Raw genomic sequence first — 72,089 nt, 5'->3', positions numbered from 1 at the left:
AGGTCATCAAAAACCTCCCAACAAAAAAAAGTCCGGGACCAGATGGGTTCTCAGCCGAGTACTACAAAACCTTTAAAGAAGAGCTCATTCCAATACTTCTCAAAGTATTCCATGAAATAGAAGAGGAGGGAACACTCCCAAACTCATTCTATGGAGCCAATATCACCCTGATACCTAAACCAGACAGAGATACATCGAGGAAAGAAAATTTCAGACCAATATCCTTAATGAACATTGAGGCAAAAATTCTCAACAAAATTTTAGCAAATTGCATACAAAACTATATTAAAAAGAGAGTGCACCACGATCAAGTGGGTTTTATCCCAGGGATGCAAGGTTGGTTCAACATCCGGAAATCAAGATTTAAAGTTAAGAATCACATGATTATTTCGATAGATGCAGAAAAAGCATTCAATAAAATACAGCATCACTTCATGCTCAGAACAGTAGAAAAAACTGGGGTAGTGGGAACATTCCTTAACATTGTAAAGGCCATCTATGCTAAGCCCATGGCCAATATCATTCTAAATGGTGAAAAACTGAAAGCATTCCCCCTAAAAACAGGAACAAGGCAGGGATGCCCTCTTTCACCACTTCTATTCAACATCCTCCTTGAAACTGTAGCCAGAGCAATTAGACAATTAGACAATTAGACAAACCAAAGAAATTAAAGGGATACGAATTGGAAAAGAAGAACTCAAACTATCCCTGTTCGCTGATGACATGATTGTATATTTAGAGGAACCTGGAAATTCCACCAGAAAACTTTTAGAACTCATAGGTGAATTCAGTAAAGTAGCAGGTTACAAGATCAATGCTCATAAATCTAATGCATTTTTATACATAAGTGATGAATCTTCAGAAAGAGAAATTAGGAAAAGTACCCCATTCACAATAGCATTGAAAAAAATAAAATACTTGGAAATCAATCTCACAAAAGAGGTGAAAGACCTCTACAATGAGAACCACAGAACACTAAAGAAAGAAATTAAAGAAAACCTTAGAAGATGAAAAGATCTCCCATATTCTTGGATAGGCAGAATTAATATTGTCAAAATGGCTATTCTATCTAAAGTGCTATACAGATTCAATGCAATTCCAATTAAAATCCCAATGATGTACCATACAGAAATAGAGCAAGCAATTATGAAATTCATCTGGAAGAATAAAAAACCAAGAATAGCTAAATCAATCCTCAGTAGAAAGAGCGAAGCAGGGGGTATCACAATACCAGATCTACAACTGTATTAGAAAGCAATAGTAACAACAATGGCATGGTATTGGTACCAAAATACACAGGTAGATCAATGGTACAGAATAGAGGACACGGACACAAATCCAAATAAATACAATTTTCTCATACTAGACAAAGGGGCCAAAAATATGCAATGGAGAAAAGAGAGCCTCTTCAACAAATGGTGTTGGGAAAACTGGAAAACCATATGCAACAGAATGAAATTAAACCCCTATCTCTCACCCTGCACAAAACTCAACTCAAAATGGTTCAAGGACCTCGGAATCAGACCAGAGACCCTGCATCTTATAGAAGAAAATGTAAGTCCAAATCTTCAACTTGTTGGCTTAGGATCAGACTTCCTTAACAGGACTCAAATAGCACAAGAAATAAAAGCAAGAATCAACAACTGGGATAAACTCAAACTAAAACGCTTTCTCTCAGCATAGGAAACTATCAGTAATGTGAAGAGAGAGCCTACAGAGTGGGAGTATATGTTTGCCACTCATACTTCAGATAAAGCGCTAATTTCCAGAATCTATAAAGAACTCAAAGCTCTACACCAAGAATACAAATAATCCAATTAACAAATGGGCTAAGGAAATGAACAGACACTTCACAGAAGAAGATGTACAAGCAATCAACACATATAAGAAAAAATGTTCAACATCTCTAGTAATAAGAGAAATGCAAAACTACCCTAAGATTCTGTCTCACCCCAGTTAGAATGGTGATTATCAAGAACACAAGCAACAATAGGTGTTTGTGAGGATGTGGGGAAGAAGGTACACTCGTGCATTGCTGGTGGGGTTGCAAATTAGTGCAGCCACTCTGGAAAGCAGTATGGAGATTCCTCAGAAAGATTGGAATGGAACCAACCACCATTTGACCCAGCTATCCCACTCCTCGGCCTATACCCAAAGGACTTAAAATCAGCATACTACAGAGATACAGCCACATCAATGTTCATAGCTGCTCAATTCACCATAGCCAGATTGTGGAACCAATCTAGATGCCCTTCAATTGATGAATGGATAAAGAAACTGTGGCATATGTATACAATGGAATATTACTCCAGTATAAAGAATGATAAAATTATGGCATTTTCAGGCAAATGAATGAAATTGGAGAATATCATGCTAAGTGAGTTAAGCCAATCTCAAACAACTAAAGGACGAATGATCTCGCTGATAAGCAGAAGAGGACATATAATGGGGGGTGGGAGGGTTTAGCTTTAGGGTTAGGGTTAGGTTTAGGGTTAGGTTTAAGGAGGGTGGTAAGAATGGAGGAAGGATGGACAGTATAGAAGGAAAAGAGGGGTGGGAGGGGTAGGAGGGGTGGGTGGAAGGGAAAAAAATAACAGAATGAATCAAAGAACATTACCCTATGTAAATTTGATTACACAAATGGTATGCCTTGACTCAATGTACAAATAGAGAAACAACATGTAGCCCATCTGTTTACAACAAAAAAATAAATAAAATAAATAAATATTTCATATTATAAAAAAAGTTATATCAATTTTGAAAATTTTCTCCAAATTTATTTTCAAACTGAATGCATCAGAGGAAGTTATCAGTGAATCAAAACAAATATTAATATTAATTGAATTTCCACAAATGAAATCTAAATATAAATAAATAAGAAAAAATAAAAGCAACATTTATGTGGTTTTAAATATATGTTATTAGTCCCTAACAACCATAGGAGAAATAGATAAGATTGTAGAATTTGAAAGATAATGAAGAATTTGAAAGAACTTTATAAAATTAATAAAATAGATCTAAGAAGATCTATAGATCTAAGAAGCTCAGAGTACTCAAAGCAGGATGAATACATATAATTGAATATATGGGTATATCATTGTAAACATCTGAAAACCAAAGATGAATTAAAAGTATTAAAAGTTATTAAAGTTAGAAACACAGTACATTTACAGAAATAGATATAAAATGACATCAGAAAATATGCAATCCAGAAGAAAATGGAATGTCATGCATTACTAAGGGAAAGAATAGTCAAACCGAAACCTTAAATGAATGCTAAAGGAAGTTGTTTAAGGAGAAAAGATACAACACCACATAAATTTTTAATTTTACAAAAAATTAAGAGTGATAATTATCACAAAAATGTAAGAAAATATATAAATTCTATACTTCTTTATTTTAAATCTCTTTAAAAGACAAATATAGGACCAGAGCTGTAGCTCAGTGGCAGAGCCCTTGCCTAGCACATGTGAGATCCTGGGTTTGATCCTCAGCACCACATAAAAAAAGCGAATAAAGTAAAGGCATGCTGTCCATCTATAACTCCAAAAAATTTTTTTAAAAAGACAAATATAAAAACCAAAAACATCTCAATGTATTTTAGTGGTTATAATATATATTGAAATTGAAGCAGAGCAATAACACAAAGACAGACAGAGGGAACATTAAATAATACTTTATGTTTTTATACTACATGTGAAGCAGTACAATATTATCTGAAGATAAACTATTATGAACTAAAGATACATATTGGAAATAATAGAAAAGTCACTAGAAAACAGAGAAAAAGAAGTACAAGTTATAATTCCTTATGGAGTTAAAATAGAGTAATGTAAATATACCAAGAAGTTATGGAAAAAGGAAAACGAGTGTTTTAATCAGTTATTTCACTGCTGTGACTATAGGATCTTACCAGCACAATTGTAGAGGAGGGAAAGTTTATTTTAGGGCTTGAGGTTTCAGAGGTCTTAGTCCATAGAAGGCTGGCTCCATTCCTTGGGGCTCAAGATGAGGCAGAACATCATGGAGGAAAAGTGTGGCAAAGGGACACAACTCACATCATGATCAGAAAGTAGAGAGAGGTCTTCACTAGCCAGACACAAACATATACCCCAAAGCCACAACAAATCCCTGCTCCATCCACACCCTACCATTTCAGTTACTAGTTAATCCCTATCAGGGTATTGATTCACTGACAGCTTCAAGATTCTCACAACCCAAACTTTTCTCCTCTGAACTTTTTTGCCCTGTCTCAGACATGACCCTTCAGGGGACACCTCATGTCCAAACCATAACATTCTGCCCCTGGTGCCCAAAATCTCACAACCATCTCACAATGCAAAATACATTTTGTCCATTTCCAAGAGTCCCCACAGTCTCAACAGTTCTGAGATTGCTCAAAGTTCAAGCCTTCTGTGAGGCTCAAGGCAATCTTGCAATGTGAGCTCTTGTAAAATTTAAAGCAATTTACAAGTATCCTATGTATAATGGTACAGAGTAAAGATTTCCATTCAGAAAAATAGGGACATAGAGAAAGAAGGGATAGAATCAAAGGAAGACTTAAATGAGCTGGGAAAACATGTCCTGAAGCTCCAGGTCCAGCATCTGAGACACATGGCATCCTGACATTCTCTTTAAGAACTTGTGTAGCTCCACCCCTGTGGCCTTACTGATTGCATCCTGAGTGATCTTTCTGTTGGCTTGTCTCTTTCTGCTCATTCCTGTAACTTCCCTAGGATGAGGTCCCATATTACTGGCATTTCTTAACCTTGGAGGTTTCCACTGCAGCTTTGGCTTTCTCCTCACGTCTCCACACATTGCCCTCTCAGGTAGTTCCTGTGGGGATTCCAACCCTGTTGCACTTTGCCTGGACTCCCAGGTCTTCCTCTGAAATCTTGCTGGAAGCCTCCATGACCTCCTAACTCTAGCATCCTGTAGTCTTGCAGAACCAGCACCACACGGTTGACACCAATGGCTGCCGCCATCTCCAGCAGTAAGCAAGCCTCCAGGGACCCTGGCTGCAGCAACCTCTGAATGCCCGGGTAGCTAAGCATATTGAAAAAACTTCCTAGGTCATTGATTCTATCATATAGTCCCTCCTTGTGCAAGAAGGGTGCCCCATTGGTCTCTTCTCAAGAGACCTTTCACATTTACTCCCTTAAGCTTGGGTGTAGTCTTGCCAGCTCCTGAGATACCTTCAAGCCAACTTTCTTTTGCCTCTAGGCAAAGTCTTTAGCATTTCTATAGTGGCAGTAATGTCTTTAACAATGGCAACTTCCTTAACCCTAGTTTTACTCCAGTCTTACAAATCCACTTTTTCCAAAACTTTCTACACTGCTTTCTGTTCCTGATTATCACAATAAATTTGTCTAAAAACCACCAGCAATATCCAAGTCACTGCCTGAATACTATGCTGCTCAGACATTTCTTCTACCAGTTTGAGAAATCCATCACTTCAAAAATCAGCCTCACAGAAAGTCTTAGGACATAGGCTAAATGGCAGAGAACTTCTTAGTCAGAACATAACAGGAATGGTCTCTAGTCAAATTATCAATAGTGTCCTTCTTTTCCTCTAAACCCTCTTGAGCCCTGTTTTCACACTCCACAGTTCTATTACGATTCTGATATTCTGAGCTCCCACCAGAATTAGCCTGCTTACAACAACCTAAAGCATTTGCAGCTCGCAATGCTAAACATCTAAAAATTCCTCTCACCAATTTTAAAAAACTCCAAAAAACTCTGAACCACATGGTCAGTTTAGTCACAGCAACAATCCCACTTCTCAGAACCAATTTTTGTTTTAGTCAGCTTTTTTGCTGCTGTGACTTAAAAACCCAACCAAAACAATTATAGAGAAGAAAAAGTTTACTTAGGTGCTCATGGTTTCAGAGGTCTCAATCCATAGACAGTAGGCTCCATTCCTTGGGGCTTGAGATGAGCTTGGATATCATGGCAGAAGAGTGTAGCAGAGGGAAGCAGCTCACATCATGATTAGGAAGCAGAGAGTGCTCCTCTTGCCAGATATAACTATATACTCCAAAGCCACACCCAATTCCCACCTCCTCCAATCACACCCTACCACTTCAGTTACTAGTTAATTACTATCAGAGTATTAATTCACTGATTGGGTCAATATTCTCACAACCCAATCTTTTCTCCTTTGAACCTTCTTGCATTGTTTCAGATGTGAGTTTCTGGGGGGGTCATCTCACATCTAAACCATAAAAATGAGAAAACAGAAAAGATGGAAAAATTTGAAAACAAAAAGCAAGAAAAAATATACAAACTCAAACAAATAGTTGCTTTAAATTTAATTAGTCTAAACACTGCAGTTAGAAGATAAAGGTTGTCAGTTTGGCTACTGAAACTGTACTCAGGATAAATGTTGTTTGCAAGACACATGCATGAAGAAAAATAGTAAAATTAAAAGGATAGAAGAAATATACCATTACAACAATAATGAAAACTATAGTTTAAATATCAGAAAAAGCATAGTATATTTTGAACAAGAAATTTTACCAGTGAGAAAAATCAACTCACTGATATTTCTAAACTTTTAACTCAATCACAGCAAAATATACATTATTTTCACAACATTCACAAAGAGACACCATAACCTGAGACACAGACCAAATTTCAACAAATTTAAAAGAATTGAAATAATAAAAACTGTGATCTAACTATGCTAGAATTAAATTATATATTTATAAATAACAGTGATATATAAAAAATCTTCAAGTAATCACAAAGCAACACATTTCTACATAATCCATGGTTCAAAAAAATCACAAGGTAAGTTAGACAATATTTTGAACTGAATGAAAGTAAAAACAATATACAGCTAAAACAATATTTTGAAAGAAGTTTGTAGCATTAAATGATTACAATAAAAGCCTCAAATAACAAAATTGGCTTCTAATATAATACACTAGAAATGAAAGATCAAATTAAACTCAAACCAAGTAGAAGAAAGTAAATAAGAAAGCAAAGAACCAAAATTTATAAAATAGAAAATAGAAAATTAAAGGAATAAAGAAAAAGCATAATGCTTTTTAAAAATTGATAAAACTGATAAAATTCTAGATAGATTGACCAAGAAACCTATGTCTGAATAGAAACACATCAATATATACATATAAGTGCCTATTGTATATACATATACAATATATACATATAAGTGTCTATTGTATATAGACATACAAGTCGATTTGATGAAGAAAAGATATTGGTTTTAGCATGGTCCTGAAACAACTTTAATATACATAGGAAAAAAATTAGGTTTGGTTCTTATTACATATTATAGATAAAAATTAGTGAAAAAGAATCATAGATATAAATCTAAGTCTTTACCTCAAAAATATGAAGAAACAAACATTAAAAAATATTTGTAACATCAAATTTTTTCTTATAGTATCAAAAGCTAAATCATAAAAGAAATAAGTAAATTGGATCACATCAAAATTAAAATGTGTACTCACAAAGATTGTGAGAAAATTATAAGCCACATATGTCAAAACACATATGTAACATATGACTAATACCCATAATACTGAAATAACTCACAACTGAATGTAAAGCCAAGTGCAGTGGTACACACTTAAAATCCCAGCTACTAGAGTGGCTGAGACAGAAGGCTCAGAAGTTCAGGCAAGCCCAAGTAATTTAACAAGACTCTTTTTCAAAATGAAAAATAAAAAGGTCTGGGGCTATAGCTCAGTGGTACGTCACCCTTGGTTTTGATCCTTAAAACCACATTACAATTTCTTATAAAAGTAAACATATTTTCCATATGACCTAGCAATTCCACTCTCAGGTATATATTCAAAAGAAATAAAAGTATATGTTCACATAAATATTGGCATGCATATGCTAATAGCTGCTTATTTATAATAGCCCAGATATACAAACAAGCTCAGCTCACAGAACATAAACACCAAAGGTCATCTCTAATAGCCCACCTCCTCCAGTTACACCTTAACTGCCTACAGCAACCACTCAGTTCATCCCTGTCAGGGATTAATGCACCAATTAGGCTAAGGCTCTCATAATCCAATCATTTCACATCTAAACATTCTTGCATTATCTCACACATGAATTTTTGGGGGACACCTAATACTGAAACTATAACACCTGATAATAGAATACTACTCATCAACACAAAGAACTCTTGATATATTCAACACCAGAAGAATTTCCAAAGCATAATGCTAGGGAAAGAATGCAGATTAAAAATAAAGAGTATATAAAAATATACAGCATGATTCCATTTCTATAATATTCTAGAAAAGACAAAACTACTGAGAATGAGTGTGGAAGAGGAAATGAGCTAAAAAGTAGCATAAATGAATTTTTTGGAAGATGAACATCTTGTATATTTTTATTATGATTGTATTTATTTGACCGTAGAGGTCTGTCAAAATTCATCAAACTGTATACTTGAAAAGGTAAATTTGAATGTATGTGAATGATTCATCAATAAACTTAACTTTAAAAAAGATAAAAAGATCTATGCATTTTGACATGTGTACACCTAATTCACTATTTTGCATCCCTGAAATTTTCACCGTGGTATACATTTACTCACATTTCCCCGTAATGACACCTAAATTATCTCCACCTTCTGAGCACCATTAGTATTGATGCAATTTGCCATGGAATACATGCCTAATAATAGAATTGCTGTCATAAAAAGCATGCAATTAGTTTACCTTAATAAAACCAACCTGCCTCCTCAGGTGACTGCTTTCATCTGTAGGGGAGGTTAAAAAATTCCTGTGAAGGTAGGCTCTGTCCTAGGTGACATCTATGCCCTTTACCTCAGGATCTTCAGAAAAATGACTTTTCCACTTCTGATTGTTTTTTATCATTTGGACATAATTATAGTTATTTTCATCATCTTCCTATAACTACATTATACTTTCTATAATTGGACTTCCTCACTATAATGTGTCTCTCAGCAGTCTTTAAATTCCTCCTTTTGATTATTTCATTTCTTCTATCGGGTTCATGCTTGCTGGCTTTTAGAGACTTTTTCAAATTCTAATTTGATTTTAACATTTTTCCTATGTTCTTTCACCCATCATCCTGATTTCCAGGGGAAAACAAACAAAACCAAATAGCTGCCCAGATTTTTGACAATCAGTAATCTCAAGAAGCTCATAAATTCAACTTCAATCTAATTTCTTCTTTGTCACATTTGGAAAGATTAATTGAGTGATTAACATCCACAGTCTGCATATATTTGAATATACAGTAGGAAAATAGGTTGGAATTGTTGATATCTGATCAAAACTAAAGACATTGTATTTTTTAAATTTGCAGTTACGTAAACAATTAGATGAGCTACAATATATCACTATACATTTGGTCTTCCACATCTGCAGGTTCCTCATCCATGGGTTCAACCAAACTTGGATAGAAAATATTGTTTAAAATGTGTCTGTATTGAACAAATACAGACCTTTTTGTCACTATTCTCTAAGCAATACAGTATAACAGCTATTTATATAACATTTATATCATATTATGTTTTACAAGTAATTTAGAGATGATTTAAAGTATACAGGAAGATTGTGTCAGTCATAAGGAATACTACACCATTTTATATAAGGCACTGGACTACTATGGATTTTTATTGGCAGAGAGTTCCTGAACTAATTCTTTATGGATAAAGGAAGAGGGCTATAAATATATACATATAATTACACACACATTTATTGGAATTCTTTTGTGCCTTTCTCAATAAAGTTTTATAAAATTAATCATGGATTTTTCTTCTGGTTGTTTGATCTATGTTCTAAAGTCAATTTCCTGAATTGCATGTCACAAGTATAGAATTAAATTTTTCTGCTTTTCCATAATTAAGCACAAAGGAGAAATTATGATGTTTATAGTTGTCATAAATTATAAGGCATATTTAGAAATTGTGTAGAACAGCTATTTTTATTTTTGAGGGAAAAGACAACTCCACCATTCTTCAGTACTCCTTAATCAAGTGAAAATACAAAAATCTAACTTAATTCATCTTATGAATTTGGTTTTACATAGTTTTATGTGAGTTAGAACTCACTTATTCTTCTGATAATTAAGAGCAATAATCAAAACTTGAAGCACAATTCTATAAAGAGTTTATATAATACATTATGTTCAGGCAATTTAGATAATTTACTTAAATCCAAGTCCTTAACAATGCCTCATTAATATATATTTTTCTTATAATTTTCATCATCCTTTAAAAATATTTCTAAATTTAATTTGATTTTACAGTTTATTTTTCCCTTTAATTTGAATAGTACATTTTGATACTATAGAATGATTTAAGAAGAGTTCTCTCCCTCTAGCCTTAGGATAAATACAGTAGTCCTTTTTTTTACTCTACTGTTGATAGTATGCAAAAAAATATTAAATGACCTATTATTTGGTTCTAGAGCATAAATGCTTCAGTATTTTTCTTTTGGTTTGTTTCAGATAGAGCATTAATCTCCAGAATATATAAAGAACTCAAAAACTTAACACCAAAACATAGTGACCCAATCAATTAATGGGCAAAGGAACTGAACAGACACTTCACAATGAAGAAATACAATTGATCAACAACTTTATGAAAAAATGTTCAACATCTCTAGCAATTAGAGAAATGCAAATTAAAACTACACCAAGATTTCATCTCACTCCAGTAAGAATGAGAAGCATCAAGAATACAAGTAACAATAAATGTTGGTGAGGATGTGGAGAAAAATGTACACTTGTACATTGCTGGAGGGACTGCAAATTGGTGCAACCACTCTGCAAAGCAGTTCAGAAAGTTCTCCAAAAACTTGGAATGGAACCAACATTTGACCCAGTTATCCCATTTCTTGGTGGTTAATACCTGAAGGACTTAAAATCAGCATACTACAGCGATACAGTCACATCAATGTTTATAGCAGTTCAATTCACAATAGCTAAGTTATGGAACCAACCTAGGTTCCCTTAGACAGAGGAATGGATACAGAAAATGTGGTATATATACACAATGGAATATTACTCCACCATAAAGAATAATGAAATTATGGCATTTGCTGGTAAATGGATGGAACTGGAGACTATCATGCTAAGTGAAATAAACCAATCCCAAAAAACCAAAGGCCAAACGTTCTATCTGATATGTGAATGCTAATACAAAATAAGGGATAGAGGAGGGAAGAATAGAAGTCCTCTGGATTATACAAAAGGGAATGAAGGGAAGGGTAAGGGATGGGAATGGGAAAGACAGTAGAATTAAACAGATATTAACTTTCATATATATACATATACATGAATACATGATCAGGGTAACTCCACATCATGTACAATCACAAGAATGGAAAGTTGTACTGGATGTATGTATAATATGTCAAAATACGTTTTACTGTCAGTTATAACTAAAAGGAACAAATTTTAAAAAAGAAATTTTAAAACATTCCATGTGTTCTTTAAGAAGCCTGTCTGAACGTGTCCCAAATAATCTTAAGTTTGCCAAAAGCAGAGACAAAGCAACCTAAGAAATAGTTCATGAGTGACATTTTCAACAAAAAGACTGAGTAGACAAACTGTATAAAGATTTCTAACATTTACCTGCAAATGCTATGATTTTATTCTTCTTTATGGCTGAATAATATTCCATTGTGTATATATGCCACAGTTTCTTTATCCATTCATCTATTGAAGGACATCTAGGTTGGTTCCACAATCTAGCAATTGTCAACTGAGCTGCTATAAACATTGATGTGGTTGCATTCCTGTAGTATGCTGATTTTAAGTCCTTTGGGTATAAACCAAGGAGTGGGATAACTGGGTCAAAAGGTGAGTCCATTTCAAGTTTTCTGAGGAATCTCCATACTGCTTTCCAGAGTGGCCGCACCAATTTGCAACCCCACCAGCATTGTAAAAGTGTGTCTTTTTCCCCACATCCATGCCAACACCTATTATTGGTTGTGTTCTTGATAATAGCCATTCCAATTGGAGTAAGATGAAATCTTAGGGTGGTTTTAATTTGAATTTCTCTAATCACTAGAGATGTTGAACACTTTTTCATATATTTGTTAATCACCTCTATATCTTCTTCTATAAAGTGTCTGCTAAGTAAAGAAGAACAAAAATGGCATTTGCAGGTAAATGAATGGAATTGGAGAATATTATGCTAAGTGAAAAAGTCAACCCCAGAAAACCAAAGGGTGAATGTTTTCCCTCATAAGTGGATGATGATATGTAATGGGGGTGAGGGAGTGGGGGTGAGAGAAGAATGGAGGAACTTTAGATTATGTAGAGGGAAGTGAGGGGGGGAGTGGTGGGGGTATGAAAAATGGTGGACTGAGACAGACATAATTACCTTATGTACATGTATGATTACAAAAATGGTGTGAATCTACATTGTGTATGACCATAGAAACTATAAGTTTTACCTGTTTTGTGTGTAATAAATCAAAATGCAGTATATAAAAATAAAAAAAGAACACCTTTCAAAAGTAAAGACTTCATTTTTGATTAGGAGAAAAAGATTCCTAACAATTGCTTAAAATGAGCATTCTAGATAGCATATCTGACACACATTCTCCTTCTCCCAATCCTCCTCACATCCTCAGGTCCCTCCTCCACTCCAGCTATTTCTGTAGCAAGTAGCTGGTACATAAGAAATCTGTCCTCTTTGTGGCTCAGCAGTATCACCTAGGCCTGAGGTTTCTCTGCAGCCACCTCATGGGATGCCTTTAGGAACCCGTTCAGCCATTCTGATGCAGGTGCTAGCTTGAAGGTACTTGCCAAGATGATGAAGCAAATCCATGAAGACAGTGGAGTCAGTCTATCAAAAGGTAATATGCACAATTTACACTGAATGACCCATAGGATTTTAAGGTTAATTGGATAATTTATTGGATTTCTTTGGCATAAAACAATGAGCGGATAGGTGAAATTATTTTCAGACACTATTAAATCACTCACGGATTAAAAAAATGGCATTTACTTTATTACATTTTATGTTTCCCAAGAGGTTGTCAAGAGGGGGAAAAAGTGTCAACCTAATCAGAAGAATAATGTGCTATAAGTGCATTTCCAACAAGGATTTGTCTTCTCATCTTATTGTGGACACATATGAATAAAAGTATTTACTTACTATTTTCTAATTCTCTGTTCCATCACCACTATTCCAAAGTAATATACACAATTATATGCCACATATACAAAAACATAACCCCCAACACATGCACACAACAAGTTATGACTCTACACTGCTGGTTATGTTGTCTATTTTGCTAATGAATGACTTCATTCAGTCCTAGACATCAAGGAGCCTGTTAAATCCAGCTCCTAATCCCTAGAGTGATGCTGAGATGAAAGCTACGTCCTTGAGACCACCATAAAGTGAAGGAGCTGCATTTTAAAAGTCTGGATTAAAACTGAAACCCTAAGTCTCAGATTAATACCAATTCCCAAGTCCAAATGAAATAAATAAAATACTATCTGGAGAAAAACATCTCATAATCAGATGCAATTTCTAACAAATTAAGTCCAACAAAGTATAGTTAATATTAGTCAATTTCAAAAACACAGCTAGAAAAGATAATGAGAGAATCAGCAGAAACTAAGAAGATTCTATCTTTAGCTACCCACAGACTTCAGATAAAGAAATCATCAGAAATATCTATAAAATAACTTAAAATAATCAAATAAAAAAGGAATAAAGTTTTTTTTTTTCTCAGTGAACAACTAATAAGAACTATTATGATTATAAAACTGATTTGGAAAAGAACCAAGTAAAATTCTAGAATAAAGATTTTAAATTAATGACTAGGTAACAAAATGGCCAAAAGATTATTAGAGAATTAGAAGGCAGAACTGAAGAAAGCACCTTTGTCATAGTTAAGTGATACAAGGAAATAGAAAATATGACACAGTATCTGTTGAAAATAAGGAATGAATGAAAAATTTTGCCTTCTAATTGTAATCTCAGAATAAGAGAATGTTGAAGCTAATAGTCCCTATGAAAAAAAGACAAAAATGTATTGAAATGTATTAAAAAGATTTAAAGAGAGTAATATACCACACTCAACTGGAAGACTCCTTGTTTTCAATATATGCCAGCAACAATCTAAAATTCATCTTGATGTATATTGTAGAAAAAGTTTGAAGACTGTTTAGAGGAAATTTTGAATGTGGACATCAGCAAAATGTAATGTTAAGAACAGTATTGTTCATAGTAGCAAAAAAATAAAAACAGTGCACTAAGAGGATTATGAGAAACGTTGCAAAAATTACACTGGAATATTATGAAATGGATTGCTGCTACAAGAAACAGCATGAATAAATCTGGGGAATATAATGAGAGGAAAATAGAAATCATTTGAGTACCAAAATATTTGATATTCTGTAAAACTCAAAACCAAAAATATTAAGCAAGATATTGTTCAGCACCTAAATATTCAGCAGAACTATTTACTTTTAAAAAATAACATTAAAGAATAATCAGCACAAATCAGAGCAGTGGTTACTTTTGGTAGGAATGTTAGAAATGAAATTTAGGAAGAACAAATGTTATTAATATCATTGATATTTTAATAGTTTATAAAATTGAGAGTAATAATTATTAAACTTTTAATTTTATCTGCATGTTACATTATTGCTTAATATATATCAAATACTACATTTGAAATATATCTTTCACTTTATACATGCGTTAAATTACTCACTCAAACCCTAACCTCCTTTTTTTACAAAATTCCAAAAAGGTGTTTATTCAAAGTCCTAGGCTGTAACAGATGAGAAGCAGCAGGTGGAAAGGTAGAAGATGAAAGTTTAAGAGACTGACATGAAGTGATGTCTACAGGGTAAAGAGGCAATAAAAATCTATAAGGGCCTGGGAAATACTGCCATTAGGCCATAGGAGCTACTTAATATAGGATGAAAGGGGCAGGTACCAACCCAGGATCCAGTACCATTGTGAAGAATATAAAAGGACTTTTTTTCTTTTGACAGCCATGAGCCATCATGCTCAGGAGGCTCTGTTAAGGAGGCAAAGAAGCACGCAGTACTTCTCAGAAGAAATACCAGCTCAGGTTATTAGAATAAATACTGAGCATTCGGTATCTGAGGGTGATTCCCTTTGGTTCATGCACTCCTTTGTCAGAGTAATCCCTTCTGCTTCATTTTTTAATGAGTCCTGAAGCATTTGAGATTTTGGAAACACTGATAGTAACCTTCACAACGTTTGGATCCAGGCTTCCGACCCTATTTTTCTGGCATGGTCAAAGAGAAGAGGGCTATTTCTGGGGACTAGGACTGGACAAGAGGATTATAGGAAGGGAGAAGGTGTCCCAGAAAGCAAAAAAAAAAAAAAAAAAAAAAAAAAAAGATATATATATATATATAGCATAAGTAAAGGCAAAGTTGTCATCTCATCCACCAGTGTCTCCTGTAATACCACATGAAACCCAGGGTCTGGTCCCTGGGCAAAATTAACAAGCCACTGAAGTATCTGTGGTGCTTTGTCTTACCTTTTGGCAGCTTTTCTAGTTTCTGATCTTTCATTTTTCTAGTTCTCCTGAAAAGTGGGTTTCTCTTCCTACCTTATACTCCACAACCTATAGCTCATCAGGTTTATTCTGCATAAATCACCTGGGATACCAAAATCAAATCTTATTGTTTTTCCTGAATCCCTCCACCATTCCAACCAAAAAGTAATTAATTAACAAATGTATGGTGGCCAGTAAAATGCATTCCTATGCTTTCCATGAAATTAACCTCATCTATATAGCAAAGGGGAGTAAGTGAATTATTTAACTAAAGTAAACCACCCTAAGGTGGGAATGACTCATTTATTATTGACCAACTTTTTCAATGACTTTCCATAGACTTTTGGTAGAATAAGTAGGAGAGATGTTTTTGAGTGCCCTTTGAGTGCCCAGCAATAGGCAAAATTGCAATATTTATCATTAAAATAATAAAATATTAAATATGCTTTTATTGTTTTACATAATATCAATTATGTAACAGTTATGAATAGCAATCATATTATAAGATGGTATATAATACACAGTATTCACGTTCACAAATGTAATATTTTTATTGTAGTAAAAATGTATCAATGATGTTGAGTCAGGGGATTCTAGTCTCAGTTCTTGATTCACCATTAGGTAGATCATTAATCTTTATTAATGGATGTGTGCGGTCTTGAGTTTCTCTTTGTTGCATCTATTTTTTGCTCTGTTTGTTGCAGTATAACAGTGTTTAGAAGGAAAAGACCAGAATTTGACTTCCTGTTCTACCTCTTACAAGCTATGAGCTATTTAATTATTGTAGATATAAAATAGTAAATTGGATAAAATATCTCATAATAGTCTAAAAACATAATATTAGAGTTGACTTCTATTTTAAAATAGCTTTGTCTCTAGTATAAATCACTTCAGATCTAGCCTGGTTTAGTATGGGCTGAGTTACATCTCCAATGGCTGCGGAGCAATGCCTGCCTGAGGTGTGAAGGACAGGCCCTGTTCCTATACATGACAGAATGACTCAGGGATAGAACTGTGGTACAGAATGACAGTTTTAACGTTTATTACATAATGTTGATTACTGTGGTCTTGATCATGTTTCTATAATTTTCCTGTCATAAGGAAATAGTTAAAACATTTTCAATACATGATATTCTAACAAAAGTTCTCATAGACCATGGGAGCTGTTTAGGTTTCTTTTGTATTTTCTATAATACAGATATTATTTTGTGACAAGTGTATTTTTTTTTTTCTCATGAATTCTTTTTTTTTTTTTTATTGTAAACAAATGGGAGACAAGTGTATTTTTGTTAATAAGAGGACTGATAAAGATCCTTATGTACTCTCAGAAATGAGTAACTATGCCAAAGATATACATCTGAAAAATGAAACCTTATGCCTACCATTAGGAAGATTCCATGATGATTCCAAAATTCCTAGGGGAAGCTGGAGTGATGGGATGAGCTTCAGCAGGGGTTTAGAGAATGTGCTTAGAGATCATTTAGAGACACTAAAGTAGGGGTTGAGAGAAACATTAGAAGGTGAAAACATATCTCATTCTTTATATAAACAAAAGGGAGGGGAAGGAGGTGGATGTTTCAGAGGTTTGGTTGCAGCCAAACTATGCACTCCTTCACGGAAAACTGAGGTTCCTTCATACAAATATGTCTATTCCTGAGTTTCTTCTGCTACTTTGGGCTCTTTCACATTGACAAAATTTACATCCATACAGAGGAACCGAAAGAGGATTCTGTACAATCGCTAAATGCTACTCAACATAATCTCTTTATGTTTGTGGATAGTGCAAAAAGAAGTCAATACAGTTCTGCAATTTATTGAGATGTCAGCTCCACAAACTTAGTTGAAGCTGGGCAAGACAAGCCATGTCTTCTTTCTCTCTTTCTAAAGATGCATTGACTCATGCAGGGAACACTTCAAGGAGTTTCTTTGGGGTAATCAATACATTTCTATATTTATAAGCCTAATCAGAGTCCATCTGCTTTTCTGCTAAAGTACTGCTCAATGAGAGAGTCACATAATCAAAATTATAAACTTTATTGCATTGATTTTTTTGTTCTACTTGTTACTCAGACCACAAAAATAATTAAATATTTTCATTTTAATAACTACAACTTGACACAAAATCATTTCTTGGGGAAATATTTCCCTAACATCAGGATGATGGTATCTTATACTCCCAGTCCTGCCATTTCTCATTCTTATTATTAGTCTTTAACAGGTTCAAAACTTGTTTCAAATGTTCTAGTCTTGAAACTTACCAGTTGTTCCCCAGGCCACATATAGAAATCCAGGCAGCTACCTGGTACTGACCTCAATGGCGGTCACACAGAGCCAGTCTCAACCAGAGAGACAGTGGCTCACATTATAAATACTGCAGAGTCATCTCTAAACGTGTATTCCACTACTTTCTCAATTGCTGTTTTGCTGAGGCAAGTGCCTGCTGCCCTTATTCTTGTAGCAGCAGCACCCTTTAAATTGAAGTCACAAATTTTTTTTCATTTAGAGGTGGAGAAAACAGCTAGTGAATGTTTAACTGGCTCCTTCAAAGTGTAGGGAGAGGGCTCATAGTAGAGAAATAAGGAGGAAATATTACAAAATATAAATGACATCTTACAACAAAGAAGGTAGGCTAGATTTTAATTTGCTGATGTTGTCAATACATCTTTCTGTATTATGTGGCTAGTCATTTCACTTCACACTAGTCCATGTACATTTATTATGTGGTTTGTAGAGATATATGTGGGGGTAAAAGCAGCTCACTTCTGGCTGCATCCAAATCACTGCCTCTGGCACTGGGCATTTTCTCTAACAGGGAAGTTTTTCCACTGAGGCAGATAAATAGGAGCCTAAGGCACCTAATCTTTAGCGTCTTCACTTCATATCTGAATATACTGTTAGGCTAATTTATACCATATGGTATTTTCACATTACAATAAATGTGCCTTTCTGGCTTTTAGGCTTTCTCAGTTATGGGATTTCTGAATTTTGACCTGCAGTTCTCCCTTACTCTCTTACAGTCTCAAAAAAAAAAAAAAAAAAAAAAACGACAACAACAAAAAAATCAACCAACATTATTTTTCTCATGACCAAACTACTAACATATAGAAATCAAAAGAATATTTGTTGAAAATCAATATTTCTATTTTCATTTTAATAGAAAAAATCACTCCTAAGTGTTTTATGATTTTACTTAAATATCTGTTGTTTCACTGAAAATAGATATAAAAACCATAGCTGTTTCTATCTCAAAATTTATCATTTTTTCTGTGTATTTTTCAAGTCAGTATTCTCTGTATCTTATGTTACATCAACATGTAAGATACATTTTAATAATACATATAAAATGTGACTTATTGCAAATAATCTTATAGGTAGTGGTCAACTCTGTAATCTAGAAATTAACTGTAAACTTTCTAGATGCTAAAATGTATCTTAATTGTTTTTCTTTATGGATTTGTGTGGTTTTTGTGAAAAATCCCACAACTCAGCCTTTGAGATCCTAAGACAGCAAAACAAAAGGAATTCTAATAATACTGTACCACAACAGTGAATTTCCAGTAAATATAGCTAACATTCGAATTATGAAGATTGCTAAATCCAGGTAGCAGAGACCTCGAGGCTTAATAGACAATATTATTTTCAAAAAATAAGAAAAATACAATTTCAAAGAAGTATATTTGTAATAAACACTGTCTTCAAACTGTGGCATTACTTCAGCTTCCATAGTGACAAGAAATGTAATAATTTCTTAAATAAAAAGAAGTGCATACTTAGGCCAAAACACATTCAATTTCCTCCTCCTCATCTTTATTATCGATAGGACTTGACTGGCCAAGTCCTGAAGATATGACTCTAATATCTTCTAGGATTTCATATTGAGATAGCATTCACTGTTCTATCCAATATCAATGTGACATTTATCTTTGTAGTGCAGTTACTGGTTCTGGCCACCTTAGAGTGACGTTTACTACTCTTACATATGAACAGACAAAATATTTGTCTCAGCTGTGCTGTGCATGCCCCTTAGATTTTAGAGTCAGAAGAATTTTGGTACTTTGAGAAGCGTTTCTGGAAAAGCTTTATGCTGCAGTGGGAGTTGAAGTCCTACAAATCAATGAGTTCTCAAGTAGAAATCATTGAATGGGAATGGGAAGTATCATAATATGTACATATATATGTATATGTCATTATACATACATATGTGTGTAGATATATATATAATTTTTTTTCTGGAAACAGAGCAATCCCCACGCATTAAATCTTTAAATATTCAATGCTAATATGGTTAGTAGTTAAACCTTGCTTAGTTGTATGATATATTTTTATTTGGACTTTCTTATATTACAATATGCTACTATAAACTGTTATCACAATGAGAACAAAAAATGATAGCAGATCAAATATCATTGAAGTGTACTCTTCTTTTATGTTTTACATGTTCTTCCTAGCTAGAAAGAACATGTTTACTTCATGAGGTCATTTAGTAATCCAATGAGTTAGTTATGTTTTTTTACTGATTTTGAGCATTGTCTGTATTGTAGCATATACCCATGGCCTGTTGATTATTGCTATTGCAGTTGGTTGTCTGGGACTCCATTGTATAAACATGATGTACTATGACAAAAAGAAAAAAGAAAAAAAAAAAAAACCTGCAAAGTACAATTTAGAGTAAGAAAGTTTATTTTAGGTCACAGTTTCAGAGGTTCAGTCCATGACTGGCTGACTCCATTGCTCTGGGTCTGATGAGGCTAAATATCATGGCAGAAAGACATAGTAGCAGAAAACCACTCAGCTCAAGATAGTTGAGAGACACAGAGAGTGTATGGGGATCCAGGAACAAAATATGTTCCCTATGGACATGTCCCAAGAAACCTACTTCCTCTTACCATGCCTCACCTGCCTACAGTTACCACCCAGTAGTTCATTCAAATTATTAATCCATGAATGGATTAATTCATAAATTAGGTTACAGCCCTCACAATGTAATCATTTCACCACTGAACATTGCTACATTGGATACCATGTTTTCAATACTTGAGATTTCCAGGGAACACTTCATGTATGAACAATAACACTCAAGTTCCTTCTTCTTTGTTCCTCTGACATTACCACCTGTTCGTCATCCTCAATCACGTGGTTTAAACTGTCTTGCTCACCCCATATCTATTCCAGTTCACTGGATGAATTAAAAAGAACTACATTGCAAGCAAGTTCTTTTTAAGCGGCATGGACAAGAAACTGAACACCCCAATATTATTCACATACCATTGGCCAGTAGATCGTAATAAGTGCGTATCTAATTGCACAGTAGGCTTGTAAAAGTTGTGTCCATCTCAAGGGTTATAAAATCAACCAAAGGTCCTGGTGTAGGTAGGAGAAGAAAAAAATTCTATGTGAATTTAAATGAGTAATTGATGACAGAGGAGAATTAATGACTTCTATAATTTTGGGGGGGCATTTAGGATAATTCCAACTATTTTACTTTTCACAATCATCCTAAAACCAAAATTTATATCTTTGATTAAAGCACCAATTCAATGTAAACCAAAATGGAAAATTTGATACAATTACAAATAAAGAAAACTTGTTTTTAACCACCACCTCAACAACAAAAACCCACTCTAGTATGAAATTCTTATGTATAAACTTTATGTACATCTATAATTTCTTAATCATTTCCTTAGGACAAAATCTCAGAAGTTCAACTGCTATTTCAAAGAAAGTATAATCTACAGGCTTTCAACATATTTTAGTATAATATCTTCCAAAACTCTGTACTAATTTATACTTCAATAGAAAAATGCACTAGGATATGTTTCTTTTGATCCTTTTACAAAGAGCTTTATTGAAGTGTAATTTATATACCATAAAAGTCTCCCATTGACATTTATATTTCAATGGTTTTTAATGGATATGCAGTTTTGTAACCATCACCACAATGTTAGAACATCTCCATCACACTAAAATATTCCTTCTTGCCCATCTGTACTCAATCCCTGCTCCTATTCCCTGGTCTCAGTCAAGCACTGCTGTCTCTTAGGATTTGGCTTTTTTATAAATTTTATATAAATGGAATCATGAATTACACAGTCTTTTATTTATGTTTCCTTTCACTATTTTTGTGGGCTTTTTTCATAATATTGAGTGTTGTTTGTATTGTAGCAAGTACCCATGACCTGTTGATTATTGCAGTTGACTGGGACTCTGTTTTATAAACAAAATGCATTTTGCTATACTTCTACCAGATGACAGGTATTTGGATTGTGATCAGCTTCTTACAAGTATAAATAATACCAATGTGAAAATTTCTTTTTTTTTAACTGTAAACAAATGGGGTATAACTTATTTCTCTGGTTGTGCATGAAGTAGAGGCATACCATTTGTGTAATCATACATGTACACAGGGTAATGATGTTTGATTCATTTTGTTATTTTTCCTCCCCCCCACTCCTCCCACCCCTCTTTTTCCTCTATATAACCCATTCTTCCTCCATTCTTACCTCTCTTCCACCCTCCTTTATGTATGATCATCCACTTATCAGCAAGATCATTCATCCTTTGGTTTTTTGGGATTGGCTTATCTCACTTAACATGATATTCTCCAACTTCATCCATTTGCCTGCAAATGCCATAATTTTATTCTTCTTTATGGCTGGGCAATATTCCATTGTGTATATTTATACCACAGTTTCTTTATCCATTCATCAATTGAAGGGCATCTAGATTGGTTCCACAATCTGGCTATTGTGAATTGAGCAGCTATGAACATTGATGTGTCTGTATCTCTGTAGTATGCTGATTTTAAGTCCTTTGGGTATAGGCCAAGGAGTGGGATAGCTGGGTCAAATGAAGGTTCCATTCCAAGTTTTCTAAGGAATCTCCACACTGCTTTCCAGAGTGGCTGCACTAATTTGCAGCCCCACCAGCAATGTATGAGTGTCCCTTTTTCCCCACATCCTCTCCAACACGTATTGTTGCTAGTATTCTTGATAATCGCCATTCTAATTGGGGCAAGATGGAATCTTTGGTAGTTTTGATTTGCATTTCTCTTATTACAAGAGATGTTGAACATTTTTTCATATATCTGATGATTGCTTGTAGATCTTCTGTGAAGTATCTGTTCACTTCCTTAGCCCATTTGTTGATTGGATTATTTGTATTCTTGGTGTAAAGTTTTTTGAGTTCTTTATAGATTCTGGAGATTAGTGCTCTATCTGACGTATGAGTGGCAAAGATTTTCTCCCACTCTGTAGGCTCTCTCTTCACAATGCAGATAGTTTCCTTTGCTGAGAGAAAGCGTTTTAGTTTGAATCTATCCCAGTTATTGATTCCTGCTTTTATTTCTTGTGCTTTGGGAATCATGTTAAAGAAGTCTGATCCTAAACTGAAATGATGAAGATTTGGACCTACTTTTTCTTCTATAAGGTGCAGGGTCTCTGATTGATTCCGAGGTCCTTGATCCATTTTGAATTGATTTTTGTGCAGAGTGAGAGATAGGGGTTTAGTTTCATTCTGCTGCATATGGATTTCCAGTTTTCCCAGCATCATTTGTTGAACAGGCTGTCTTTTCTAAATTGCATGTTTTTGGCACCTTTGTCTAGTATGAGAAACCTGTATTTATTTGAGTTTGTCTCTGTGTCCTCTATTCGGTGCCAATACCATGCTATTTTTGTTACTATTGCTTTGTAGTATACTTGAAGTTCTGGTATTGCAATGCATGGAATAGGTTTTTGTTGTTTTTCCTCAATCTTGCTAGAATTTTCTGAAATCAACTGTAAATGTGAGAGTACAAATAATTGCACATTTACTGTTGTATGACAAAGTAATAATTGCAATATTGTTAAGAGGAGCAGAAATTCTCCAGAATCAGTGGTAATTCAGAATGACAATTCACATTCCAAATCCACAAGTTTTTACTGGTTTTGTTTGTTTGGAAGAGAAATACTCTATTGTTTGAGTTCAGAAGAGGTGACACTTTCGTTCTTAAGTTCTTGGCACACACTAAGTTATTCCACAACAAATTAGAAAACATTGAATCATGATTTGAATGTGTTTTATACAGTTTATTTTATAAATTTCATATACCCATAACAGTATTTATTATGTAGCAATAATGTGCCAGTGACCATGTTGAAGTAAGAAAAACAAAATAGAATAGAATACAATCCTTGTCTTCATGGAGACTTATAAACTAAGGAGGCAATCTCAGTACAATGTTATTTATGAAAGAGTAGGAAGTATGAGATCTTTAAAATGATACCAAATTCAACTTTAGGAGGTCCAATAAGGATTATCAGAGGAATCCTTCAGATTGCCAAGCTGAAACCTGAAGAATAAAGTGTTATCTAACAAAATATAAGACAATCATTCTAATGGGAGATAATAACATATACAAAGTCTTAGAGTCAGTAAAACTTGGAATCTTTGAGGAAATAAAGATAATTTTTATGGTTTTACCAAAGCTTGTGGAAGGGAAGTAGAAACAGAAGAAGCTGGAGAAGTAAAAAGGGGTAAAATCATGGAAGAATTTGTAAGTCACATTAAAGACGTATAAGTCCAATCTATTTTCACCAGTATCTTCCTTGATAATTTCTATTCATATTAACAGGTTCATCTAAAACTTATATCTCTAAGACAACTATAATGGCCCATAGTACATGGTTTTACTCCTTCAACAGTTCACTGAAGTCTTCATTTAGAATTCTAGTAATTTAGACTTATGGAGTAGGTCTGTCTCCTCTACTAGAATTTAAGCTCTAAAGCAATGTATTGAGTTTAATATTATTTTAATTATTTCATCACACATTCAACTTGCTTATAAAATGCTCTCAACAAGTTTGTCTTAGATGAGGGAAGGAAGGAATTTGCTCTGTCATATAGACAGTGAATAGACTCTGATGATTTTTAAGCATATATGTGTTTTAAAGAGGTCACTGTTTTGTTGAGGTTAGCCTAAACAAAAAAGGCAAGACCAGTTTTATGAGGTTAAATTAATATTATAGACTATTCATCCAGAGATCAATAATATTCTATGTTCATTTTGAATTTTATGCATATTAATTGTCATAATTTTTTAAAGTAGATCCTATCACTATTTTCATTTAAGTCAGAAGTTGAGGCTCAGATTAGTTAAGCAAACTGGCCAAGATAAACACTGTGTAGAGAGTAGTGACAGCATTCAAACCCTGGATTTCTGATTCTAGGTATTGATTACTATGTTCTACTGCCTCTAATTTTTCAGGCAAATAGTAAAACTGACCTCAATTAAAAACAACTTTCCTTCAGATGTTGGAGTAGAAAGAAGTAGAAAGATCTAGGAAGAAGATAAAAGGAACCAGAAGAGAAATGCTGTAGTGGCAGAGAATCTCAACTGACTACCATGAGGGCCCAGAATCTCGCAAGGACTAGATCAATATCAGGCTGAGGAGGTAGGTAGAAGAAATCATGTTCAGCCTCCATCCCATAAGCCACAGTTAGGAGTTTGGTCTTTGTCAAAAAAGCACTGGGAACCTAATAAAGGTTTTTAGCAAGAAAGTGTTAACCATCAAATGTTTAGTTGAACAAAAATACTATGAATGAAAGTTAGTGTAGGGATTTGTGTAAAGGAAGGGAAATTGACCCAGTTTGAGATGAAGTAGATGAGTTAGGAAACTAGTGGTTCAAACTATCCAAACAAGTATGCTGATATCTTAGACTATAATGACAGAATGTAGTTGGGAAAAATGGAAATATCTAATTGTTTTTCCTTTTTGTACTGAGGATTGAACCTAAGGGCACTTCACCACTGACCTACATCCACAGCTCTTTGTATGTTTTATTTTGAGACAGGTTCTCACTAAATTGCTGAGGGTCTAGCTAGGTGTCTGGAGTTGGCCTTGAATTTGCAATCCTTCTGCTTAAACCCCTGAGTCTCAGGGATTAAGGTATGTCCTACCATGCTTGGCTTATCTGAAACTTCTTAAAGGAAATATTCAGATGCAAAAGACAATGAGCTGGTGGCTCTAAGGAGCAGAAAGAGATGGATTTGGATACCAGGCAATGCCTGTCTCAGAATAAAAAAATACATTTCTAAACTTTTCTGAAGGGAAAGCCTTGGTATAGATTCAGGTAAGTCAGAATGTTGTGGAAGAAAACTGAAATTCTGTTGAATTTTATTTTCTCCAGGAATTAGAGGGTTGGGTCATCTTCTTGTAGTGAAGGGGAAATAAAGTTCATCATACATCAGAAGGGTCAAGAACTAGAATTATTTCACAACATATTGCTTAACACCTACATAATATATTCTATGATAAGGAGGTAGGAAAACAACACTACACTAATGAATAGGCCATTTTATATGTCTTTCTTAGAAGATGATTTAGTATCATAATCATGTCTTCCATTAAATTTCAATTAAGAAGACCACAATAAAAAAGTCAACCATACTTTGAATTTTGATACAGATTTTAAAAAGATTCAAATGCATATGGAAAAATAAAGGCATAAAACTAGGAGAAAGTGCTTTATTGAATTTGAGAGTTTATTATAAGGTATTTATCAGTAAAGCACACATAGAGAAATAAAAATTGAATAAACATATGAGAAGTTACATACATATCTGTATATATTTGATTATACATGAGTGAATTTATAATATGATAAAAACAATTTTTCAAATAATGGTGAAATAGGCCTTTTAGTAAATAGTTTCACAATAGCTGTATGGTCACCTTGAAAAAAATACTGAACTACTATAGCATCCTTCATAAAGAAATGTAAAGTGGAAAACAAACACAAGTGTATGCAAAAATTATATGTGAACTAAAATAAGGAAAATTAAAAGTATATTAGAGAATGGATGACTTTCTATGTAAAAAAATCTAAGCTCAGAAACCATAAAATTCTAATATATTTGACCATGTAAAACTCCAAATGCCGGAATAACAAAATAAATCCATAAACTATGTCAGAAGAAATAATGATCTGGCAAAAATATTGCCACATATATCAATGATGAAGGTTAATTTCCACAAAAAGCCCCATTAAAAATTATCCATAAAATAGTGAATTCTGTAGAAAAGTGGATAAAGAATACTGCACTGCAGTTAAAAGAATATACAAATTGTGAACATGAAAAGGTACTTAATCTCACTCATGCAAACCTGAAAAGTAATGCAACTAACACTATGATTATAATGCATTTTATCTGTTAGTTCATGTTGGAATTTGTGTATGGAAATTTTAAGTTATTATTGGTGAACATATAATTTAGCACAACTTCAATGGAGAGAAATTTGGCCTTGTTAATATTTTAAATGTATATACTCTGCTTTTATGTGTAATTCTAAAAGCATATTGTGTGCAAATACATGTATACATACAGATACACATGTGTTGATGGTGGCATTTTTATAACAATACATCCCTAGAAACAGACTAATTTTCCATTATCAGATTACTGGGTAATGTGTCATATTTACAAAGTGAAATAATAAATGGATACTTTAAAAATGAGACACAAGGAAAGCTTCAAGTAGTTTTGAAATGAAAATTATTTTTATATATTTCCATTTGTTTAAAATTTTCTACATACTTATTATCTATCAGCCTCTCATCTTTCTGTCCATCAATTCATCCATTTATATCTTTGTAAATTAAGGACATTTTCTGGAAGAGAACACAAGAAACTGCTAAAGGTATTGACTTCCAGGGAGAGGAAATGAATGCTTGGAAGACATGCGTGGAGGATAGCATTTCTTCCCCTCATAAACTTTAGTCTATTTTAAAAAACAATTTGCCAATACTCAAAGTGGACTTTCCTCTCTAGATGATTTTGTTTTAATTAACTAAATCCTAACTCCAATATGCAGAATGTTAAAATATTTGGCTGAAAAACTGCACTTAGCATGATACTTGGCCTCCAATGGAGCATTATAAGTTAAGGTAGAGAGCACAGACTTTTGAATATTGTTGTTTTGGTCAAGGTCCCTGCAGAAAACAGATGGTGCAATAAAATTAGGATAATCTAAGGAGTTATCTAATGAAGAGACATTTTGCAAAGGTGTTGGCAAGGTGTTGGAAAACCATAAGGGAGAGTGCAGTACTCTATAGCCAGAAATAGCAGGCTAAGTTAACTCCCTCAGGTTCAAATGGGCAAGGGCAGAGACCATTTTCAAAAAATGGAACTAGAAAGACAGGACTATGTACAGAAAATCTTTAATAGGAGCTGAAGCCATTTATCAAGAGCAGAGCCAAACTACAGCAACTGGACAGGGAGAGAACTGGGAGAACAGTTTCTCACTGTCCCCATTCTTCTGCCTACTTGGCTGGTGCTCTCCATTGACTGAAAGGAAAAAAAAAATAACCCACTGTTAAGTCAGCTTCTCATCACACAGAGAAAGATAGGAATAGAGGGTGGATTTAGCGAGATAAATGGAGCAAAATCTATACAAGTAGCTGGTTTTAATTCTAAGCCCCACAACTAATCCATTTTGTGACCTTGAATATACCAATTTTCTGAGACTTAATATTTTATAGGTTGTATCAGGATAGGAATGAGAGTTTAAAAACTCATCAGTAATTTGAACAAAGGAATTTAATATAAAGAATTGGAAACTAGTTAAATGTAGGTTACTACTAAACTAAGTTTTAAAATATTCTAAAGGGTCCAGAAGTAGTGAAAGCAGCAAGTAGAAATTACCTGGGGTGCTGAAGGAGAGTGAAGAATGAAGGAACTAAAATATTACTAGAACTCCTGCCTTCAAATCTGAGATTTGGACATCTGTGGACAGGGTATGGTTACCAGAGGAACAACTGTCAGGGCCAAAGAAATGGTCCAGAGACATGGGCCACAGTTAGTCCATGAAGTTGAGGTGGGCTCTACCAGATCTCCCACCCTTCTGTCTGCTGGTTCCATGCCAAACAAATGCTCACTGAAGCAGAACCTTCTGTTGACAGAGCCTAACACTGAGACAGTTGGAAAATAAATCAGTCCGGGGAACAGTACTAAAACCATGATAAATAAGGTAGATTTTAATTTGTAAAACAATAAATTCATAACTGGCATGTGTAAAATGAATGTAACAAAATAATTTTAATTGCTATCATTTAATAAGTAATTATTAAAAGTTAAACTCCTTTCTAGGTATTTTATAAATAGTATCTCTCACCATATAATATATTTACTATTATTATATACATTTTATAAATGAAGGAAATAAAGCCAAAATATTAATGTCACTCTTACAGGGTTATGTAAAAGTTCAGAGACACACTTAAATGTATAGTATGTTGACTGGAATATACATTAAGATCAATAATTGAGGGGTATAATATTCCCCAGTCTTATATTTATATGATGCACTTAAAAGCTCTCTCAATGTGTTGGTATATTGTCATTAACTACCTCTGTCACACAGTGGGAAAAAAAATAAAAAGAAAAAGAAAAACACAACAGATCAACTTTTTACTCAAGGCCCACAAGTCATTAAAGACAAGTGAATTGACAAAATGGAAACTAAAAGATAATGGAACATTTATCTCTAAAGTGCTAAGAGAAAAAAATAAAAGCTTCAATCAAACTGCCATATTTGTTAAAACCATCTCTCAGAAATGAAATAAAAATAAAGACATATTAAAATACATAAAAGCTGGTAGACACTGTGACCACAAGACTTTTTCTGTAGGAAAAGGAAAGGAAATCTTTGAGCTAAAGAGAAATAATACCAGATGAAACAGATTTACAAAAGGAAATACAGAGCATTGGAAATGGTAAATATGTGGGTACTCCTATCTAATTATTGTGGGGAAAAAGTATTTAAAACAAGAACTGTATTTGGGGGCTTGGGGTTTCAAAGATTCCCATAAAGGAAAATATAAAAGGAAAATTCCTTATTTGTCACACCTTTCTTACATTTTAGATGTAATTCAACAACATTTATGCTAAGTAGAGACTTACAGGATACTAATGTACATTATAAATCCTAGAGCTACATTAAATACAGAGTAATAACCAAAGAGCTAAAGAGAAATTAAACTTGAACTCTAGACTATTTCAAGCCAAATGAGATATGCAATCGCTTCATAAAACATAAAACTCATGCTTATATTAGAGGAAAAATACATTTTAGGAACAAATACATCATTACTGAAGATAAACTGGGAAATTTTGGAAGGACAAAAAGGTAAATTCACCATGAGACTCACAATCATAAATGCATATTCACTTCTTCACTACACAGAGCGCAAAATTGATGACATTGAAGCCAGAGAGTGACAATTCCACCATTTCACTAGAAATTTGAGAAACTTCCAGAATATAAAATTGTAGGCTATTTGGGCCAGAATATCAATCACCTTCACCTAACTGAATTTTATCAAATGCAGCATTCAACAAGTATAGGCATGTTCTTTTCAAGTACACATGAAACATTCATCAAGTTATACCACATAATGAACCATAAATACAAAAGTCAATGTATTTCGAGTAATTGAAGAATTACATGTTATTAAATCAAAGTATAATACAATGAGTAATAGATAACAAGGGTTATTGGAAAAAATCCAAAATACTTATAATTTCAATAGCACACTTCTAAAAATGCACTTGGTTCACAATAAAAATCTGATGATAAATTAGAAAATACTTCAAACCTAAAGATAACAAAAATGTAAGAATCAGACTATATAGAACACAGCTAAACCCATACTTAGAAATGGTTGACCATATGAACCTAAATTCTCTCTTATTTATCAAAGAAAATATTTTAAAAATTAGTAAAGAGTAGAAATAAATAAAATTAAAAGACAAAGAAAAGTCTGATTAAAATTAATAGGCAGTCAAAAAGATTTAACCATAAACAAAAAACACCCATTGTCAGTCTCAGGTATTAAAAGGTACATATCAGCTAGATTATCACTTCCTAAAGAGAGAGCAATATGAATAATTTATGCCAGTGAGTTTAGCAGTGTGCCATTTAGGGTCAGTTTTTTGTGAGCCCAGGAAAGAATTGGAAACTAGTTAAATGTAGTTACTACTAAACTAGTTAAATGTAGGTTACTACTAAATAACTCTTGGGAGCTCCCTTTCTTAACTTGTGTCTCTTTTTAGAATCATCACTCTTTATCACCACCAAAGTATCCCCTCCTGGATGCCTGTCTAGAAAGCTAGTCCTGTTCTGAGACCAAGTGATTGGAGATAGATGGTGCACAAACTCAAAAGAATCTCAACTCACCCTCTTTATCACCACCACTCTCCAGACCATACTTCCTCTCCATAGGATGCCCTCTCCTTTTCTTGAGTCCCAGACAAAAATGAAAGGGCTTCTCCTGGAATTCTCTGTACCCAGTGCACTATTTCAGAATTCAGATTGCTTTTAAGTCTGGGAGAGGCAACGTGGTAGGAAAATAAGAACAAAAGTAATTTTGAAATTTAAAACATTCTGAATAAAGTTTGTTGGTTATCAATAAAAATTAAAATTATAAAAAAAAAGTAAACAAAACAGAAAATGCCTCCAAATCAGTCCGTTTTGAGTATGGATTTCGCTCTTGATTTGCCTGCTACCATTTATTGTTCAACATCTTCAGGAAGCTGATCTATGCTTTCTACCAAGAGAAGAGACAAATTGTGCTTATGGCATCATAACTGGAACCAGAAATATTTTAGCAATTTTCCAAATCAAAACTAAAAGATTCTTAAATTTCAGATATTAAAAAATATGCATTGAGATTTAAAATTACCATACGTAGTCTTCTTTTCCATTATAGTAAATTTGTAAGGTTTATTTATGTATGTATTTCTTATTTTATTGAAATTATGCTTTATTATTAAAATGACTATTAATCAGGTAAAACATTCACTTACAGCTAAGTAATTTCTTTTTGTTTTGGATACAGATTCTCCACATTAAACTTTGATCCAGACTCCTATGTTTGTCTTGATATTTGAGTAAATACTGTAGCGTTAAATTAAAGATACCTTAAGGAGTTATCTGCATCTTTTAAAGTTGTTGCTTTTGCAGCAAGAAAATCTTATTAGATGTCATCAGAAATATATTGGATTAGAAAAGCAGACATGAATTCTGAACCAGGGATCAGCAATGTAAGAAACTCAAAACTTTCTAAATTCTCCTGGATGTCACCTTTTCGTTCACCTTCGTAATCAACAGTGAAAAACTAAAAATAGAATGTCCTGGAGAGCAAAGATTATTATTACCTTTGCTCTTCTGAAGCAAAAGGTACAGGTAGGTTGGAGGTGGGGGGGTTGGATAAATTTTGTCTATCATTGCAGCAAACTTAGCAGAGATATCTCTAAGGCATAATGTGGATGATAGTAGTTCTGAAGGATTAGAAATCAAGTCAAGTATTTGGGGCAACAGAGCAGAGAAAAGTAAAAGGAATGGGAAAATCCTGAAAAGAACACCATTGAAAACCCTCAAGAAATTTGATTAATTAGTACTGGTCTAGATATACAAGTATTTAAAAATATTTTTAATTTAATATATTAAGAAAAAAAATCTTTGGCATATCAAAGTAGAAAGAATGAAAAGAGAGAGAAACATACTTGCTTTTTACTTCACTGCTTTCAAAATAGGAATTTATTTTAAAAATTAATTTATATTACTAGGTTTCTTCTACCTTATTATTTTATCCTATGGATGGATGACTCTCAAGAAAGCTAAAGCAGTGTAAAATAAAGAGTAGTTTGACTTTTATAAAAGTACTAATGTATTTTACTCACAAAGACATTGTTTAAAAGATACCTGAAACCACTAGACTAGTTTACAGATTAATATCAGAGAAAAAGAAAGGTAGGACCCTTGGAATTTTCTAAAACCCTGCAGTTCAGAGGGTAAGATTAAAGTTTTATTTATTATTTATTCATTCATTCATTCACTCATTTTTACTGGAAAGCCTATCTCTGCACAGAATGAGCAAAAGTTTGCTTCCTCACAGGGACTTATGATATTTATCTAGGGTCTCAAACTCGTCCTGAGCATCCATTATCAATGCTGCCATTCTTCCCTGAGATACCATTGTCCCCTTTCTGGGCATTTAAAATGGTCTTTCTTATCCCATTTTATTTTCAATCACTTATTGTTTGACATTTGACATTAGAATTTTGTGTCTAACTTTCTAATCCATAACTCTGTCAAAATCATTGTTAAATTCTGTTATGGGCTGATATTGTATCCCCAAATTCTTATGTTGAAATCCTATTACCTCAGAATGTGACTATATTTAGAGATAAGCCTTTAAAGACATAGTTAAGTAAAACAAATTCATATAGATAGATTCTAATTGAATATAAATTACTTTTTTTCCTTTTTATTGTTTCTTTTTATTTATACATAACAATAGGATTCATTTTTGACATAGTTATCCAAGATGGATATAATTTGTTCTAATTCAGTCATCAGTACTTCCCTTTCCCTCCCCTCCTCCCTCCCTGATTCCCTTCCCTCTACTTTACTGAATTTCACCATCATGTATATCCATAAGACACTAATTAAAAAACATTTTTATGAGAAGATGAGGCATAGGCCCATGGAGAACACCATATGAAGACACTGGAAGAAGACAGCTATCTATGATCCCTTTCCCAGAAGAAAAAATTCCGTCAATACTTTAGTCTTAGACATACAGTGTTCAATACTGTGAGGAAATAAATTTCTATTGTGTAGGCTATTCTCTTCATAGTACTTAGGAACAATATTGCTAGAAAAATAAATAAAATTCTAATATTTTTTAATTATCTAGAATTTCCAGATCTACAAATTTCTTTACAATTTTTATACTATCATTTGTTGCACTTATTTAATTGCTTTAACTAGAATTTCCAAAACTGTGTTAAATAAAAGTAATATAAATATTTAACCTTGTATTTATTCAGTCTTAAATAGCATATATCTAGTATTTCAGCCTTCACTGTATTATGATGTTGACCTTAGACTATATATAAGCATTCTTTTAGTATGTTAAGAGTGTACAAAAAAAAAAAAAAGAATGTATCCATCTATCACAGGTCATCTATTAACTGAAAGAATTGAAAGTGGGATCTGAAAAGGTATTTGTACAATCATATTCTGGCAGCATTATTCACAATAACAAAAGCATAAAAACACCCAAGTATCCATGTAAGGATGACTAGATAAACAAAATGTGGAATATGGATACAGTGGAATATTATTCAGCCTTTAAAAGAAAGAAAATTCTTTTATATGCTACAACATGGATGAACTATTGAGAATATTATGTCAAATGAAATAAGCCAGTCACAGAAAGACAAAAACCATACTAAACTACTTATTTGAAGTACTTAGAGAAGTCAAAATTACTGAGATAAAAAGTGGAAAGGTGCCTGCCAGGGGTGGAGGAAGCAGGAATGAGGAGTTATTGTTTAGTGAGTGTAGAGTTTTAACTTCCACGAGATTGATAGTTATGGATGATGAGTATAGACAGATGGTGGTAATGGTTGCACAACATTTTGAAGGTATATAATATCACTGAATTCTACACTTAAAAATGATCAGGATTGTGAATTTTACGTTATATATATTTAATTACAATAAAAATTGCTAAAATGAGTAAAAAACAAAGATACAAGCCTTGTCACAATCCTGTGGCAGCTGTTTTTACTATTCTGCTATTTATTCTGTCACCAAATCACAGTGGCATACTAAAATTTTCATTACAGTTTTGTTAATAAATCACTTTATTTTTAATTGCTTTTGCTTTATTAATTACTGGTGATGTAGTACCTAATAAAAATTGACTCGTATTTCTTAATGATTTTACTTTCTCAATGCAATATGTTTATCATTTAAAATCTTTTTTTCCTTCACAATGTATAATGCTAACATTACCTGATTTTCTTTTTTTCACACTAATCAGACATGTCTTTAACATGGGATTAGTTATTTTTTTAAGATTAACAAGCTCATACTGGAAATTTTCCTACATTATTAGATAATTGAACCATTCAAATTTACTATTATATTCCTAGAGTGGATATTTTTCTTGCATTATATTTTTACAATTTTTTTTCTTTTTTATTGGTTCTTTTTAGTTATACATGAAAAGAGAATTTATTTTATAATGATTTTTATCATTATAAAATCATGGAACATAATTTGTTCTTATTCAGTCCCCAGTATTTCTCCCTCCCCTCCCCGTGTCCCATCCTCAGTTCTTTACTCTCCCTTTACTCTACTAATCTTTCTTTATTTACCCAGTAATTTTTTTTAAATTAGTGTCTTGAGAGCGTTCATGATGGTGAAATTCACTGTGGTATATTCGCATGTGTACATAGGAAAGTTAATGTCAGATTCATTCCACCATCTTTCCCTATTCCATTCCTCCTCTCTTCCCTTCATCCCCTTTATCAACTCCACTGATCTTTCTTCTATTCTTTTTCTTTTAATCCCCCACCTGATTTAGTACAATTCAGAAATGTATTTTTTATTGCCTTTTTGTTTTCCCTTTGGTCACTGATACTGTTTAATATGTTCTTTCTTTTTCTCAAAATTTTTGAATAAACACTGGCTCATTTTAAATTTCAAAGATAAATAATACATTTTCTTCAGAACACTGTATTTGCCAAATTATGAAAGTCAAGATCAAAACCATTTTGACAGTATTTTATGAGAGATGAGCAAGTGTCCCATGAGCAATTTTCCCAAAGTTCCCAAATTGTTCTCTTATTTCTCAATGGAAAGGAAGCCTGCACAGCTTCTTCCCTCCCTAGCAAGTGAAATAGGTGGCAACTGCAAATTTAACTCAGAAAAATGTTTTAGTACCCTAAAAACAACCATGTATCATGATAGAAAGAACAGCAGCACACATATACCTACCAGACAAAGGTACTTCAGTCGTTCTGGAGATAGAAAGGAAGTTTGAAGCATAACAAATATTTATAATTTTATGTTATATAGGTTCCTCACTATTACTTAGCATGGATTTACATCTTAAACAAAGGTGACTAGAATACATTTGTTATTAGACCATAATACACATAGTGAAATTTTTTACAACCAGTTTCAGTTGCTTTCCCTCTTTTGAAACACAGTGACATATTTTTCCCAGTGGGTACTTGTTTAATCCTATGGACTGATTATCTGTAAAGCTATCATAGACATTTTTATGGAAAGTGGTAACTAATAATCATGTGAAGCTTGATGATCAAAGAAATCTATGAAACCAATGATAAACAGATGCTAGATAAGAAAAATATTTTCTTTGACAATTTTAAGAATGTGTCATGTAATTTGAAATTATTTACCACATAACTGAGTCAAGACTACCCAAATGCATTTTGCTTTCTTATTTTTTACTGTTGAAGGTATAGGGTAGAAATGGGGAGTTACTTACAAAAATAGAATCAGAATATATTGGAGTTGGAAATCACATTAAATTCACATAGTCAAAAAATTCACAAAGGGTACACTTGATAAGAGAATGCCAAGTGCTTGCCCAGAGATCAAAACAGCAGGCATTTTTTTTAAAAAAAGTTTTTTTTTATACACATAGGTTGATCCCTATCTGTGCTGAGATTTCTTCATTCATTCTTTAATGGTTCTTCTCATTGTAATTTCAAATTTTAAAAGACCACAAGAAACTTGGGGGTTGGATGTTTGATCCCCTATTTATGTGATTTTAATTAGCCACTGACTCCAGTCTAAATATTTATTGGTGTTCTAACCTTTTGTTGGATTGCCACTGTCAAATATTCTCTGGCTGTTGTATTGATGTAAAGATAACATGGGCTGATTGCATTGTTTTCCAGGACATTTATTTTAGGATGTGAAGGTTAATGTCCAGTTGCTGTTTAGATAAAATTTCTCTCTATAATTAAAATCAACATATGCCCCCACATAAATCAGATGAAATTACATTTTAGTAAAATTAGATTTGGATGAGAGGGAAAGAATTTTTTCTCTAACAAAATATAATTAAAATAAGCAAAATAAATATTTAAGAGAGATACTTGATTAAATCAAAATAATATTTAACAATCAAAGCAATGAATCAGAACACTTTACTGGTACATCCAAAATTTGGCAAATTAAAAAAATAGATACTAAAGAAAAAATCAACTTTGAGAGTTTTCCCATCAATATGTAAAACTGTTTCATTTGGGTATCTAAGTTAGTAAAGTGAAACTTAAACCACAATAAATATTATATTAATCAATAATCAGATTTATTATTTGCTCCTTCGACTTTTTCATGCATTTCCCTAACTACAGTATCATATATAATAATTAAAATATTTTATGAAATTACTTCATACATGGCATTTGTATAAAGTTAAAACGAAACAAAATAGCCTCAAAACCTGTTACTCATTTTTTAAACCTATTCTTTTTAACAGATGTCTATAATGAATTAGCATATATGCTGAATTTAACCCAGGAGAGCTGGAAATACCCGTCTTCTGTGAATTTCTAGAGGAATTCTTGTTCAAACAGGTGAAGCTCAGTCTCTTGTCTATTCTCTTCAGAGGGATATTTAAGGGGACTTGCCTTCTTCTCCTACTGGACCCCTAGAACTTTGACCTGCTGAGTTTTTCTAGCTACACAATCTGTTTTTATACTAATTTCATATTAGGGTAATTTTGGATTCTCAGATAGAATGTGTAATTTAATCTTCCATCATCAGATAAATATTCTGAATAAAAATCAGCACGTAAATATATAATCTAAAGTATTGTTTTCGGAATTCTGATGTGTGAGCAAAATCTAAAGACCATTTCATTATGTAAATGATGACTTTAAGACATTGAAATCATTCCAATGATTTACATAGATTTTAGAATAGTATTCATGAAAGGAATTTCCTCCTCCCAGGTTACTATGAATTAATGTGCATGACACTGCTTCATTTACTATATGCTACAGTGTTGTCACAATGCTTTGAAGACTTTAAGCACTTGTCATATTTTTAAAAATGTATTTACATAATTTTTAATAGAAACAACAATAAAAATGCAGCAAACCAACACACCACCTAGAAATGAAGATTTTTTAAAAAGAAGTGTTATCATTATTCTTGTAAAAATAATATCCCAGTTCCATGCTCCACTGAAATAACTTTAACTAACGTCAATAGCAATCTCATTTTTAATAAATCTAGCAGTTCTCATTCTACTGGAATTTTCAGCAACATCTAACACCATTGAACTATGCTTAAAAATACTGTCTTCCTTTGGCTTTTATTATGCAAATAGTACCCTAATTTTACTTCTACATCCCTATAATTCCTTTGATTTGTAAACATTTGATTTGCATAATAAGCATTAATATCTTCAACTATTTGCCCTAAGTCTTTTCTCTTTTCATGTTACTCTTTCTTCTTCTACCGTATCATTTATACACATGACTTAAATTACCCCATATACAGATAATTCACAACTGTATATTCAAATCCAGACTTCTATTTATAGCTCCAAAATTGTGTTTAATCAGCATGTTGATATTTACTGGATATCTCAAAGGTGACTCAAAGTGAACACACCCAAGATGAACTTAGTCTTCATTCAAAGCACTAGTTCCCTGCCGATATTCCCTGTGTCAGCAAAAGGCAATGCCATCAATTCAATCATTCAATCCAAGGCATGGGGGGTCAATCTTCAAAACTCCCTCTACTCCAATCCCTATATCCAACCTCTTACCAATAAAAATACACACACACACACACACACACACACACACACACACACACACACACACATACATTCTGAAGAGTCAGTAGAAATGCTTTCAAAATAAGAATTGAATAACATTCTGGACCTAACCCTTTCAAGAACAATCAAGTCATTTTAAAGGACTCAACAAAAATTTGCTTAAGTTGCCAGGATACTTGAGGGGCTGTATTAAACTGAAGTTCCTCCTAACTCTGAAATTCTTAAATAGTTTACCAGCTTTGAACCAAAGTGCTTTCAACTATCAAGAAAACTGTTTTTATTTTTAATTCAAAAACTGTTCTTTTATCCATTTCATAATAGGCTAGACCATGGTTAGTCTTAAAACTCTTAAATTCCAGTTGCTTGTAATGATAGGGCTTATTTCCAATCTCTGTTATATGTCTATGTATTGAGTGGCTCAGTATGCTATTGTGCATTTTTCATCTCTGAGAGACAGATGAAGCAACCATGATCCCATATATTGCAGAGAAAAAGAAAACTCTGGATCACTGATCAAGAAAATTCTGTATTGATCATCAAATATTCTGGCCCAGAAGTAACACACATCACTCCCCCCTACAATTCTTTGGCCAGACATAACTAATCACACATCTATTTCTCCCATAAGGACAGAAAGTGCAATCGGCATGTGCTACATATTCAAAGGGCTGGAAATACCTGGTGAACAGTAGTAAGGACTTCCACATTACTATTTCAAAACATTTGTTAGATTAAAACATGATTTAATAAACCAAATTTGAAGCTTTAAATTCCTTGGCTGTACCCATGATGGGCTAATCTTGTATCTAATTTACTTTTGGACCTGGAATATTGTACACAGAAGCCCATGTCTTTTTAGTTTCAATAAAATGAATTCCTAGTGATACCAAGCTCTTCAAACAATAAGTTTTTGATCAATTAAAAGCTCATCAACCATTCTGACATTTATAGGATTACCTGAGTTTACAATTACCATGGCCCATTCTTTGGGGATACTTAATGACAAGCAGATCTTATCCAAAAAGAGATATATCTTTAAGTTCTGATCTTTAACAAAATCTCCTTCAGCATAGAGAAAGTCCCACTTCTCTGAAACAAAGGTCCAATAAAATTTCCTTAATCCTCACCAGTTTCTGGTAGAATATTCTCACTTTGTAGTAGTAAAAGGGGACAATGACCAATGTTTTGAAGTTCTCCAGAAATCTCTTCTGCTGTTATTCTACTCTAAACTCTGTGTAAATTTCAGTTGCCCTTTTTAGTGAGTGATTAGAAGTCAAGGAACTATATTTCCTTAATGAAATATTATTTTTTTAGAAATCCAACATATATAAAAGAAGATTTGAAAATTAACATGGCTATCCTCAAATTTTCAATTTCCTCAGTCTAATAAGGAGCAAGTAAGTCAAATATACAATGGCTCTGGCAAACTGTTTTAGTGAGACTATCCATGCTCTCAATTGTAACTTGGTCTCCAAACTTCCTGAGTAAAACATTACCTTTCCATTCAACTTCAAGGACTCTTCTTCCCAGCCATATAAGTCTCCTGACAAGAAGATTTTTTAATTCTATCTTTCAGAGGAATGTTGAATAATTGCAATTCCATTGTCAGAGTACAGTATGTTTGATTGACCAAGGCCATGGAAACTTTACTTAAATTCTTCAACAGGGAAAAAAAGATACTCAGTTATTTTCTCATAGTTACAGCTAAGTCACATAATATAACTTGGCAAGTATAGATGACATTCCATTAGTATATTCCCAGGTTGAAAGTCCTGTAAGAAGTTTTTTCATAAACACCTTATATCACTCTGCAAAAGAGTTTTATGCATTATAATTCTTTTCAGTGAAAAGAACTCATAATTCAAAGGGCAAGATAGTAAGTGCTCAAAGTCATGAACTCCATCATAACATTTAGCCTTATAAAAAGTACCAGCCCAATTTCTAATGCCTGCTAATTTTCACTGAGGTCATCAAAATCTTTTTTAAAATGAACACAGCATATTTCCTTTTTGAGTTGCATATCCCCAAGATGTGTTATATACATAGCTACTAAGTTTGACTGATGATCTTAACAGAAAAGGTTAGATTTCCTCCAGGGAATGTTCCAAAACAAAATAATTTGCAAAGTAAAATGGTAACCAGAAGCAATGCCTTAACAGCTGAGGCATAAGCATGCTGTCCATTTATAATGATTAATCACTATTGGGTATATATGGACTTTATATAGAGAGTTTGTGTTCTTTCTCTCTCCCAGTTTCATTTTCTTTTTTCAAACACATTGCAGATAAGCTAACATTGGGACTAAGGCTCTAAAGCAATGATAGGCAGAGAAAAACATCAAGAAAGGCATATGTGGGTAAATACTAATCAGTGATTATTTGGTATTAGTCCTTTATAGAAAACTCCAAATGTCATTTTGCTTTTTTATATCATCAAGATGATTCCTATTTAAGAGATTTCACCTCTTACTCTGATAAAATGTTAAAATTAAGAGTGGGGAAAAGCACATAGTTTATATCTTATGTTTCTAATTGTATTTACAAAGTATTGTAACTGTAAAAACCCTGTTTACTGACTCAGGACTCTGGAACAGCCTTGTTATAATTCACTGTTGCTATCTTTCTAATCAGAGGATAAAAGCAAAGTGATTTGTGCCTTTAGGCAAAATTCTCCATGGGTACCCAATTTTTGTTTGCATTTGCAGCAGTTTAGTATATTGCTATAGTTTCTGATTTCTTAAAGATTGACAATCTCAAGCCAAAAATCATCTTTCCCAGGCATCGGTCAGTACTGTAGAAACCTATTGTGCTATATAAATAGCACTCAAGAGCTTTCCAAGTGAAACTTTGCTATACAACGGATTCCATCCACCTTTCTGAATCCTGATAGCTCTTGCAGCTGCCAACACTTTACATGGCACTGAATGAGCCTCTCAGGTGCTGTGTGTGATACAAGAACAGACTGTTATTGATTTTTTTTGTCATGGAAATATTACCAGCTATTCCATGTGAAAGTACACACAAAATTAAATTGCGGAGCTGGATATAACTTTAATAGGTCATCAACTTCAAAGAGCATTGTATCACTGAGGAGAACTTTACCTTTTTCTTTTTACATTGATAGGATTGCTTAAAATCAGGCCATTAATAAACTGTAGTTCCCTACAACACTACTATATCATTTAATAGTGATGATGAAGATGTAAAACTTAAAGCACTGATTCTTAAAGTAAATCACAGAAAAAAACGAGAGGCAGAAAAGATAAAACAGTTGAAAAAGAGATATGTCTATTAGCAAGGAAATATTAATTTTCTTGGACTTACATATTGCCTCTCCAACAACAGTTAAGTGGTAAGTTCAACCATGCCCATAAAATGGTGAACAACTGTTTTCCATTTGCACTGGCATAGATCTTTTAGCAAAAGCAGGTTTATTACCTGAATTATCTCAATAATTGCCTAAGCATTGTAATTTGTCTGTGGAATACAAGCCAAAAAGAAAACAAGCCTAAAGTGATGGGTAGGCATAAGGGATATCACCCTCTTCTAAACACTGAGTTTTGGTAACTGTCTCTGATAAAGAAATGCAAGGAATAAATACAATTATAGAAAGAAGTCACCTTACTCTTCAGAGATGATTAAATATAATGTTTTCCAAAGGCAGGAAGGTAAACAAGAAGGAGTTTGTTTTTAATTATGGCTTCATTCTTTATTTTATTTTATTTTTTTCACTAAATTTAATAATTTCATCTTGTACTTAATATGCCAGATCCTTTACAAAGTATTAGCAATATGCAGAGAAAAGATACAGGCCCTGCCTTCTTGATGCTTCCAGGGATTTCAGAAAGGAGATAAAATGGAGAATAATAGTGGGTTCATTCAGAACCACAGAATAATTTAGCAAAGTCAAGACTGGTCTCAAAATGGAAAAGAACTATAATCAAATGATTAGCATGGCAGGGTAGTCCCTAGGATTTTGGTTTATACTCCCCAACTCTGATTGCAAGAAGCAATATGGAAATAATTTAGAAGTTGGTTGAACAAAGAGAATATTTTCTGGAAAATTCTCTCTCTTGAATAAACAAAGATATTTAAAACACTGCCCTCAGAGAAAACTTGGATTTTTAAAAATTGGTTGAATTTTTTTTTCTCTGAAGCCACAGTCCTCCTGATTGTAAAGTTACACTATTTTATCTATGGAGAAAATTCTAAAACAAATTTATATTTGTTTACAAATTTATATTTCCTACTCTTTGGTTAAGAATAAAATTAAATTTCAATAAATTCTATTTGTATAATAAGTATTAAGTTCTGATTTTTATAATGTGTTATCAAGGTGGGCAGGAGATCAGATGGTAATAGCAACATGGCTAATTTCAACGATTTTTTTTTCAATTGATATATTATTATCAACATAGCCTTAAATTATAAAACTATAACTAATGATTATACCTTAGAATATCTTTTTATGTTCCACAAACATTTAGCATCTACTACAGGCTAGCATTCATCTACATGCTGAAAAGAAAGCATGCTGAGAAAAAAAAAAAAAAAAAAACTACTTTCCTGAAGTTCACATTCTAAAAGGGGGGCATAGAAAACCTAAGTGGAATATAGCATATATTCAATATCATCAAAAGTATTCTACAATCATTGCAAAATTAAGGCAGTTTCACATTTCTTTTGGTGTAAAGCAATTGAACTCTCTGCTGAACACATTCAGCATATCTTAGACTCCCTTGTGTTGACTAAAATGTTCTCTTGGCTTTTAGAGAATTACTGTGAACTGTTGCGTTACCCCCATGACTCAGACATAGTCTTTCCATGCAATACCTACCAAGAAAAGATAGCTTGATTCTCCAACTTGAAACTTAGATGTGGAATACTGTACTAAAATAAAACAGTAGTAAAAATAGTTAAAAAATGAATGAAACAGTTTTTAGGGGGAATGCTTTCAGTTTTTCAGATTTAGAATGATATCGGCCATGGGCTTAGCATAGATGGCCTTTACAATGTTAAGGAATGTTGCCACTACTCCAATTTTTTCTAGTGTTTTGAGCATGAAGGGATGCTGTATTTTATCAAATGCTTTTTCTACATCTATTGAAATAATCATGTGATTCTTAACTTTTAGTCTGTTGATATGGTGAATGACATTTATTGATTTCCGGATATTGAACCAAACTTGCATCCCTGGGAAAAAACCCACTTGATCATGGTGCACTATCTTTTTAATATATTTTTGTATGCCATTTGCTAAAATTTTGTTGAGAATTTTTGCGTCGATGTTCATTAAGGATATTGGTCTGAAATTTTCTTTCCTTGATGTGTCTCTGTCTGGTTTAGGTATCAGGGTGATATTGGCTTCATAGAATGAGTTTGGGAGGATTCTCTCCTCATCTATTTTATGGAATACTTTGAGAAGTGTTGGAATGAGCTCTTCCTTAAAGGTTTCGTAGAACTCAGCTGAGAACCATCTGGTCCCGGACTTTTCTTTGTTCGTAGGCTTTTTATTTTTTTTTTTTAGCTTTTGGTGCTTTTTTTTTTTTTAATTTTAATTAAAAATCATAAATTTACATAGGGCAATGTTGTTTGATTCATTCTGTTATTTTTTTCCCTTCCCCCCTCCCCTCCCACCCCTCTTTTCCCTCTATACATTCCTTTCTTCCTCCATTCTTACCACCCTTCATATCCCTAAGCCTAAACCTAACCCTAAACCTAACACTAACCCCTCCTACCCCCCCCCATATGTCCTCATCCACTTATCAGCAAGATCATTCTTCCTTTAGTTTTTTGAGATTGGCTTATCTCACTTAGCATGATATCCTCCAATTTCATCCATTTGCCTGCGAATGCCATAATTTTGTCATTCCTCATGGCGGAGTAATATTCCATTGTATATATATGCCACTGTTTCTTTATCCATTCATCAACTGAAGGGCATCTGGGTTGGTTCCAAAATCTGGCTATAGTGAATTGAGCAGCTATGAACATTGATGTGGCTGTATCTCTGTAGTATGCTGATTTTAAGTCCTTTGGGTATAGGCCAAGGAGTGGGATAGCTGGGTCAAATGTGGTTCCATTCCAAGCTTTCTGAGGAATCTCCATACTGCTTTCCAAAGTGGCCGCACTAGTTTGGAACCCCACCAGCAATGTATGAGTGTACCTTTTTCCCCACATCCTCGCCAACACCTATTGTTGCTTATGTTCTTGATAATCGCCATTCTAATTGGGGTGAGATGAAATCTTAGGGTAGTTTTGATTTGCATTTCTCTTATTACTAGAGATGTTGAACATTTTTTCATATATCTGTTGATTGCTTGTACATCTTCTTCTGTGAAGTGTCTGTTCATTTCCTTAGCCCATTTGTTGATTGGATTATTTGTATTCTTGGTGTAGAGATTTTTGAGTTCTTTATAGATTCTCGAAATTAGCGCTTTATCTGAAGTATGAGTGGCAAAGATATTCTCCGACTCTGTAGGCTCTCTCTTCACATTACTGATAGTTTCCTTTGCTGAGAGAAAGCTTTTTTGTTTGAATCTATCCCAGTTGTTGATTCTTGCTTTTATTTCTTGTACTATGGGAGTCCTGTTAAGGAAGTCTGCTCGTAAGCCAATAAGTTGAACATTTGGACCTACTTTTTCTTCTATAATATGCAGGGTCTCTGGTCTGATTCCGAGGTCCTTCATCCAATGTGAGTTGAGTTTTGTGCAGGGTGAGAGATAGGGGTTTAATTTCATTCTGTTGCATATGGTTTTCCAGTTTTCCCAGAACCATTTGTTGAGGAGGCTCTCTTTTCTCCATTGCATATTTTTGGCCTCTTTGTCTAGTATGAGAAAATTGTACTTATTTGGGTTTGTGTCTATGTCCTCTATTCTGTACCATTGATCTTCGTGTCTATTTTGATACCAATGCCATGCTGTTTTTGTTACTATTGCTTTGTAAGAGAGTTGAAGATCTGGTATTGCGATACCCCCTGCTTCACTCTTTCTACTGAGGATTGCTTTAGCTATTCTGGGTTTCTTATTCTTCCAGATGAATTTCATAATTGCTTGCTCTATTTCTGTAAGGTACATCATTGGGATTTTAATTGGAATTGCATTGAATCTATATAGCACTTTTGGTAGTATGGCGATTGTGACAATATTAATTCTTCCTATCCATGAACATGGGAGATCTTTCCATCTTCTAAGGTTTTCTTTAATTTCTTTCTTTAGTGTTCTGTAGTTCTCATTATAGAGGTCTTTCACCTCTTATGTGAGATGCTATTTTGAATGGGGTAGTTTTCCTAATTTCTCTTTCTGAAGATTCATCACTTATGTATAAAAATGCATTGGATTTATGAGCATTGATCTTGTAACCTACTACTTTACTGAAATCACTTATGAGTTCTAAGAGTTTTCTGGTGGAATTTACAGGTTCCTCTAAATATATAATCATGTCATCAGCGAACAGGGATACTTTGAGTTCCTCTTTTCCAATTCATATCCCGTTAATTTCCTTGGTTTGTCTAATTGCTCTGGCTAGAGTCTCAAGAACAATGTTGAATAAAAGTGGTGAAAGAGGGCATCCCTGCCTTGTTCCAGTTTCTAGGGGGAATGCTTTCAGTTTTTCACCACTTAGAATGATATTGGCCATGGGCTTAGCATAGATGGCCTTCACTATGTTAAGGAATGATCCCACTACCCCAATTTTTTCTAGTGTTTTGAGCATGAAGGGATGCTGTATTTTATTGAATGCTTTTTCTGCGTCTATTGAAATAATCATGTGATTCTTAACTTTTAGTCTGTTGATATGGTGAATGACATTTATTGATTTCCGGATGTTGAACCAACCTTGCATCCCTGGGATCAAACCCACTTGATCGTGTGGCACTATCTTTTTAATATATTTTTGTATGCCATTTGCTAAAATTTTGTTGAGAATTTTTGCGTCGATGTTCATTAAGGATATTGGTCTGAAATTTTCTTTCCTCGATGTGTCTCTGTCTGGTTTAGGTATCAGGGTGATATTGGCTCCATAGAATGAGTTTGGGAGGGTTCCCTCCTCTTCTATTTTATGGAATACTTTGAGAAGTATTGGAATGAGCTCTTCTTTAAAGGTTTTGTAGAACTCAGCTGAGAAGCATCTGGCCCCGGACTTTTCTTTGTTGGTAGGCTTTTGATGACCTCTTATATTTCATTGCTTGAAATTGATTTATTTAAGTTGTGTATGTCTTCCTCCTTCAGTTTAGGTAATTCATATGTCTCTAGAAACTTGTTGATGTCTTCAAGGTTTTCTGTTTTGTTGGAGTATAGATTTTCAAAATAGCTTCTAATTATGTTTTGTGTTTCACTTGTGTCTGCTGTGATATTTCCTTGTTCATTCCGAATTTTAGTTATTTGAGTTTTCTCCCTTTTTGTCTTTGTTAGCGTGGCTAAGGCTTTATCAATTTTGTTTATTTTTCCAAAAGCCAGGTATTTATTTTGTTAATTTTTCCGATTGTTTCTTTTGTTTCAATATCGTTGATTTCGACTCTGATTTTAACTGTTTCCTGTCTTCTACTGCTTTGGGTGTTGGTCTGCTCTTCTTTTTCTAGGGCTTTGAGCTGTAGTGTTAAGTTGTTTATTTGTTGATTTCTACTTCTTTTGTTGAATGCGCCCCATGAAATAAATCTTCCTCTCAGTACTGCTTTAATAGTGTCCCAGAGATTTTGATATGATGTTCTTTGTTCTCATTTACTTCTAAGAATTTTTTAATTTCCCTCCTTATGTCTTCTGTTATCCATTCATTGTATAATAGTGTATTATTTAATCTCCAAGTATTGGAGAAGTTTCTGTTTTTTATTCTGTCATTTATTTCTAATTTCAGTCCATTATGATCTGATAGAGTACAAGGTAGTATCTCTATCTTCTTGTATTTGCTAACAGTAGCTTTGTGGCATAAAACATGGTCTGTTTTAGAGAAGGATCCATGTGCTGCTGAGAAGAAAGTGTATTCCTTCTTTGTTGGATGGTATATTCTATATAAGTCGGTTAAGTCTAAATAGTTGATTGTGTTATTGAGATCTATGGTTTCTTTATTCAATTTTTGTTTGGACGATCTATCCAGCGGTGAGAGAGGTGTGTTAAAATCACCTAGTATTATTGTGTCGTGGTCTGTTTGATTTCTGGAATTGAGAAGGATTTGTTTGACGTACATGGATGAGTCAATGTTCGGGGCATAGATATTTATGATTGTTATGTCTTGCTGATTTATGCTTCCCTTAAGCAGTATGTCATGTCCTTCTTTATCCCTTCTGACTAGTTTTGGCTTGAAGTCCACATTATCTGAAATGAGGATGGATACTCCAGCTTTTTTACTGTGTCCATGTGCATGGTATGTTTTTTCCCATCCTTTCACCTTTAGTCTATGGGTATCTCTTTCTATGAGATGGGTCTCTTGCAGGCAGCATTTTGTTGGATTTTTCTTTTTAATCCAATCTGGGAGTCTATGTCTTTTGATTGATGAGTTGAGGCCATTAACATTCACAGTTATTATTGTGATATGATTTCTATTTCTAGTCATTGGACTCATTTTTGTTTTTTGACATGATTTGGTTTCTCCTTCATTTGGCTATTCCTTTAGGCTAGTTCCTCCTGTTGCTGATTTACATCGTTGTTTTTCATCTCTTCCTCATGGAATATTTTGCTGAGAATGTTCTGTAATGCCGGCTTTCTTTTAGTAAATTCCTTTAGCTTTTGTTTATCATGGAAGAATTTTATCTCACCGTCAAATCTGAAAGTAAATTTTGCTGGGTATAAAATTCTTGGTTGGCATCCATTTTCTTTCAGGGCTTGGTAAATGTTGTTCCAGGCCCTTCTAGCTTTTAGGGTCTGGACTGAAAAATCTGCTGATATTCTTATTGGTTTCCCCCTGAATGTAATCTGATTCTTTTCTCTCGCGGCCTTTAAAATTCTGTCTTTATTTTGAATGTTAGGTATTTTCATAATAATGTGCCTTGGTGTGGGTCTGTTGTAATTTTGCATATTTGGAGTCCTATAAGCCTCTTGTACTTGGTTTTCCATTTCATTCTTCAGATTTGGAAAATTTTCTGATATTATTTCATTGAATAGATTGTTCATTCCTTTGGTTTGTTTCTCTAAGCCTTCCTCAATCCCAATAATTCTTAAATTTGGCCTCTTCATGATATCCCATAATTCTTGTAGATTCTGTTCATGATTTCTTACCATCTTCTCTGTTTGGTCAACCTTGTTTTCAAGATTAAATATTTTGTCTTCAATATCTGACGTTCTGTCTTCCAGGTGATCTATCTTATTGTTTATGCTTTCTATGGCGTTTTTAACTTGGTTTATTGTTTCCTTCATTTCAAGGATTTCCCTTTGGTTTTTTTTCAGTATCTCTAACTCTTTATTGAAATGCTCTTTTGCTTCCCTTATTTGCTCTTTTAACTGTTGATTAGTGCGTTCATTTAATGCCTGCATTTGTTCTTTCATCTCCTCATTTGCTTCCCTGATTGTTTTAATTATGTACATTCTGAACTCCCTTTCGGACATTTCTTCTGCTGTGCTGTCATTGGGTTTTATTGATATAGTATCTAGGTTTGTTTCGGACATTTTCTTCCCTTGTTTTCTCATATTGATCAGATGTCAATGGGACTCTGTGATATTGTAGATTTCCTCTATTGGCTTATAGTGACCCTGTAGATTTCCAGTGTATCACCTACCAGCCTTCAGTAGCCAGAAGTCTTGGATTAATTTGATAATGCAGTGATTCTGGAGAACGCTGTCCCTAGCCCACTACTGGTTCCAGGGAGAGAGACCTGGAGAGGTCTCTTGTTGCCCAGCCCTGGTCCCAGAGGCTGGTTGTAGGTCAGAGGTCTCCACTGGCTTGGGGACTTGAGGCTGGCTCTGCGTCAAGAGGGTCTCACTGGGCGGTCTGCCCTGGGAAGCTAGCCTAGGGAGGTGCTTCTCGCTGGAGGGGTCTGGGCTGCTTGGGGGTGTCCCTGGCACTCTGTGCTGGTCTCTGAAGCAACCTGCGGGCGTGCCGGAGCTGGCCGCGCTGCTTCTGTGCAGAAGTGCTCTCACTGGGGGGCCTGTCCTGTGAGGCTGGAGGATCTGTCCCTGTGGGCAGAGCCCACCACCAGACTGCACCGAGCTGCCTGGGGGAGACGCTATCTGCCCTGTCCCACTCTAATAAGCCACTCGAATCCGGGCCTACCACCCAGCTGAGCTTCGCTGGGTGGGGGAGACTCACCCGGTGGTTCTATTTTAGTCCGAGTCTCTCAATGCCTCCCCTTCTTGAATCCTGGGTTCTGGGGCGACTGCAGATGCAGTCACCCTCTAGTCCGCCATCTTGGATCGCCCCGTGGAAAAAGCCTGCAGCTGGGGGGGACAATGCTGCCTGGAGAGGTCTCTGGCTGCCCAGCCCTGGTCCCAGAAGCCGCTTGGGTCTGTTTGTAGGCTTTTGATGATCTCTTCTATTTCATTGCTTGAAATTGATTTCTTTAAGTTGTGTATGTCCTCCTCGTTCAGTTTAGGTAATTCATATGTCTCTAGAAACTTGTTGATGTCTTCTAGGCTTTCTGTTTTGTTGGAGTATAGATTTTCAAAATAGCTTCTAATTATGTTTTGTGTCTGTCGTGATATTTCTTTGTTCATTCCGAATTTTAGTAATTTGAGTTTTCTCCTTCTTTCTCTTTGTTAGTGTGGCTGAGGGTTTATCGATTTTGTTTATTTTTTCAAAGAACCAACCATATGCAACAGAATGAAATTAAACCCCTATCTCTCACCCTGCACAAAACTCAACTCAAAATGGATCAAGGATCTCAGAATCAGACCAGAGATGCTGCATCTTATAGAAGAAAAAGTAGGTCCAAATCTTCAACTTTTTGGCTTAGGATCAGACTTCCTTAACAGGACTCCCATAGCACAAGAAATAAAAGCTAGAATCAACCACTGGGATAGATTCAAACAAAAAAGCTTTCTCTCAGCAAAGGAAACTATCAGTAATGTGAAGAGAGAGCCTACAGAGTGGGAGAATATCTTTGCCACTCATACTTCAGGTAGAGCACTAATCTCCAGAATCTATAAAGAACTCAAAAAACTCTACAACAAGAATACAAATAATCCAATCAACAAATGGGCTAAGGAAATGAATAGACACTTCACAGAAGAAGATGTACAAGCAATCAACAGATATATGAAAAAATGTTCAACATCTCTAGTAATAAGAGAAATGCAAATCAAAACTACCCTAAGATTTCATCTCACCCCAATTAGAATGGCGATTATCAGGAACACAAGCAACAATAGGTGTTGGCTAGATGTGGGGAAAAAGGTACACTCATACATTGCTGGTGGGGTTGCAAATTAGTGCGGCCACTCTGGAAAACAGTATGGAGATTCCTCAGAAAGCTTGGAATGGAACCACATTTGACCCAGCTATCCCACTCCTTGGCCTATACCCAAAGGACTTAAAATCAGCATACTACAGAGATACAGCCACATCAATGTTCATAGCTCCTCAATTCACAATAGCCAGATTGTGGAACCAACCTAGATGCCCTTCAGTTGATGAATGGATAAAGAAACAGTGGCATATATATACAATGGAATATTACTCCGCCATGAAGAAGGATAAAATTATGGTATTCGCAGGCAAATGGATGAAATTGGAGAATATCATGCTAAGTGAGATAAGCCAATCTCAAAAAACTAAAGGAGAAATGATCTTGCTGATAAGCGGATGAGGACATATAATGGGGGGTAGGTGGGGTTAGCGTTAGGGTTAGGGTTAGGTTTAGGGTTAGGGATCAGGAGGGTGGTAAGAATGGAGGAAGGAAGGACTGTATAGAGGGAAAAGAGGGGTGGGAGGGGTGGAGGGAAAGGGAAAAAATTAACAGAATGAATCAAACAATATTGCCCTATGTAAATTTATGATTTTTAATTAAAAAAAGAATTAAAAAAATGAATGAAACAGTTGTACAGTTAAATTTTATGATTAACAAAACTCAAGTATCATATAGTCCAACCTTCTCCTTTTTTACGTTCAAAATCAAATATACAGGCATAGTAAACCAATATATATATAATTAACTAACTAAGGTTCACTTCAGGTCAAATGAATATTAATATGATATTAAAAACTCTGAGAATGGAGGAAGGAAGGACTGTATAGAGGGAAAAGAGGGGTGGGAGGGGTGGAGGGAAGGGAAAAAATAACAGAATGAATCAAACAACATTACTCTTTGTAAATTTATGATTATACAAATGGTATGCCTTGACTCCATGTACAAATGGAGAAACATGTATCCCATTTGTTTACAATAAAAAACAAAACAAAACAAAAAAACCACTCTGGATCATGATTCCTCTAAATTAATGATTCTAATAATGTTCAGGATACTGAGGCTCCTGGATTTCTTTCATAGAATCTTCAAGGTTAGATCTATTCTTATAATAATAATAGAACATTATCATCTTTTTACTTTTATTCTTACAGTGAATCATCAAGTTCTCCAAAGCTATGTGATAAGTGATATTGTAGCAGATGGAGTACAGAGGTGTCTATGAGTATTAGCTGTCTTGTTAAACAGGTACAATTTACAAAAATAGAGCAGGCAATGCAATTCTTAGTGTTTTAAGCATTTAATACATATGTTGAAAACTTAGCTGCTTTAATCTCTAATGTCAATAGGTATAACACAAAAACAATATTTTTTTTCAGAGTTTTTAACAGGGATTTATTTCTCTGTCATTGCTGATTTTTTTTTTAATTGTAAACAAAGGGGATACATGTTGTTTCTCTGTTTGTGCATGGTGTAAAGACATACCATTTGTGTAATCATAAATTTACATAGGGTAATGTTTGATTCATTCTGTTATTTTTTCCCTTCCCCCCACCCCTCCCACCCTTCTTTTCCCTCTATACAGTCCTTCCTTCCTCCATTCTTGCCCCCCTCCCTAACCCAAACTCTAACCCTAACACTAACCCCTCCCTCCCACCATTATGTGTCCTCATCCACTTATTAGTGATATCATTCAACCTTTGATTTTTTGAGACTTGCTTATCTCACTTAGCATGATATTCTCCAATTTCATCCATTTGCCTGCAAATGCCATAATTTTATCATTCTTTATGGCTGAGTAATATTCCATCGTATATATATGCCACAGTTTCTTTATCCATTCATCAATTGAAGGACATCTAGTTTGGTTCCACAATCTGGCTATTGTGAATTGAGCAGCTATGAACATTGATGTGGCTGTATCTCTGTCTTTGCCAATCATACTTCAGATAGAGCACTAATCTCCAGAATCTATAAAGAACTCAAAAAACTCTATACCAAGAATACAAGTAATCCAATTGACAAATGGGCTAAGGAAATGAGTAGACACTTCACAGAAGAAGATCTACAAGCAATCAACAAACATATGGAAAAATGTTCAACATCTCTAGTAATAAGAGAAATGCAAATCAAAATCACCCTAAGATTCTATCTTACCCCAATTAGAATGGCAATTATCAAGAATACAAGAAACAACAGGTGTTGGCGAGGATGAGGGGAGAAAGGTACACTCATACATTGCTGGTGGGGCTGCAAATTAGTGCAGCCACTCTGGAAAGCAGTGTGGAGATTCCTTAGAAAACTTGGAATGGAACCACCATTTGACCCAGCTATCCCACTCCTTGACCTATACCCAAAGGATTTAAAATCAGCATACTACAGAGAAACAATAGTTTTTTGAGTCGTCCATTCGTTTAGGAATATAAAGGTGATCTGAAGCCTAAATCTCAGTAGCAATTTGTCCATTTTAATATTTCATTGCTGAATTTATATAGTGCAACTATTAAAAATCATCAAAAGTAATATTATATTGGCAATTGACTATCTGCCAGTCAACATCTAAAACCTAGTAACAATTGTACAAGCCAAGTATTTTATTCTCATTTTTATAGATAAGAGAACCAAGAATGAAAGAGGTTATGTAACTTATATTGAAAGGCCTCATAAGTGGGCATCCCATATCCAAACCCAGCTCTCTGACACCACTTATGTTCTCAGGAATTCTGGGCCAGGACTCAGGTGAACAACATCTGCCCCCACCTAGTTTTTGGTCTGCTTCATCTCTGACTTAAATTCAAGAATTATACAATGAAAACAGGTAAACAAAAGACCAAGTGACAAGACTAGGCATCATAGCCCCAGACTACACCTCAAAAAGAATAAAAACAAAACAACCACCAACATATACACACACACAAATCTGGAAAGCTGTAAAAGAATTTGATTCAAACTAAAATGTTATAAACCAAAAGAAAAGACAGATAGAAAAATGAATGAAGAAAATATGTAAATGTGAGTGGATACACAAAATTAGGTCAGGCAGAAATTGAAACAAAAAATGACTGAGAGGAAAGGCAAGTCCACTCTTACAAAAGGTGTTTCTTAGAAACAAATGAAACAAAATTAAAGCTCAAATCTGATGAGAAGGAGGAAGAGGGGAAGGAAAATAATGGTAACTCAAAAGTTTGTAGTTGGAGACTGGAAAGATTCTGAATGAAAATAAGCTGAAATGCACTGAGTGTAGGAGACATTACCTGAAACATTATCAAAAGGAGAAAATTTTGTCAATAATAGTGCACCCATTTATAGGATTTTTAAAGTAAAAGGACTAGAATAATAGGATATCACCAACACAGAGCAAAAATAACAATAATAATATTGGGGTTGCTATTCACATATATAGAACTAGAATGATTTTAAGAAGCTAAATGTCTACTGATGAAGTCACTCCCTAACAACATCAGATTTTCAGTAGAGTTTAAGTTGTATTGATTGAATTTTTTCCAATTGGCTAATTTTTAATTGATCAAATTCACTTTCTTTACATATTATAAAATGATACGAGTCTTTAAATGAAACTGTTTCCTATATCTTTATATCCTCTTTAATAGTCTTTTTCTTTCCTGCTGACATAATTGATTAGGAAGGAGAAAAAAAAAAAGAGAAAATATTTTAAAAACAAAATATTTGCTATCCCAGTGAGGACAGTTAACAAAAACAGGTGGATAATAAATTCATGGATTCTACCCACTCCAGAAAGCTGCATAAACAGTAGATGTCTCTACTCTTTAGGTGGGATGCTGGGAGGTCCATTGCTTTCAGCTGAGGCTCAGGTTTTATCAAGACCAAAGTGCAGATGTTGCACACCCAGAGATAGTAGCACTTACTTTCTGGAGAATGTGCCAGGCTTAATTTTTATTTCATTTTATTTTTTATATTTTTGATTATTTATTTATTTATTCATTTATTTTCTTCCTTTTATTTACTGTTGAAAAGTTATGGAGGGATAGAGATTAAAAATCACTTCCAAATAAAACTGAGCCCTGTCAAAGCAATGCTTGTATCTAAGTTAAAATTTTGGAAATGAAATAAAGGACTGGAGGAGAAAAATGCCTGCTATAAAGCTGACTCCATTCTACATCTCAAAAATCACCAACTTAGTTCAATTTCCACAATTTAAATTCTTTTATGAATGCTAATATGTACTATTAATACATGCTTCATCCAAGTTAGCACCATGATAGTAGCTCTCCAGAAACATGACACTTCAAACTCCATATCTGTGTTTCACATGCATGGATTCAATCGACCACAGGTTGGAAATATTTAGAAGAAAATAATTGCATCTGCACTGAACATGTACAGATATTTTCACTTGTCTGTATTCACTAAACAATACAGTATAACTATTGTTTACGTAGCATTTACATTGAATGAGATTAAATGTGATCTAGAGATTAAAGTATATAGAAGTTTGTAAATGTATTATATGCAAATACTATCCCATTTTATGTAAAAAACTTGGTCCTTTGTGGATTGTGTTATCTTTGGGGGTCCCAGTAACCAATCCTCCATAGACAAAAGTCAGAGGCAACAAAACAATAAAAGTGCAGGGAAGAAAATCATTTTATTAGATGAAAATAAAATTAAAATGGAAAAGTGTAGGTAATGCATGGAGAAAATGCCATGTTAAATACATAGTTATCACACGAGGGGACTCTGAACAGAACGCTCATCCTTCACCCATAGTCCCCTTCCTTCACTTTGTGAACATGCATGGGCATGGGTATTTTCTGAGAGCATTTTAAGACTTCTGTCCCATTTTTGTCAATGTTTTAGAACTGAGCAACTTTATAGCATGCAAGGATTTTGTTTCATTGAAAAAAATCAGAAATGTGGTAGCAAATTATAAGACACAGAAGATAAATTGGGGTAAGATAAGCAGGGATTCATAAAAACATATAAAGAAGAATTTAGCTAAAACATCACTGAAAATTATGGAATTATTGAGCCAGAAAGAAATGTCATTTCCTCATTCCTGAAAAGGAATGAACACTTTTTCTCGAGATTTTTAAATTTATACTGAAATTAGTCAAATAATAACAAAAGTAACCACCATTCACAGAGGAAGACACTACATTAGATATTTAACTTAATGCTTATAATAATTCTCCAAAATAGGTATGGCCTCATTAGGCTGAGGTAGACTAAGAGAAATTAAGTAATTTGTCTGAAGTTTCCTGTTAAAAGTAGCAGAGCCAAGATCAGAAGGGAGGGCTCTAGAGTCACATAAAATAAACAAAGAGCTTGTCCAATGGGACCCATAGAGTTATGAGAAGAGAGGAAGTGAGTGGGCTGAAGTGGACTGGGACATTTCATTCAATGTTTAGTAGCATGTGCTGAGTAACTACTTTATTTCAGACTCTCAGTAGAAATGGCCCCTTTCTGGTCATGATTATTGATTCAGAATAGGCTGTTAGACACATGTATAAATCAGAGAGCAATGTAATCCAATCTTTTCAAATGAGCTAAAAGAAGGATTTATGATGAATGATTTGAAAAAATAAACAACCTAAATCAAAATTACGAAATGTTCATAGCTGAAATAATAGATTTTAGAAAATATTTAGAAAAACCATTTTAGAATTGAAGAATAAACTAAGAAAAACATAAAATCATGTATGCATAACAGATAATGCCTCAAAAGGACAGAAGGTAAGAAGGATTTTTTTAATCAAAAGGAAATAGAACGTGATACATAAAAGAATATGAGAAAAGGCAATAAATATAGAAGGTCTATAAAAATGACCGAAAATATATGATTCCCTGAAAAAAAGACCCTTAAGGAGTTGCCAGTGATTATTATTGTGTTAGCCATATGATTTGAAGATCACTCTTGTGTATATTGTGGAATGAAACAAATGAATGATCAAGTGATATTCCAAATCTATCACTGCTGGGATTCTCAACATAGGACAAAAATATAGAAATAAGGTTGAAGAAGTAAATTGACTATTGTCATGAATTTGAATTTACTGAACTTATTTATAGTAGAAACATACTATACATAAAACATGTAATATACATGTAAGTATATATATGTGTATATATATAAACATGCATGTATAAGCCCATATATTTTTGTTGTTATATCTTTTAAAAAATCATGTTTTAGAAACATCTGCTAAAAATTCTAAAAACAATAATCATCTGAACAACAATAAGCCCAACAAGCACACAGATTGTGATTTTTAAATACTACTATTCCCCAGTTCTAAAAACTGAGAAATCTTAATGAAACAATTTACTTCAGTTCTGGAGCAGAAAATGTGCAAAAAGAGCCCACAATATCACAAGTGAGCTTTCTGGAAGAGGGTGACAGTGAGCCTCAGGACTCACCTGGAAGATATTTCTACTTCTCAAGGATGAAACAATACCTGATTACCCATGTGGTAACCCTGTCGAAGATGAAACACATCAAATATATTTAAATATATTAAATGTCCATTTTATAGCATGCTGGAAAACCAAATTTTCATTTTGAGAACCTATCACATCAAAGAAAAGAATCTGGCATGTAACCTGTCTTTTCTTTAATGATTGCACAACTAAGTAACCAAATGATAAATGAGGAACATGTCTCTTTCAGGAACATTGCACCAATACATCAAAAAGTTATAATGAAAGATGGTAATCACCACTTTGCAACTCATAATTAATTAGCAGATCTAGGTATAGATCACCAATAGCTGTTTACTTACAAATCAGATATTAAGGGTCTCCTGGAGAGCACAACCTTACCTGAAAAGTGTCTGAGAGAAATAATCTAATTTGAACCTGACAAGCCTCTGACCTGCCTAAGAGTGTGCAGAAAAGAAGGGGCACAGAAGATCATGCTAAGTGACAAAACAAAGATATATCAGCAAAATGCATAGTGTGGGAAATTCTGCAGGAAATCAACTCAGTCTTCAGCATTCAAGGACAAGATTTGAGTTGAATTTACAATCTGAAACAAACTAAGAGGACACTTCAAGTGCCACTTGTGACATGTGAAGAGTTTTTAAGTCACTCTTTACCATAGGAAAAACCTGGAAAACTGAAAATCAATTACTGTTGGTTTTTGTCTTTGTTTTTGTTTTGACCCTGAAATTTGAGGAGACAGGTGTATCTGAATCAAGACTGTCAAACTCTGTTTACCTAAAACAGAAGCCTTGGGAACTCAGTTTAAATTATAGCATAAGTGGATTTCTGGAGGCTAAGTGTAGACTAGGCATAAGTGTAAGAAAGTCCAAGAGGTTTGGCCTTACATGAGGCCAACATTGTCTTGGAATTTCTCTCCAGATTCTCATAGTAAAGACAAATTCCCTCGTGGTTCTGGCTAGGGAAGGGAAAGATTAATCACTGTGAAATACAATAAAAGACTTCTCCCTGCTAAGCTCCACCATCCAGAAAAAACAACTTTGCCAGAGCCCTATTCCAGCAGAGGGAAAAGCATTCCAACTAGCCTCCCTCTCTTATGCAAAGAAGGGAAAAAAAATTGTATTTAATAGATTCTAGGAAGCAGACTAGGAATGGTGCAACAAAGGAGGTGGAGGCAATAAATTAAAAATAAAATTGGGAGCTGGATATGGTAGGGCAGGCCTATAATCCCAACAACTGAAGCAGGAGGATCACAAATTTGAGACCAGCCTCAGAAACTTAGTGAGGCCTTAAGCAACTTAGTCGATACCTTGTCTCAAAATAACAACTAAATAATAATGATGATAATAATAATAATAATAATAATAATAATAATAATAAAAAGAGCTGGGGATGTGGCTCAATGATTAAGTGACCCTAGGTTCAATCCTAGTACCAATAAACAAATAAATAATAATTAAATAAATAAATAAAAATTGAACCCAGTGGCACATTCCTGTAGTCCTAGTTACTCAGGGCCATGAAGCACAATGATCACGAATTTGAGACCAGCCTAGAGAACATAGTGAGACCTTGTCACAAATAAAAATGAAAAGGGCTGTGGATGTAGCTCAGTGGTAGAGCTTGCCTAGCATTTCTGAAATCCTGGATTCAATCCCAGTACTGCCAATAAATAAATAAATATACACCACTAGAGAACAACTTTTGAAAACCACAAACCTAAAACAACACTGAAATTGAATACAATGAAAATCACAATGCTCACCTACCACACACCTTACCAATAGTCTACACCAATAGGCTCAATGTAATAGCAGTGGATTACAGCTGAAAGAGCTCCAAGATATAGGCTATCTCTGAAAAGGAATGCTTAGTTATGATGCCAGAGATACTCCAGGCTGCTGGCCCTATACCTAGCAATTCCCAACAAGTTAAATATAAATCTTCAAACTCAGTATCTTTCTACTTCAGCTCCTATAATATGACACATCATGGATGGTCATTAAAAGCAAATTAAAATACATGACAGAGGCAATAAATAATATACTTTAGAGAGAACCATTAGAATCAAACTCAGGTATAAAAGAAATATTGAAAAATCAGACAAGGAATTTGAAATAACTAGGCTAGGAAGTTAAGAATTTTAAAGGAAAAGTAAGCAAAATGCAAAACTAATAAGTCATATAAACAGGAATTCTAAGAAAAACAGAAAATAAATTCCAGAACAACAGGAAAAAGGAAGAATACCTTCAATGTGTTTCACTCTGAAGTAAACAGGGCTTAATAAAAAAACAGTGACCCAGAAAAGTCACTCCATAGAAATCTCACAAACTGGAAGGCAAAAACTAAAGAGGAAAAGAATATGCAGAATATGCAGCAACTATGGAACATTTCAACAGGCATACTACATCTATAATTGGAATACCAAAAGAAAAAGAAAGAGAGAACGAAGTGGAATATATACTTGAGGTAATAATGGTAACATTCTACTTTGGATAAGATCCCAGAACAGAAAAGGGATACTAAGTAAAAAATTGCGAAAATTTAAATAAAATCTTATGTTTAGTTAATGATATAGTGTATTATGGTTTGGATATGAGATGTGCCCCCAAAAGTTTGTGGGGCAATGTAGGAATGATCAGAGCTGAAATGAGATGAAGAAAGCTGTGACCTAATTGGTGGATTAATTAATTTGATAGATTAATAATTTGGATGGACTACTGTGTATTAATTGTGGACAGGTAGCCTGTGGCCAAAGGAAGTAGGTCTCTGAGAATGTGCCCTTGGGAATTATATTTTGTCCCTGGCTTCTCTCTCACTCACTTTCTCTGTTTCCTGGCTGCCATGAGCTAAGTTTTTCTCTGTCTTGCCATTCTACCATGATGTTCTTCTTCAACTTGGACCCAGATCAATGGAGTCAGCTGCCTATGAACTGAGCCTCTGAAACCGTGAGCCCAAAATAAACTTTTCCTTCTCTAAATTGTTCTTGTCAGGTATTTTGGTCACAGTGATTAAAAAAAAAAAATCTGACTAACAAGTAAGGGGTCATGTATTGTAAAAAATGTAGCAAACTAACATAAGAAGCTAATAATTGGAAAAGCTGGGTATGAGGCATATGGGAACCAAGTAATTTGCAATTCTTCTGTAAATATAAAAATCATTCTAAAATTAAAACTTTATTTAAGAAAATAATTTAAAAACATAACAATCAAATGTGTGGAGTTTGATTTTATTTTATGAAAAGTATGACATATGAGTTAATTGATATTTGATGTTAAGTATTCTTTATTAATTTTTTGATTAAAATATTTTGCTGTCATACTTTAAAAGAGGTTTTTATTATAGAGATTGTCTTGCTCTGTTTCCTACTACTATAACCAAATACCACCAACTGGGAAATTTATAATGAAAGTAAATTTAATTCTCACAGTCTGGAGGATGTGAAGTCCAAGAAAGTGGTGCTGTCATCTGGTAAGAGTTTTGTGCTCTGTTGCCTCATTGCACTAGGTAAAGGGCAAGTGAGCACCCAAGACAGAGAAAGGAGACCAAAGTTATCCTTTTATCAGGAGCCCACTCTCAAGATGACAGCATGATCCATTCTCAGCCCTCATGTCTTAATTAAAAGTCCCATCTTTTTAAGTCCTACCTCTTAATATAATCACAATGGCAATTAAATTTCAATGTGAGTGTTGGAGGAGACATTCAAACCCTAGTAAAAAGACAAACTGAAATATTTACTGGTGAAATAATTTCAAGCCAGGGACTTGCTGCGGATTAATAGTGAGGAAAGGATGAAACAGGATTTTCAGGATCTGAGAGTTACTGGCACTGGGTAAAGATGCTAGGGCTCATGGTACCATGCTGACTACTTTTGTAAATGGTAGACATTTACCAAAATGAAATGTTTAAGTCTCACAAAGAAACATGCACAATTTCTTAAATATTGTCATAAGGGATTAGAGTAAACAAATAAAAAGCAGATGGACCAAATTTCTCTCAAAGTTAATAAAGAATGGTTCTGAAAAAAACACTCCAAATTTTCACACCCTGGATTCTTTGGAATATAATTATTTCTTTATCTTCGGGGGGAAAAAAGAAAAAAGAAAAATGGCATTCATTAACAAACCATGTGAGGTGCTGACCTTGTCACCACCCTTTGCATTCCTATCTGCTTAAGGCACAGATACTGAGATAAAGAATAGCAATGCAATGTGTGCAGATAAAAAGAAGGAGGCCTGAGCAAATACTCAGTTGAATGAATATACGACAGGAAGCAGCTACATGCACATGCTGGAATGCCAAGTGAGACATTCTTAGGTTCTCTGTGGAGTGAAGCCAATCATGAGATGTTAAGCACAAAACTATTTAACTCTTCAAATGCATTGTGAAAAACTAGTAAAACAGCTGGTCTCTTAAAAAACAAGACATGCAACTACAGATAAGATGAAAATGTAAATGGGTGCTAAAAATAAATCTTATTTTTATTCCTAATCAGCAAAACATTTATTTAAGAATATATTTTACTTATGAAGGTATCTGTGAACTAGAGATGAATGCACGCGCACACACACACGCAGATACATATAAGTTATTTTACATTAAAATGAAAATGAGATGACATATCAAATACATATATTTAGGATACACATAAATGAAATAATATTTTTGAAAAAAAATACAGCCTCTATGAAAGAGTAAAGGAAGCTTTTAGGTGTAACTGAAGCTCAAGTTATACAATAAAATAAGGTTTAAAACTATTCTGACTTTAGGCTTTTTACATATCATTAATATCTACTATTTCAAGTCACTTCGAATTAGGCAACCAAACAGTGATGTTCCCATTTTCTTGCTTCAAGAAAAGAATAAAAATTTGAGACAAAAAACAAAGAAGATTAAAATACAGCATTTCTGTCAGTGCTGAAAATTGGGAACAAGGGTAACATGGAAAAAACATAAGGACATATAGAAAGATGCTGAACTGAATATCTGTGGCCCTGCAAATACCATCTCACTTCTTTTTTTTTTTTTTTTTTTTTTTTTTTTTGGCTCTTTAACCACCAGTAATGGTTAAAAATGTGTAAAAGTGTAAACTATGTTGAACGAAGGGGACAAGCCTCTGTATGCTGGTCACATGCACTCCAGAAAAGAACCAGTAGCTGATGCATTTGGGTTCCTAAACAAAGACATCTAAACATTCAGGGGAAATGGACTTTCCTTACAGTGATTTATTCTACTGAGACATTTGGGGGAAAGTTTTTAATTTGAATTCATATGTCACACATGTTATATTTTGTTTTGCATTAAAGTATATCCCCACACATTTCTGTGCTCTCTACTATTATTTAAGAGAATGGAAGAATTTAAGCACAGGTTCTGATAACCAAAATTATTTCCAGCATGTTTTGCATATTTAAAAACATTTAAAAATACATATCCCAAAATATATTAATGGGCAGAGGTCAATTTGAGCTTTGGAGGTTCAGGGGACAGAGAAGTACTATGAAACATTTGGGAGTCCAGGATATAATCACAAATGTTATTGTGATATAAATCTTGGAGATTTATTTTACCAGAAAAACACAGGGAGATAATTGTGAATGCCTGGAAGATAAAGAGTATATGGAGAAAGAGGCCGAAATTATTTCTCCAATGTTGATTTTGTTGTCAAGAGTTTCAGTTATTACACACACACACACACACACACACACAGATGCAATACATGTAATGAATTTAGTGATTGCTAGAGATTTTAATACACTGCATTAAGGGATCTCACTGAAGATTCAACTCAAATTGGCTTGAAAATGAACACTATCACCTCCTAGAAACTGCAGGCCTTGCTGAGAGATGACAAACTCAGAATGCTGATCAAATCAAGGTAACTGATAGGACTAAAAGAGCAGAGCCAGGAAGAAAACTAGGGCTGATTTTCCCTTGTAAATGTCTTCTCTTCTTACTCCAAGATGTTCACATGCATGATGTTTCCCACCTCCTTTAATAAAAATGTCTCAGATAATCGAGTGTGGTGGTATACCCTTGTAATCCCAGTCACTCAGGAAGCTGAGGCAGGAGGAGCATACATTCAAGGCCAGACTCAGCAGTATAGGGAGGCCCTGTCTCCAAATTTAAAATTGAAAATGGTGGTGGTGGTGGGGGGGGGCTGGGGATGTGGCTCAGTTATTAAGCACCTGTGGGTTCAACACCTGGTAATAAATAAATTAATAAATCAATAAGAATAACTCAGAGGAAGAGGTTATGTGCAGACTACCTTTCCAGATCTGGTTATAGCCTTCTTCTGTTGTGGTTGATAGTGAAAATCATGAGAAGCAGGCGAACAGCATGTACATTTGCCAACAAGAGCAGGAAAATAACTTATCTCCAACATAGTGTCAAACAAAATAGTGTTAAACAGTGTTGAAAAGGAAGCTAAATGAAAAAGAAATTCTCTGATGACAATTCTGGAAGGTTTTGCAGACATATAAGGCCCTTTCTGTGAGAAGCTTATTAAGTAGGACTTCAGGGACACCAAGATGGAAAAGGGAGGGTATAAGAAAGATGCTGCAGGAGGACAAGAAAGGGAGATGAATGATCACATCCTTGTTTACCACAAGTCCCATTACCATGACAAATTCCTCCATAAGTTCAATATTTCAAAATGACCAGTGGGGTTAAAGTGGGCAGTATTCTCATCAGGTTTTCTAAAGTAACCAATGGGGAAAAAAATATTCTAATCAGGAATCACAAGGTAACCAGTGAAAGCAAAGGAGGTAAGGTCCTCAACCCAATCCATGTAGAAAAGAGAATGTCTCACACTGGGCATAGAAGACATTAATTTTCAGACCCTGGGTCCTTAAGCCTCTGTGTCTTGCTGGGCCCACTCCATTCTACCTTGTGGAGTGCTACTGTCACCTCCACTTTCAATAAATCTGTACACTGCCATTTCCTGCTGTGTGTCTTGCTCACTTCTTTGTTCAGGACATCAAGGACCTGGACCCCAATTGGAGATCCCAGTGACAACATCTTGGCAAGTCAGCCAGGATGTAAGCTTCTTTTCAGGGGCATCCTCTGGGTATCTCTGAGGTGAGCAGAACATTGGTAAGTCTGTACCCTGAAAAGTGGGAGACCCTGAGACTTTACCAAACTCTGCAGAACTACTCATCCTCCCCACCACATGTCTGACCCGGTTAGTTGGGATTTTTTGGTTTCATTGTTTGAGTTTTCACCTCCTGAAGATCCTGTGTACTCTCCCTCCACTGTCAATCCCTTTACTTGCTCATTCTGTCATGTCAGAGCTCTTGGTTCTTTGCCACACTGTCAGCAGGCACTGGTCAGGCAGTTAAAAAGCCATTTGAAGACTCCTGTAACAGGATAATCCAGTAGCAAGCCGAAGTCAGACTTAGTCTGTGCTGAAAACAAAATAAAACTCATCAACTCAGGCACATTGTACTATCATCTAATTACCCCAGCTCCATGACCTTTTTTTTTTTTGCGGTGCTGGGGATTGAACTCAGGACCTTGTACTTGCAAGGCAAGCACTGTACCAACTGAGCTATCTCCCCAGACCCCCATGACTCTTAAAAAAGGAAATTCACTAAATCAGAGTTCAACATGGGGCTGCCTCTGATTCCCAGGCTTTTCCCACCTCCTGTGGATTTTTACTCCTTTTCTCTCAATAACTTCTTGCTTGTGGGTGTCACCTCTTCCAAAACACCTATTATATTTTCTTTAATTATTTATCCAAAATTACCTATGAGGGATAGGGCAGGGGTGGGGAGAAGGAGGGCTATTAACTGTGATTATTACCCATATCTTTACCCATCAATCAAAAGAAAACAGGCCAAGATAAAACCAGTTTTTTATTTTTTCTGGACTTAATAAGACCACAAAAGGTAGGGTTAGGGTTAGGGACAACTGGGATGCCACAGGATAGGAGCCCTCATGGCAGAGTGAAGAGAGAGTTACAAAACCTAATATACTATGGCAAATTAAGAAGTATTACCCAAGGAAAAGATGAAAACCCTGCAGCATTCTAAGATAGATTAGAAGAGGCCTTCTAAAAATATACAAATATAAGCTCCTCCTCTATAGAAGGCATTGCCCTATTGGACCAACATTTCATTAGCCCAAGATGTTAAGAGAAAATCACGAAAACTCCAAATGGGGCCTCAGATAAGCAAAAACCAACTATTAGTCTCTGCCTTCAGGGTCTTCAACAACAGGGATTTGGGGAAGTTAGAAAGGATCAGAGCGCAGACAAGATGGCAAGCCAGAGTTGTTTCAGCCATAATTAGCAATGCCCTTAAGACCCATAAACCACCCAGAGGAAATGTAAGAAGACCTTAGGAAAAGACTTCCTGCTCTAAGTGCATAAGCATAGGGTAGTGGATAAGAGATTGCCAAAGACCACAACCAGGTCCCTGTAAATGGTGTTAAAACACCTCAGAAGTTTCCTGGCACTGGGGAATTGACTGCCCCAGTTTCAAAAAAGAGTCTAGGTCAGTCAAGACTTTAACTACACAGGCCTGCCTAAATGGACAGAATGCTGACTGAATGTGCCCAAGGTAGCCACAGAAGCCTCATGTGACATCACGATCTCTCTTGAGGAACCTCAGATAATTTTGGACAATATGGGTAAGCAAATTCAATCCTTGTTAATATGGGGCTATTTGCTTTGCTCTGACCACTTATGTGGGAAAGCCTTCTTTCAATTCACTTTTGAGATAGAATTTGAAGGGAAAAAGAAAAAAAAAATTGGTACTTTAACTGTCCCATACCTTGCCAGCTTGATAATCTGAGTTTTACTAATAAATAGCTATTAATCCCCAGCTCTCCTATTCCACTGCTAGAATGAGACATGATGGCAAAACTAGAGGCATTCATCTACTGGGGATACAAACCACAAACACTCCTTCTAGTCATTTGTGACCCTGTACCTGAGAAGATTGATTCTCAAGTAAATCCTTTTCCTGCTTGGTACCAGAGAACGCTATTTACGCTTACCCAATAATTATAACCCTCAAGGGCTCTGGTCATTACCCAAATAATAAAAAGTATCCTTTAAAAGAAGAGGCAAAAAATGGATTACAACATTTTATAGATGAGCTAGATCAATATGGACTTTTTAAATCTTGCCAATCACCTTGTAACACCCCAATTTTGCCTGTCCTAAACCTGGTGTAGAATAACGGCTCATAGAAAACCTGAGACTTGTTAATGAAGTGGTAGTTCCTGTACACCCCTTATTGCAGAACCTTATGCCTTCCTCTCCCAAATACCAGGAAACACTACTTGGCTTATGGTGTTGGATCTCAAGGTTGTATTCTTTTCAATCCCACTGCATCTGTCATCCCAATATCTCTGCTTTTGAATGGGAAAATCCTTTTAATAAGGGAAAGGCAATATACATTGACAGTTCTCCCTCAGGGGTTAGTTATAGCCCTTATTTCTTTGCTCGGGTCCTGGCAAGGGATTTCAGGTATCTCAATCTTAAGAAGGTTAGGATCCTTCAATATGTGAATGACCAGTTAATATGTAATCTAACCAAGGAGGTTTTCCAACCAAAACACCATACAAACACTCAGTATCTTGGGAGGAAAAGGATAAAAAGTAACTAAAAAGAAGGTCCAGATTTCCTAACATAGGGTATCATATTTGGGATATATACTTTCACTGGGAATCAGTCAAATCTCTCAGGACAGGTTGAGGGCAATAATAAGCAAAAGCTGCACTCCTTTTTGAGAAAGACAGGCTTCTGTAGAATCTGGATTCCAAACTTTGGGTCTTCTCCCCAAACCCCTTTATGAAAGCATAAAAGGGTCAGACTCACAGCCTCTAGAATGGTGTAAATAAAAAGAAGTGAGCTTTGGGCATTAAAACAGACCCTTATCCAAGCCTCAGACCTAGGTATACCTAACCTATCTATTTATTCGTTATGTGTTAGAAAGAAAAGGAATAGCCACAGGGGTCCTAACTCAAGACCTAGTGGGCCAGTGGCTTATTTCTCCAGGACCATAGCGTGACCAGGATGTCTGTGAGTGGTAGTGGCTATAACTCTCCTGATAACAGAGGCCACTAGGATTACTTTAGGACAACTTCTTGAGGTTCTCATCCCATACCAAGTTAAAGCCATCTTGGAAATAAAAGGGTATTTATTGATGATAGGAGAAAAACTCACAAAATATCACAGTTCTCTTGGATAATCCTGAGGTCAGTATCAGGACATATAATACTCTCAATCCAGCCTCTCTAATGTCCACTGGCCTCCTAGCTGAACATTCATGTGAGGAAGTGACCCTCCAGACCCTTGCCAGTCATCTGGACCTATCTGACCAACCCCTGCCTAATCCTGAGGAGGAGCGGTTCATAGATGACAGTAGTTTTATCTGCAGTGGTCAAAAGAAGTGAGGATATGCAGTAGTTAGCCTAGAAAAAATAACAGAAGCCCACCTTTTGTCCCAGGGGACCTCAGCTCAAAAGGCTGAGCTAATTGCCTGGCCTAAGTCTTTAAAAAAGTATATGGTAAAGTGCCTAATATACATACAGACTCCAAATAATCATTTTTGGTATTACACACCCACACAGCCATAGAGGCCTCTTGACAAGCTGACATAAGGAATAAATTTTGTAGCTGTTGCAAGCTGTGGCTCTCCCCGAAAGGGCACTGTTATACATTGCTGGGGGCATTAAAAGGACATTTCAAAAATGTCCTGAGGCAACAAAGGAGCTGATCAAATAGCCAAGGAGGCAACCACGAGAGTAGGTTCAACCCTAGCTATGGCTTTGTTCTTCTTGCAGGAAGATAAATTACACCCGATCTATACTCCAGAGGAACAGGCTGCTCTCAGGGCGGGAGACACTAAAGAAGAAAATGGTGGAATAGGGGTGGACAACTTTATCTACCCATGTCAATTAAATAGAAGACCATGAAAACCATATATGACTCTTTCTACCTAAGACAAGAGGCCACCCTTGGCATGGCTACCTGACTTTCTCTGGATGACAGCTAAACAAAACAGTGAGGGGCATTTGTAGGACTTGCTCACTCTACTCTTATAATAACTCTGGGCTGGGGCTCCCCCAACTGCTTGAACCTATATAATGCAGGAGAACATATCCAGGAGAAGAATGGCAGATGGACTTTACTCATGTGCCTGCTTGCTAGGGAATTAAATATCTGCTTTTCCTAGTGGACACTTTTATTGGGTAGGTTGAAGCCTACCCTACAAAATCAGAAAAGGCCACAGAGGTAGCAAAAGCCCTACTAAAAGATATAATTCCTAGATGTTGGCTTCTCCAAAGCTTACAGAGTAACAGTGGACCTTCTGTTGTATCCCAGGTCACACAACAGATTGCCAAAGCCCTGGGAATTAAATACCACCTGCATTAAGCTTGGTAACCCTAGTCATCAGGGAAGGTAGAAAGAACTAACCAGACCATAAAATGGGTTTTGGCTAAACTCTGTCAGGAAACTTCTGTTACATGGGTGACCTTAATTTCCATAACTCTCATGAGAATTTGAAATGCACCTAGGACCCATCTAAATATCAACCCTTATGAAATTCTATATGGGCAACACTTTCTGTCAGAAGAACTTGTGGCATATCCAGAAACTGCAGAACTCATTAAATATCTAACCAATTTGATCAAATTCCAAGAGGCGATTCAAAGCATAGGAAGCCAAGTCCTTCTAACTCCTAAAGAGGGAGGGGTCCTTCAAGTAAAACCCAGAGAATAGAGGTCAGTAAATATCTGGAAGGAAGGATCCCCAGAGGATTAATTGAGGCAAAAATAGAAAAGTTCCTATCAGGTAATTCTGGCTACCTACAGCTGTAAAAGTAGCAGAAATTAACAGCTGGATTCATCTGTTGATGGTGAAGCATTGCCTGTCATCACAGCCCACTTGAGGAGACTTGGTCCAGTGAGCCAGTTGAAGACCTTTTAAAAAGCTCCTTTTCAAGAAGCAACCACCAAAATCCAGAAGTGAATGTCTGGGAAGTGTGTGTTTGGGAGTTACTGTGTTTCCGATTTGGCTATTCTAAAGATTATTCTCAAGGATGAGGCCTTTTACTGTCCACTTAATATGTTTCTTTTCCTGAGGACTGCTGTCATATTAGAGATTTCATTCTGCTTCTCCCCATTTTTCATCCTGACCCTGGGACTAACCCTAACCCTATTGCCAGCAATTAACTCAAGTCAGCATCTTGGAGGATCCTTGGATGCAACATACCTATTTAAAACTCTAAACCTTACCCACAATCTTCTAAACCAATAAAATTCTGGGTTGTCTAAAGACAATTGGATATTCCTATTCCCTATATCAATAGAAACACTGCCCTCCTAGTTAATGCCAGACTATTGAGTATCAACATGACACTCCATCTGAAATATTAAGGTGGCCACCTATTCCAGCTAACAACCTTGGATGATTTATAAAATTCCAAATTACAGAAATGACAAAAAACACACTGACTGGAAGGACAGTACAACTCTTCAGTCCTATCAAAATAATCTTACTAAAATCTCATCTCATCTGCCAGTATGGGGAAATATTATAACCTAAATGAGATTCAAGTTTCAGGTGCTCCTCTATGTTAAGAGGTAACAGAATTCGGGTTATTACCTGGGAACATTAGAAAGCCATCTTTGCAACCATACCTTAAAAATTACCCCCACTGAACGGCCACTTTAATTTCATAGTGATCCAAGCCACCCCCTTTAGAAAACCAGTATGGGTCTCATTGAAATCATTTTTAAATAAGGACACATTATTAAACAAAATATCAGCCTATTGTCAAAATAGAGCTTCTACTTGCACAGACATCTTCCCTTGGGAGGTCTGCTCCAACCTAGTCACTACTGAATGCTTAACTACTACTCACTTATGAAAACTCAACTGAATGGATTCCCATTGACATATAAGGGAAGTTCTTACATTGGGAAAATAAAACCTAGGGGACAATACCAGACCACCCTATGGCCCCTTCCAACCTGAGATCGGGCTGTGTGTCTAGAAACCTATCCAAATGAGAATCCAAAAATAACAAAATAATTCACGTTTTCTATCAAACTTAGCTTCTTTATGGAGACACCAGAAATCTTCTCCTTGTATAGAACAAATTGTTACTTTTGTCAATCAGCCAACTGGATGGAGACATATGTACTGGTATATCTAGCTCCAAATATAGATATAGCCCCTAAAAATCAATCTTTAATCACAACTGTAATGACATCTAATAGAGTAAAAAAAAGCTATACAACTGATTCCCCTCCTAGTATGGTTGGGAATAACTGAGGGAGTTGGCACAAGGGTTGGGGTGCTAACCACTTCCCTCTCCTATTTTCAGAGTTTGTCTAAAAGATCTCTCTGATAGCATAGAAGAAATAGTAAAAAGCATAATGACCCTCCAAAGTCAGATAGAGTCATTAGCAATGTCACTTTCTAAAACAGGGGTGGGGGACTTGATGTGACAACTGCTGCAAAAAGGGGATTTTGCCTCTTCTTGGAGGAAGAATGCTGTTTTTATGCAAACCAATCTGGGATTATTATGGATGTAGCAAAAATATTAACAGATTATGCCCCCAGAATCCAAGAGTAATTGTTAGAGTCATGGGGATCATGGTCAAAGTTGTGGAACTGGATGTCTTTGAAAATGTTGTTAAAGGTGTGATTACTACCCCTGGTAGGACCTCTTGTGATGCTCCTTCTGGTTCTGTTGTTTGGACTCTGCCTGTGAAACCAACTAACATAGCTTATCTCTTCTCATTTCGAAGCCCTCAAACTCGAGCTGATACTGCAGCAAGGCTGATCCTACAAATGGACCCAGGTACTCCACTGTCTCATCTTGACCAGATAGGGTGAGAGTTCCATAAATCCCAAGTAGGCAGGAACAACAGTCCCCACTGTCAACCTGAAACAACTGTAAGATGAGACCCCCAGCCCCTTAGTCACACAGAAAGAATTGGGGATTGCATCTCTCAGGGGGAAATGTTAGATAGGATGTCAAAATGGCAGAAACAGGGTATAAGAAAGATGCTGCTGGAGGACAAGGCAAGAAAATGAATCCTCATGTCCCTTAAGTCCCAATACCATGACAACTCCCACAACTGAGATTTATCATCATGACAACTCCCAGCACAGGTTCGATATTTCAAAATGACCAATGGGGCAAAGTGGTCAGTATTTTTGTTAGTTTTTCTAAAGTAACCAATTGGGAAAATTGGACAATATTCTAATCAGGTATCATAAGGTAACCAATGGGAGCAACTGTGGTAAGGGTCTTCAGTCCAGTCCATATAGAAAAGAGAACATCTCACAGCTTGGCGTATAAAACACTAATTTTCAGACATTGGGGCCTTGAGTCTCTTTCTCACTGGGCCTGCTCTGCTCTACATTATGGAGAGCTACTCTCACCTTCACTTTTAATAAATCTGAATTTGCCTGTTACTTTACGTATCTTACTCCATTCTTTGGGATACCAAGGACCTGAACCCCAACTGGACACCCCAACAATAACATGTGCAAGAAGAAAATTATGATTCAAAGCTAATACTTTTAAAAATCTTTCAATACTACCTTTTTGCTTTTCAAAATTACACAAGCAAATGAAGGACTATAACTTGCTCTTTCTTATTCTAAAATATTTCATAATTAATTTCTTAATCTAACTGCTATTTTCCCCATCTGACTTTAAAATAACAAAATGCAGTTACCTGATCTGGTGGCTTAGTACCTAGGGACAAAGACCTGGATTCCATTGCCTTCCCAAAACTTAAAATGAAGAAAAACATATTTCATTCATCAATAAGTGAATGATTATACTCTTCTTGAGGTAAGGATGAGCATAAACAAATCTACCTTGTAATCAACAACTGCTTCTTAACTACTCTGGCCAAATTTTTGACAATTTTTACTTGTTAAAAGCAGTTTTGTTTAAATTCTTAAATTCTGAAACCACTAATAGTTTCCTGTCTGAGGGTAAGATTTTGACAAGAGGTCAAACATATCTGGAGCTTTAAAAAGCCAATAGGAACACCTTAGAAGATGGAAAGATCTTCCATGTTCTTGGATAGGAAGAATTAATATTGTCAAAATGGCCATACTACCTAAAGTGCTATACAAATTCAATGCAATTCCAATTAAAATCCCAATGATGTACCTTA

The sequence above is a fragment of the Sciurus vulgaris genome (assembly GCF_902686455.1).
Source record: "Sciurus vulgaris genome assembly, chromosome: 6".
Classification (NCBI taxonomy): domain Eukaryota; kingdom Metazoa; phylum Chordata; class Mammalia; order Rodentia; family Sciuridae; genus Sciurus; species Sciurus vulgaris.
This window is presented reverse-complemented; position numbering follows the sequence as displayed.